The sequence below is a fragment of the Siniperca chuatsi genome, linkage group LG18, assembly GCF_020085105.1.
Source record: "Siniperca chuatsi isolate FFG_IHB_CAS linkage group LG18, ASM2008510v1, whole genome shotgun sequence".
NCBI classification, from domain to species: domain Eukaryota; kingdom Metazoa; phylum Chordata; class Actinopteri; order Centrarchiformes; family Sinipercidae; genus Siniperca; species Siniperca chuatsi.
Genome location: NC_058059.1, coordinates 23,563,681 through 23,635,769, shown reverse-complemented (window position 1 = coordinate 23,635,769; position 72,089 = coordinate 23,563,681). Strand labels below are relative to the sequence as shown.

The 72,089-nt window shown below is 39.8% G+C and overlaps 1 protein-coding gene and 1 long non-coding RNA gene across 6 annotated transcripts in view; both read left to right on the top strand.

The window, feature by feature from the left end:
* LOC122865207 (WD repeat-containing protein 7) overlaps nt 1-14,069 on the top strand; it is a 174,773-nt gene extending 160,704 nt beyond the window's left edge. For all 3 annotated transcript variants that reach the window (XM_044173313.1, XM_044173312.1, XM_044173314.1), the window contains 2 exons: nt 1,596-1,700; nt 10,310-14,069. In XM_044173313.1, coding sequence (XP_044029248.1) covers nt 1,596-1,700; nt 10,310-10,513 — 309 coding nt within the window. In that variant the 3' untranslated portion in view covers nt 10,514-14,069. The remainder of the gene's footprint in view (nt 1-1,595; nt 1,701-10,309) is intronic.
* Nucleotides 14,070-37,374: 23,305 nt separating this feature from the next.
* On the top strand, nt 37,375-67,456 carry LOC122865206. 3 transcript variants are annotated; one of them, XR_006375417.1, is made up of 5 exons: nt 37,375-37,546; nt 59,140-59,201; nt 59,336-59,410; nt 59,834-59,997; nt 65,183-67,456. It is a non-coding gene; the product is annotated as an uncharacterized LOC122865206 (long non-coding RNA). The 3 variants fall into 3 exon arrangements; XR_006375415.1 differs by lacking the exon at nt 65,183-67,456 and having other exon boundaries at nt 59,834-60,051; XR_006375416.1 differs by lacking the exons at nt 59,140-59,201; nt 65,183-67,456 and having other exon boundaries at nt 59,834-60,051.
* The last annotated feature ends 4,633 nt before the right edge of the window (nt 67,457-72,089 follow it).

Here is a 72,089-nt window from a genome sequence, read left to right as displayed (position 1 = left end):
CAGTCTGTTTTTCATCTGTGAAAAGGTTCTATAAAAACTTGATAACACTGCTTTACACTTCATGGGGTGCCTGTGCAGAGCCCAAAGGGTACTAAAGGAAAGGACAGTACCCACCCCAGCCACAGCCTGTTCACCCTGCTGCCATCTGGAAAGAGATACAGAAGTATCCGCTGTTGTACCACCAGACTACAGAGCAGCTTCTTCCCTCAGGCTGAGAGACTAAATTCATCCTCAGCACCTGATGTAAAATAGTTTTAATTTCGTTGACTTATTATTTATTCACTGATATTTTTTTTATTTGAGTAGTATAAAGGGAACTACAAAACAAAATCTCATTATACAACCCTGTGTTGTAAAATGATCAATAAGTCTATCTTGTATAAACTGAATTGTGGTACAATTTTGGGCCATAAAGAGCAGCACACACATTCACGTAAACGCACTTTTTATTGCATAGTGCCTGTCAATAACAAACCACAAACACCAAAGGAAGGCATGAAACCCCAAAATGTTATAACATTCGGATGCATTTTCCAGACAGGAATATTAGGGAAACCGGAGTAAATCAGTTTGCATTCAGCAAAATGAATAAAGCAGGAAGAGTTCAGGTTGCTTATCACCGTTTAACAGAACTTACTCAGCATTGAGATCCATCGATGTCCAGACAAACTAATATATATAGCATATTCATAACACACCCTTGTCAGGATCGACACACCGCCATGGTGTTATTGGTTGTTACCACCAGTTTACTGCAGTGAAACTAAAGGCCATGTAGTTTTACATCAGGGCGTGATGAGAGTCATGTCCTCAGTGTGATTTTTGGATGTGACACGTAGCCAGAGTGGGGTAAGCTACAGAGTTGAAACAAAAGACACAAACCTGTGAGTTGTGTACCTCAACATGCACTGTAGTGTATTTTCCATCAGGCCTTTCAGTTAATTCATGAGTCGTTTGCATTGTGGAAAAGACCTCAACCATTATGATCTCCTGTTTCCATTAATATCTCTTACTTTATCACTCACAGCAACACCATCCTCCCACACACACTTACACACACACACAGCTCAGCACCACTTTATGAACTGAACACAGTGTAGCAGAACTAATGACATTTTCATGAGGCAGAATAGAGATCGGTTTTATCTAAAATCATCTGTTTTCACATCTATTTTCATACAAAGCACTTTATAAGCTGCAATTACATAATTAATATACATGTATATGTTTATTACTAGATGTAGCAGTAGTACTGTACCATAGTAGTACATTGGGTGAAGTGTATAGTGACTTAAAGTTATTGCTGTTGTATTCATATTTGGTTATTTCCCTTCTTTCTTTTTCCAGGGACTGTTTCTGTGGTAGAAAGTATTTCCAATGAAATCTGTTTTTATTTATTAATTTTCCTGTTAATTTACTTCTGTTGATTCACATGTTTACCACACATTACCCAGTGAGCTCCCAGTATTTTTAGTTTTTTTCTTATTTGGGAGTTTTTTCTTCACTGTATCCAAAACCTGATTTTTATTACAGACACACAGTAATAAAAATCTCTCTCTCTCTCTCTCTCTCTCTCTCTCTCTCTCTCTCTCTAGAACATCCACGGTCATAAGGGTCCGATCACAGCAGTATCATTTGCCCCTGATGGTCGTTACCTGGCAACGTACTCCAACGCTGATAGCCACATCTCCTTCTGGCAGGTAAATGACACACACACACACACTACATCTGTTTCTCACACTCTCTAAAGTCTTAGAGAGCTTGAAAGATTTAGTTTAAAGGCCTTAGAAAGTTTTAAATCCATTTTTACACATGTTGATGCTTTCCTCTGGCTTTTTATATTTAATTTCATTTTTTATTCACTGTTTTGTTTATCTTATGCTTTACATACAAAAACTGAATAAATAAATTGCAAATAAAAGTTCCAGTGCACAAAATAAATGAAAGCGGCAATGATCGGGGTCCAAGCAGATTGCGAGCATTTTGATGCTTGTTTCTTATTTAACTGACAAAAAGTAAAACTGATTTTCTTTAAAATAATTCATTGTGGTCATCACTATATGCTGGTGCTCTGTTGAGGTATATAGATCTTTTTGAGAGAGTGTGAGGTGGTAACCAGTGTTAGAAAATAATCTTTTTGCGTGCCCTCTCTGTGATTTGGATTGTTGAGTCATCATTCAGAAGATGGAGAATAGGTTCACACCGGTCAGTGAAGAGAAAGTGTACACTTCAGGGCAATTCCACAGAGTGTGCATGAAGGGCCCCATGCTGGCAAAATGTACAATACGGATAGGGTTTTAGACTGATCAAGTGTCTTTTCCATGGGGTCATATAAGTCTTGTGACATATTTTCAGGTGAATAAATTGGTTCTTTGAGGACTCTGCAATGTTGTTCCATACTGTATCCCAGTCTACCACTCTTCCCATGTGTGTCATGTCTTTCTCCCACTCTTTCTTGCCGGAAATAGAAACCGTTGGGTGTGATATAAGACACAGGTTTGATTGCATAGATGTAAGATACAGTTCTTCTAGGTGCACTCACTAGGTGTTTGGAAATATTGTAACGCATGACGAGGCCTTGAAAACTAAGTAAAGAGTTATCTCCATTTAAATCTTGTAGGACTCGTATGCCGTTTTGAGCCCATGTGTCCTGAATAAAAGGTTCCACGTCAGTAGATTAAGGTTCCGCCAAATAGAGAGGTTTTGTGCCATTTCTCTTTGAGTCCCAGAAACCGTTCAGCTGTTTTAAAGGTTTATAACATATATGCTATTATAGGTCCATAACGCAAAATACATTTCTTGTGTGTAATACCAGAAAACAAAAGGTCTTGCAATCTTATTGGTGGTATCCATTCCTTTTCTACATCTTTCCATGGTGTACATGCTCCAGGATTCATCCAGTAGCTAAGACAACACAATATGAACGACCAGTGATACATTTTAAAGTTGGGGCAAGCCCAGCTGGTCAAATGGTCCTTGCATCAAATGGTCTACACTGCAGCTTTATCCAGCTGCAGTGTAGCGGGAACTTTAAAGTTATTTTCCGTCGTGTGTGTGGTTGTGTTCAAGTCAAATTAGAGGTCTCTTTAAGATAACGGTGCCAAGTTAAAAAGGAGTTAGTTAGCATGCAAAGATTGTCTGTGTGGAGCATAACATAACTAACATCAACTTATCATGTGGCTACCAAATTAACCTAACAGATAAACATATCACAACAACAAAACCTCAGAAACAGCATTAGTACATGTACATCATTAACTAAAAGTCCTGTGCTTAGCCACGTACATTGTTACACTATGCTATGCCCAGTTGTTACATTACCATCCGTCGGGAGGGAAAGAGAGGTGGCTTTAGTGCTGCTGTTGTAGACGAACCAAGCTGGGAAGAATTGTGGTTCCGCTGTGGAAGCATCTGTTACTGTGTCATGTCCGCTTGTAGATGTCGGAGGAAGCCGGTTGCTCTGTCTGTGGTTGTCCTTACAGAGTTAATGTTCTCAGCGTTAACTTGCTTCGTGCTCCTGTTAGCGTGTATAGTTAGCTGGCAGGCTTTGTGTGTGGCAGACGTTGGCGCTAAACTTCGGTTTTGTTGTGTGTTTCTGCTCCGAGCAGACTACACCGCGAAGCCAGGAGGAGAGGGTTGAGGTGGGTCTCTGCTGGTGAGCAGACACTGAGAGGGAGACAGCCATGGCTGTCCGCCACAGTGATTCCAGGAGAAAGAGAGAACAAAGCGTCGCTGACCTTTTTATTGACCTAGTGACATCCGGGTCACAGGTCAGACTGGCCAATGCTGTGTTCAGTGGCTCTCAGGATTGTGGGACAAAAGAGAATGCAGTTAACAATCAACCAAATTAAGGAATTCATCTGTGGAGTCCCAACACATATATCTTTAGATCGACATTGATCAACAAAATTGGTCTATAGCTGAAGCATTCTAATGGTTCTTTACCTGGCTTTGGTATCACTGTAATAAGGGCTGTATTCAGGTCTCTATGGAAGTGACCTTTTTCAATAGTTCAATGTAGACAGCCATATTCGGCCCAGAATGTCCCAGAGCACTAGATACAGTTCAGCTGGTAGGCCATCAATACCTGGAGAATGGCCTTTATTGGTATATTTCAGAGCCAGGAGTTGTTGTTTCAAAGAAAATGGTGCGTCTAGTCTCTTTGAATCATCTGATGACAGTGGGAAGGTCTTGAAGACCAGTGAAGAAATTATCATGTTGTGCCTGAGACAGTTGCATTTCAGAGGAGTAAAGTTTAGCAAAAAAACCCACCTTGCTCTCCTGATGTTTAAGAAAGGGAGCAAAGAGGCAACTTTGCTCCCTTCTGAGTAGTATTTGTGTTTGGTTATATGCATTAAATTTTCAACCCTATATTTCAGCAAATTGTTCAGTTCTGCTTGTTTGCCCTTCAATTTATGTACCTTCTCTCTATTATAGTCACACTTCAAGTCTTACTCTAATAAGCTGCACTCTGGACCTTTTAAGTTGCAAGGCGAACCAAATGGCATTGTTAACGTCAAAATCCCTTAATGGAAGCCCATACCAGCATTGGGTCAGATACATTTTCTCTATTGAAACCAATAAATTCAGTCAGTTTCAGCTCCAACTGAGCAATGTATTTTTGGTTTTGAAAGAGTGTGGTATTAAACTTCCATCTGGATGGTTTACCTTTGATGGATTCAAAATTGAAAGTGGCCAAAATTGGATTATGATTTGATAGATGCCGCAGCAAGAAATCTATAGATTCTGCAGCTTGATATAATTGAGCAGAAGATGGAATATAATCTATTCTGGAAGACATTTTATAATGGGGGGAAAGTATGCATAGTACCTAGCTGTTGGGTTCTGCAGTCGCCATATATCTACTAGGTTCAAATCTTTAAAGAGGTGACATAATGATTTGAAAGAGGCTGTTTGAGTGGTGGACACTGAGGTATTTGTCCTGTCTAAGATACTATCAAAAAAGGTATTAATATCTGCACCAATAACAAGAAGGTAATCACTCAGAAACAGGTCTTTGGTGATCCGTGGGAAGAAAGTTGGCTCATAAAAAGTGGTTGTGTAATATTAATTTTGCGTTTCATCAAAATGACCATGTCCTTAGTACATGAGCCATCTCCTAAAGCAGTCACTAGCTTGTAAATTCTGTTCTGTAATCTGACAATACCTACTGGTCGAAGAGGTGTCTCCTGTAATAGTGCTATATATACATGTTTCCTGCGTAAAAAATCTAGAATCTTTGTACGTTTCAATGTACCCTTAGCACAGACAAAGGATTAAACGTACATGGAACATAAAAAAAGTAAGGGTAAAGTTGTCAGGAGTGCAAAGGTGTGAGTGTATAAAAAACAACCTTGTTAAAAGTTGTTTACCTTTAAATGTTAGTGCCCTTTGACACACAATCTGGAGCATAACACTTAACCGTAATCCCAAGTGGTTGATATTCAAACCCATATTGTAGCCTTCATACACAGGATTGAGGCTGCGTTTAACAGATAGATACTAATAACATGAGAAGAAATATAAAGTTGCATTAGCTGGAGTTCAGTATACTGGCTAGTCCAAAAACACAACAAACCCCATATTATGGCCTTCATACACAGGACTGAGGCTGTATTTAACAACATGAATAGTAATAACGTCCAAAGAAAAACAAAACTTCACTAGCTGAAGCTCAGTAAACTGGCAAGTCTCTGAAAACACAACAAACCCATATTATAGCCTTAATACACAGGATTGAGGCTGCATTTAATGGCATGGGTAATTGTAAAATCAAAAGGAAACCAAAACTGACATTCATTTCAAAACATTCTCTATTAGCTGAGGCTCAGTAGACTAGAAGCCTGAGAAATAGAGTCCCGTTTAAGCAAGAGTTGGCCAACTATATCATATCAACATGTCAGTTGCAAGGTTTAAAAAAGAGGAAAAAAAGGTGCTCAGGACATTGATTTCATTTCAGGCCCCTTACCTGTGAGGAATGTGTAAAACTGGATGACCATCTGCTGATTATCAAGCAGAGAGAAACTAGCTAGCTACCTGCTAGCCAGCGATTGTGAGAAGAGCTGTCTCAAAACTCCATATAAAATGTGCTTGTAAAATGCAGAGAAGCCTTGGCTTTCACGGCAGGAGCTGTAGTCGCACCATCTGAACCAGGTTCCGAGAAGACTAACTCATCTTCTTTCCAAAAAAGACAGAAAATCTTCTTGGGCTCAAATTGAAGCTTATAAACTTTGGAAGTTTTCTATATACAAATGAGGCAGTTATATTCACCATAAATTGCTGGAAAATAATTTTTTATGAGAACCTGTCAATTTTCGTCTTTTGTGGGATATTGTGGGTGATATTTTAAAATAGAATGGCAGCAATCCCCAGAATCTTATTTTGCTACTTTCCCCTTTGTTTCAGGATACTCCTTGTCAAATTTCATACTTGAATGACTATGTATGCAATTGTAGTACCTTAATATTTGCATTTACATCGTTTCCCCAGAAACATGTCCCAAAAAAGGGGTTTTGGGCCCCCTGAGGCCAAACGGCCCTTAGTTAGGGGTGCTCATTATCAACTTGTGATGGCCCAAGGTAAAGGCTTATAGGAAATAATAGTGAAAAAAAGGTAGCAGAAAGCATCCTGATGGCTGGACCTGGCTCCCGGCCTAATTCCTTTGTAGGCACTCCTTTGTTGAGTTGTCCCGGAGCTGTAGTCAGCGTAGAACAGCAGGTGCCATCTGGCAGGGATGGCTTTGCCTTTCCCACACCTTGAAGTATGGCTTGGCGATTGGGGCACTGCAGTAGTCGTAATATCATCAGGCGTGACCTGGTTGTGTTGTTAGAGTAGATTCAGTGTGCTCGATCAATCTGCAGAGGCAGTGGTTAGTGTCTTTCTTGGCCTGCAGTGCTTCTACTTTAGAGGTTAGATTTTCCATGTTTTTGGCATGTGCGCTTATGATGCATCGATGCAGCGTTCAGAGAGGGTATTTTATTTAAACTTAAGGCGCTTACAACAGTCAAAATGTTGGTGATAAAATTCAGAATAAAATCACACATTATTCTGCTGGTTTCAGGTGTATTGTCTACTATTTTGGTGCCGTTTGATCCAACACTGAGCAAAAGAGAAAATGTTGTGCATAACATAGAAATTACAGCAAGATACTGAATATCACTGTGGACTCCCCATTTGAATGATCTGAACACCATTTGAAACACTTGATATCTACCATCTAGAGAAGGTATGTGTCAATTTTGGTAGCATCTGAATAGTGCTAGACTTCTGAATTGACCATAGGTTGCAGTGAGGCAAACTTTTGTCACACATCAGTGAATGTGCTGTAAAAATTTCTGCCCTCTAGGACATGTGAGTGATTTATTTATTTATTTTTAGTTTGGAATGTGAAATGTCTAGACATTTGTTGTAATAAGCCTTGCCCACTTAAATCAATCATTACCAATTTTTTCTGCATCAACTGAGTAATGACCCTTAATCCTACAAACCGAATCTTGTACAAATCCATGCAGCCGATTATGAGATAAAAACTTCTCGCATTTATGGTGCCCCCTAGTGGCACAATATCCCAGGACTGCTCAGCAAAGGTCCGGCCTAGCATCCGGACACGTGCACCAAGTTTGGTTACAATAGCTTAAGCCAATTTTGATATATGAGTGTTTATGTAAAATTGAACTTAAAGACGCAGGTCTCAAAATGTATAATTTTGAAACGGATTAATGCATCAAAATTTCCTTGATAACTATAGATCAGCAAAGTCTGTAGATGATCCTGCCAAAGTTTCGGGATGATTGGTTTCTGATGAGCTGTTGAAAAGAGGATTTTGAGAAAGTTGCGAAAAAGTTGCAAAATTTGACATTTTTAGAGCAGTAAGCCATTGGAGCAAAGATGCAGATGAATTGAGAGATTAAAGTGATGAAAGAATTTTGACTCTTAAGCCAAGCCGTTTTTTTGAGATAATTGTGAAAATGTAAATGTTATTGTTACAGCGCCACCTTGAGGTCAATGAGTGTAATTTTATGTGCCTTAGTAGTGGGTGGAATTTGCAACCCACCTGCCAATTTTGATCACTTTTGGTCCTAGGGGTTTTTCTGCACTTTTAGCGGAGAACAATAAGAAAGAAGAATAATGAGAACAAAAACAATAGGGCTCCAGCAGCAGCTTTGCTGCTTGGCCCCCTTCTAACATTTAAATAAACAATAATACAAAGTCAGGTGACCAATCACACAGGTAAATGATAAACACATACACACAGACAGACACACACTTCTTATCTTCTTCCCAGAACTGTTATTTTGAATGAAAGGTCTTTACGACCTCTCACACGACTGTCTGCAGACACACACACACACACACACACTAATGGCATTACTGTAAGCATAAACCGCTGCTAGCGTGCCGACAAGACGGCTGCTGTGGTAATGAGCTGGCAGACGCTCTGTCGGTGTGTGTGAGGGAGGGGCAGTGTCATCTCTGGAAACGATAGAATTTCTACTTGTTGTGTTTTTCTTACACACACACACACACACACACAGACACACACTCTCTCTCTTTCAGTCTCGCTGTTTGCAATTTCAGGCTCTGCCTTCCTGAAAGGACGGAGCAACAGAAGCCTCACGGGTTAAACTCAATGTTTCCTCAGAGGGTTTGTCAATTCCATCACTAACAGGAACTGGTGATAAGGGTCTTCTTATCAAATGTTAAATAACTTATTTTTCACTACAAGTATTAACAGTATAGTTTGTATAGAATGTATGTTAGGTACTAAGAATAGGGAAGATGAAGTAGATAAAAACTGCGCAGGAAAGTTTCAGCTCTGATTCCTCCAATCTGTCTATTATTTGTTATTGGTGCCAAAGAATACAAAAAATAAATCTAAATAAACAAAAAGAGCAGATGAGAATACTATTGGATCAGTATGAAATTAATATTAAAGTATTAGTATTAAGTCCCCCCTCCACACAAAAATGTGTTTTGCTTATTGTTACTTCACTTGGATGTTAGAGCATAACTGTGCAGAATGAAGTATGTGCAGAGTTATTTTTTACATTTATGTGCTGAAGGGGGAAAGTTTCTCTGTGCTCACTTTAAAGACAAAATACAAGCAGGATTTTGTGAATATGTGTGGACTTTTCATTGAAGTTGGAGACATCTTCTGTCCAGCACATAAACTTCTGAAATTAAGAAAATGGGCATATTTATAGATACTGGATTTTTCAATGAGGGAGAAGGAGTAGAAGACATATTTTCCAAGGTAATTGAACTTTTTTGTGGACAAGCCATATCAGACACAAAACCTCGAGATTAGTTAAAAATCCAGGAGCCACCTTAAGGCCCTTACTATTTCAGTTATATTTATCAATTAATCAAATTACCACAAACTATCACACAGTGAACCCAGAGCGTTTGGGGCCTTGTGGTGCTTTGTCCAGTTGGTAATCCATCCTTGGCATACACGGATATGTCTGGAAGTGTGCAGATGGTGCACACGTGAGGCTGCACATGGCAGGTGACAAAATATACATCACACAGATCATTGCGGCTAAGTATGAATTGGCTTCTTCATCTTCTTACTATGAGCAATGGGATCTATGAACACACTCATCTGCAACAGTTAGAACCATATTATAGAGTTGTAAAGTGGGGGAGGTTGCTGGTTTCACAAGTATGTTTCCCCACACTAAATTTCCATTTCCAAATTTTCTTTTGATGATCTCCACAATGTTCTTCAACATAGACACACAGGAGTGTCCTGGATAATCTAACCATACTACAGGTTTATGATATGACCAGATCATTTTGAATTATTTCAACTTTATTTCAGAGAAATTATTTTTTTGTATGGTGGATAGCTCTAAATACTATGATACCCATGAGCCTCAGCTGCCTTTGCTATAGAGAAGAAACCAGTCAGAGTTATGAATCACAACTATAGCAAATTATGAACAGTTATTAACAAAACCTGTCACCATAGTTACTGAATTCATCCAAAACTGATCCAGAATCTGAAAGTGAGCTGATTTAAACTGCTAAATGTTTGATCAGATTTCCAGGTGTAATCGCGATAGTATTATCAATTTTGATATTAGATTTTTTTAAACCGATTTATATTTGGTTGAAGTTTGTCCAGTGTGAGAATTTGCTGCTTTTTGTAAACATAACTTCTGGTAACTGTTGATGGACCCTGTCAATATTTTTGACTTTTTACAGGTTAAATGATAAACTGATTAACCAGAAGAAGTGTTGATTGACTGATGGATAATGTATATAAGTGTTATCCGCAGCTTCATGTGTTTCTTGTCCTCCTCAGATGAATACCAGTCTGCTGGGCAGCATTGGGATGTTGAACTCAGCCCCTCAGCTCCGCTGCATTAAGACCTACCAGGTACCTCCGGTGCAGCCAGTGTCCCCAGGCTCCCAGAATCACCTGAAGCTCGCCCGCCTCATCTGGACCTCCAACCGCAACGTCATCCTTATGGCTCACGACGGCAAGGAGCACCGCTTTATGGTCTAAACCAGATCTGTATCTCCAGCTGAGCCCCTGTTGTTGTATCTGACAGATCTGATTAGTTTTAGTTTCAAATATGTACCTTTAGCTAGAGTCCAACAGTTGATAGTCTAAAAATAAGCGAAGCTTACAGTAAAGGTGGTTTTCACTGAGATTCATTCAAACATTTGTCTTAAGAAAATAATTTTCACGTGAAAAATCTGAAGGTATCGAACTGCAGCTTGGCCAGAAAAGTAAAAACCCAGCTCAGGTCCAGGTTTGGATGGGATGAATTTTTTGTTTTATCTCCCACAGTGATCATTGTGAGTAAACTAATTCTGTAATATATTTTAAAGCTGTGATAAAAGGCTTGTTTACATTATGATTTGCATTGATGCATTTTTTAGTTGTTAACACTTTCTTGGCATTCCTATTTATTTGTTGTTTTTGCCGGATGTCTCCTCTGTCACTATCTTGCTGCAGCCATTTTGGGTACCAACTGTTGCTGTTTATTTAAAGTCAGCCTTTGACTCACTGCCTTTTGGCTTCCCACCTAGTTTTTAGTTTATTTTGGTACTAAATAACAGCATCTTATTTTTAAATGTTTGCAATTTATTGCAGGTATTTGTGGATTCACTTTGCAGAAACACATATTGGAACATGGATTTAACACAAGTACTCAAAATGAATCAGTCTTACCCCTTTTTTCCCATTTTCTGCTTCAGTTTTCATTGCTGGAATTAATTATTTCTAGTAGACTGGTCTCTGTAAATAAAATTATAAAGAGTACAGTCTAAACCTGCTCTATATAAAAAGTGCAATGAGATAACTTCTGTTATGAATTGGCGCTATATAAATAAAATAAATAAATGTAAAATGTTTCAAAGAAATTCTCCACTGCCCTCTTAAAGGCTTTGGTACTCTCTGACCTCTGTTAAACAAGTACACACTTCACATTTCAAACTGCATAGGTGTGTTTGCGTGTGTGTGAGTACTTTGGTGTTTGCTTTTACTTTGTGACACCTTGGAAGCTTTTCCATCGTCTCTGAGCTTCACGCAGAAATTTGTGTGTATGTGTTTACACCCAAGTGTATTTTCACAAACCCACATTCTCACTTAAGACTGCTCATCCTAAAAGGACAATCACAGTAAATCTTTAGACACTGGAGGTGCAGTATTACTCACTGCAGATATTTAAAAAATAACAAAAACTAAAGCAAATAATTATTTTGGTCACATTTTAAGGGGATAACAGCAACACTGTATGGTTCAACAAAAGGGTACAGGTCCTAACTCAGTTTAGTTTCTATGGCCCATTAGTACCTGGTACTATTTGGTAAGGGGCAAAACATATTTTGATAATTATCCATCCAACTTGGGGATTGTGTGTTTGCAAATTATGACGCTTTATATTTCTCTGATAGATGTGAAGACTTCTCTTTGTCTTGCAGCTTTTCTCTTTCATTCATCCTACGCCCATCTGAGTTTTGGGAGGGTATCTCTTGATATAAATGTGTACATATACAGTATATATATATCATCAGAACTGCTGCGTAATGTAGTCTGTTAATCTTGTACAGTGAGCTTCGATCCTGTTTGATGTATTTTTTGTGGCTAATGTGACTGTCTGCCTGGTACTGACTAGTTCTTAAAATGAGGGAATTTCCTGTTTAAGATGATTTAAAACTTTATATTTTGACATTTTTAAAACATCAGCCACTTGGATAATGAGAAGTGACTTTTTGCATTTTCTTTTAGTTTTAACAAAGATCAACTGGCCCATCTTATTTATGATTAGCTAAAAGGGCCAAAAAATGGAAAAGTCTAACATTTAACATGAAGAAATAGAAAAGCAGGACAAAATTTACATCTGTAGGTGTTTGATTGAGATCTTTATTGTCCTTTTTATTGAGAGAAACAATAGGTTATTAATGGAACACATTTACAGTTTAATATTTGTTGTTTTTATTTTCTTGCAGCGTAAAAGAAGACTGCATCTGTTCTCTTAAATGCTGCTAACATTCCTTATTAATAACAGCGGGTACAACAAGGCATGAAGTAGCTAGATAGCCTGGAAGTAACCATACCCATTGCTTCTAATAAGGAATGCTAACAGCTTTAACAGCATAATCTGTTTAAAGAGCAATTTAACAGCAGCTGTTTTTGTTCCAGTGATTTATCTTCTCACCTTGCTTAAGTGATATAGAAGTGTACTCCAGGGTGTGTCAGTACACCATGACATCACTGTTAGGTTTAGTTACAGGTGCAACAAAACACAATTTTGACCACATAATTTAACTCTTTATGGTTGGCAACACGATTTTGCACATTATACCTTAACTGTTGGTCAGGACCTTCTTGCTTTAAAATGTTGTCAGTATTTTAGTGCTCAGTTTAGTGCTCAGAGAAATATATATATATATATATATAATGATATTTATAGAGTGACAGTTTTCTGTCAGTTTAGATGTTTTTACTTTGATTTTTGTGACTCTTGGAAGTGGCTCACATATGTTGGAAGAATTTGACGCACGTGAATTTTACAAAACACTTTACTAGCTTTAATTTTATATTTTCCACTGCTACTTTCCTTTCCTCCGTCCTCTTCTATGTCCTCCTCTCCTTCCTCCATCTCTTGTCAGTTTTATTAGTGCTGTCAGAAAGCTTCTAACACTGTTACACACCTGTAAACCCGAGCGTGTCAAAGCTTTTTACAAGTTCTCCCTCTCTTCAAAAAAAATATCCAGCAACTCGTCAAGTCCATCAAGTCCAGACAGCTTTGAGATCTTAATCTTTCGTTTTCTCCACCACTCTAAGCAGTTTGAGAAAATATGTTTTTGGCAGCCTCTCGGGGGAGGAAAGGTGAGAAAAATAAAGAAGGCAGAGAGGAAGAGCTGAAGAGTAAGTAACAAGTGAGGAAGATCAGGTCATCCACCCAGAAAAAAATGGTTCTTTGGTGAAGGTAATGAACTGAAATGTCTCAAAGAACCATATGGTTTTTCTTCAAATACAGCGATATGGAAAAAATATGTGGTGCAGTTACTGATACATTTGTTAAATTGATCTTTGCAGCACTGTAAAGATTATTTTTGAAAAAGTGACGCTGTTCTGTGAATCTTGAATATAAAAATGATAAATACGAATACATTTTTAGGTCCCTTTGTTTCTCCAGTTTTCTTTTTCTCAATATTCCTCCCCGTTTCCTGTGAAATTGAACATGTAAAACAGCTTCTTCAGTCTGTCTCTGACTGAATATATCTGATACATATCTGATTGTGTTTTAAAAAGAAAAGTGTTTAGTTAGTTTTCAAAAGCAAACATTAATTTCTGAATTTCACACTAAATTGAATCAGCAATTTTTCTTATTAATTTTGTTAATTTGATTAGGTTTTGTTTATACAGCAAACTCAGCCTAAATATTTAAGAGTGTGTGTGATGTAGTGCATGTATATAAGCTTCCCTTGATGTAACACAGAGCAGGCTGAATCTACTGTGCATCATATATATAACGTGTTGTGTTAAAATGTGTTGTTGTTGACTTTGTGTCCAATAAAGATGAAAGTGAGACGGCGGGTGTCAAATATCTGTGCTCCTGTTTTATTCTCCATATTAATTTCTTTAAACTTAAGCTTCCTCCCTGATGACATTTGTTTAGACTGAAATGTTGTATTAAGTAAATAAACCAGCAGTAAGAGAGACAGTTTTTAGGAGTTTTTCACTTAAGTTGTGCTGCCCTCCAATGCACCTGTCACACATTCTGCAAGGATATCTTCAGTTATTTGATGACACTTTTCTTTAAAAAAACATTTCAGTCCTGGGGCGTCCTCACTGCCTAGTGATTAAGATGTATACGTTTTCTATATATAATATAAAACACATAAATGTTATGTCCCCTCAAAAAAATCTGTCCTGGTTGTTATGGTGACACCTGTGTTTTAAAGTAAGATCAGATAACCTTAGCTGAACAGTGGCCACAAGTGGCAATTATGAGATAATGCTAAATGCTAAAACATGGTGTACCAGTAGTACAAGTGGAGAAGAGTCATGTTAGAAGACAGACTCAGTAGTGTCAATTACACAGTAATATCTATGTAAAGTTTGCTAACATAAGCCACCTGAATTGTCGGCAGTCATTTTGGATAATGTAGGTGCCAAGCATTTGCAAGGAAGAAGAATGTGTGGATCTCTGGTTCTGCTGCACCAATTTTGATCCTTTTTTTAAACTGTCCACCGTGAGACTGGCAATGTTATTGGAGTGCAACACTAAATCTGTGGAGTACTCGTTTAATACTGGTCACAGAGATCTGTTGGAAATCACATGCGTTACAACCACTGGTGGCAGCATACACACCTTCAGCAGCAACTCTGTCAGAAATACAAGAGCTATTTATGTATCTGTTTACAACGCAACCAAACAAACTGTTGGCTGAGGGGATTGATTGTTGTTTTAATAGACCTTTTTCACAGCAGACATTTTTGACATGTAGAATAACCACAGGTGTAATTGATAACATTAATAAAGACTGTGATCCATTTCGCTTCCATTTTCAGGCCCTGTCATTGTGCATGCTGGCTCACTGACATAGCTGACTGATACACTTAAATATAACAGAGCCATTGTTTATGTTATTAGTAACACGTGTGCTTTTCCTGCTATGATGAGTCAAACTGTCTGCTAGGAAAAAGGCACATTAAGAAGAAAGTCAATAATTTCCTTCAAGCTGTGCGCAACCATGATCTGATCTCATGCTATGCACATGACATAATAGTAGGTGTACTTTACCTTGATGAGGAGTTGGAGGTGTGCAGTCTGTCACCTGTCTTCATCTAACAGTTGTTTCTTCTACCATCCGTGCAAAATAAATTAAAAATGACCAAAAAAATGCCACAAATTACTGTTGTCTTGTTTTGTAGATGTTTTTAGTGATCAATGGCGGTCAGGGCTAACCTCAATGACAAGTCATTGCATTTCCTGTGGCTTTTTAAGGATAAAAGCTTGGATCCAGTGCAGGAATGGCAGACTCTGCCACCAACAATGAAAACTACTAAATAGAAAGGTAATTACAAAATGTAAATACATTGAATGGCTACTGTTGAAAAAATGGCCACCATAAATAATATCAAAAATGAGGTTTGAAATGATGAAAATCTTAAAAATTTAAACTAAAAAGTGTGAATAATTCAAACATAATATTCACTTTCTTTAAACATCTTCACCTAAAATTCAATTATAGAATTCTGTACCTCACCTCTCTGTGTTTCTGTCTGACTAATTAAATGCTGGGTTTACACACACACACACACACACTCTTTTTCTCTCTTAACTAACATCATCATGAGTTCAGATCAGAACAGTTTTAACGAGTCTGATCACAGAGAAGCCGATCAATCTCTTCCTTTAATCTCAGATCTCTAACGTTTTGACAGTTTCTGTTTCCATCTGATATTTGATCTGATGTTTTCATCTCATTCATTCTAAAAACATAAAAGATCAGTTCTGTTCATAATTTAAAGGTGAATAATGATTAAAGTTGTAATTCTACATGTAAAGTTAACTGTGTTCAATGATTCACTTTTAATTTTAGTATAAAAAAATGACGAGTGAAGCAGTAAAAGCACAGCAATTGGTATATGGACTGTACTTGTTTAGCACCTTTCTAGTCTTCCGACCACTGAAAGTGCTTCACACTACCTATCACATACATTCACCCCATTCATGCACTGATGGCAGGTGCCAACTGCTCATCAGAAGCACAAAAAGAACCTTTTTTTCTCTCTCTCACACACCAAAGGTACAACCCTCTGGAACAATTTGGGGTTCAGTATCTTGCCCAAGGACACGTGGGCTGGGGGAAGCCGGGATCAAACCGGCAACCTTCCAATTAGTGGACAACCCACTCTACCACTAAGCCACAGCTGAGATAAAAGAAGCAAGCTTGTGACCAGAAGGTCTTTCGTTCAATCCCCGGACCGGGGATAAATCTGGCTGGGGAAAGTGAAAAAACAGCATGTGAAGGTGCTCAGTGGCCAGCAGACTGTGGTTGTACTGGGCAGCTTCCAGGTGTGAATGTGTGTAACTATATGAATGTGATCAGAGTGTTCCTGCAAAAGAGAGGCTTCCTCTGAAACTTGCCTGAATAAATGAAGGTTAATAAAAAAAAGAAAGATTTTCTTCCAGATTGTTTCCTGTGTTTCCTGTCCTGTCTTCTTACATTCACGGGATCTCTTATCCTCCCTCTGTCTTTAATCAGTCTTCAGTTTGAACACCATTAGGTATTGATGGTATTGATCAGGAGTTTTTTTCGTCTTCTCTCCTCGCCTCCAACTTCACATTCCTTCACACAGAAACAGGAAACAACCTGCAGACCTTTGAAAAGTTTGAAAACTAATTTCAGGAAGAATTTCTGCATTCACTTTTGATGCCTTCAGACAAAACATGAGCAATCATGCACACAGTGTGCGCGCCATGTCCCCCTCACTTTTCAAAATATTTTTTTTGTCCCCCTCACTTTTATTGTGCAGGTCAACTGTCCTATAATATCTCTGATCATTGTCCTTGTACTGTCCACCGACTGTAGTCCAGATGAGAGAAAAGGGGAGTTGATAAAATGTTAATAGAGTGGAGTTGATAAAATGTTAATAAACCGCTGGTTTATTAAGACAAAGCATGTGAACAGATCCAACATTGAGCAAGTCTTCTTACATGACTGTGAACTAGACTGAACTGGAGAATGTTCATTGGTGCTATCTAACAATAAATCTAAGTGGATGAACATATCACAGGTTTACTCTAATTACTCAAACCACATTAGACACAGGAAAGAGTTATTTGTTTTTTTTAGCAGTCCATAGGTTTTTCTGCATTTGGGTTTGGTCTGCAGTTGTGGCCTGAATGTTTTGTGTATAGTACCTGTTCTTAGTGGGCGTTGGCCGGAGAGAGGATGTGTGTTGGGATTGCCTGGCGTTTGGCTCTGGTGTTTGAGGTGTGGGGGGAATACTGTCCATTGTGGAGGGGTTGGTGTTCTAGGAGTCAAGGTCCTCTGCGTAGAGTTGTGGTGGTGGCATCTCTGCAACAGGAAGGATGTGGCGACAATTCCTCCTGTATGTCTTCCTGTTGGACTGGATAATGTAGGAGCGTGGCTCCTTGCTCACCTCTTTCACAGTCCCAAGTTGGTCATATCCTTTGGGGGTCTGCATTCGGACCAGTTGTCCTTCCAATGGTTGTAGTGGACGACTCAACATGTTGTGGTGGTGCTTTAGAGTGAGCCGTTTGTTGAGGAGTTGGGCGTTGATTTGCTGGGTGTTCTTTGGGGCTGGCTCTAATAGTTTGGTGCCCACAGGAATGGCAGCGTGAGTCTTTTGTGACATCAGACATTCAGCGGGGGAGCCTAATGTTGGATCACGGGGAATGTTTCTGAGGTTCAGGAGATTGAGGAAGATGTTGGTTCCATCTCTGTGAGACTTCTCCTTCAGCTGTTGACACTACGGACTGCTCTTTCTGCAAGCCCGTTGACTGAGGGAACTCAGGGCTGCTGGTGACATGAATGAAAGTCCCATTGTTTGGCAGAATTGTTGAAACGCTAACTAGTGTATTGTCTAGCATTGTCAGAGAAGAGGGTGTGTGGTGTGCCATGGACTGAGAAGTGTCTCTTAAATTTAGTTCTCACAGCTGATGTCATGTCTCAGAGAAGGTCGATAGCTATGTGCTTGGTCGCTTTAGCACCTGGGTTGCCTTTGTGCACAAAGGAACATAGCACAAAATTCTGGACCCTGTACATAGGCATTCTCTATGGGTCCCTCCACACATCCACGGCTATTCATTCTAGTATCTTTGTGGGCCCTCCTCACATGAGGGCCCTGTATACTTAGTCCCCTTCCCCCCCCAGTCTGACGCCCCTGACTCTCTGCACAGAGACTAGGGGATGACTGTTTTGTGGCCTTTCATGACAATCCCATCCTCCACTGTCAGTTCGTCTCTGTAAGGAAAGAAGAGATGAACAGTAGGTTGGAGCTGGACGACACCATTACCAGACGACACAATTACACCATTATGACAGCTAGTAGCTCCTTCTCTATTTGGGCATATTGTATTTCTGTGTCCATGAGGGTATGCGACGCAAACGCTACTGGTCTGCTGTCTTGCATGCATGCAGCAAGTCCATAACATGATGCGTCACAGGCAAGCATGACTGGCCTCTTGACATCGTAGAATGACAATACTGGTGGGCTGGACAGACATAACTTGAGACAGTCGAGTGCCTCCTGATGCTGCTCCATGCAGTCTCCTTGTGGGTCACTTTTCTAACCATGCCAAGGAAATGCTGTATTGAGGGGATGTCAGTGGGGACCAGCATCAGTGATTGCTGCAGTTTTAGATGGGTCTGCTTTTAGGACTTTGCTTGTGAAGATGTGGCCTACATACAGGTCCAAGCTAAATTTGCATTTAACTGGTTTTAACTTGAGATTGACTTCTCTTGCTTGTTCGAGCACTCTCTTCAAGTTGGCATTGTGCTCAGCTACTCCATGGCCTCCGATGATGATGTCATCAATGATGACTGAACATGGATAACCCAAGTTTAATGCCAAAAGGCATCCGTGAAAACCTTTAGCGACCAAATGGAGTACTGAATGTCGTCAACATTGAGGATTTCCTGTCGAGACGTATCTGCCAGAAAGAGTTTTTCGCATCCAGGACAGAATACACTGTTACTCCACCATAAGAAAGATACTGGGCAAAAAAACAGCCCCAGACCATCGCACTGCCACCACCATATTTTACTGGTGGTATGATGTTCTTTTTCTGAAATGCTGTGTTACTTTTACGCCAGATGTAATGGAACATACACCTTCCAAAACTTTTGTCTCTGAGTATTTTCCTAAAAGTCTTGGGGATCATCAAGATGTTTTCTGGCAAAAATGAGACGAGCCTTAATGTTCTTTTTGCTCAGCAGTGGTTTTCATCTTGGAACTCTGCCATGCAGGCCATTTTTGCCCAGTCTCTTTCTTATGGTGGAGTCATGAACACTGACCTTAACTGAGGCAAGTGAGGCCTGCAGTTCTTTGGATGTTGTTGTGGGGTCTCAGAATGGCTGAAGAAGAACAAAATGAAGACTTTGGAGTGGCCTAGTCAAAGTCCTGACCTGAATCCTATTGAGATGCTGTGGCATGACCTTAAAAAGGCAGTTCATGCTCGAAAACCCTCCAATGTGGCTGAATTACAACAATTCTGCAAAGATGAGTGGTCCAAGATTCCTCCACAGCGCTGTAAAAGACTCATTGCAAGTTATCGCAAACACTTGATTGCAGTTGTTGCTGCTAAGGGTGGCCCAACCAGTTATTAGGTTTAGGGGGCAATCACTATTTCACACAGGGCCATGTAGATTTTGTTTTCCCTTAATAATAACAACCTTCATTTAAAAACTGCATTTTGTGTTTACTTGTGTTATCTTTGACTAATATTTAAATTTGTTTGATGATCTGAAACATTTAAGTGTGACAAACATGCAAAAAAAATAAGAAATCAGGAAGGGGGCAAACACTTTTTCACACAACTGTATATGTACAGTATCAGTAAGTATAGTAGCAAGCTGTTTCCCCATTTCCAGCCTTTGTACTAAGCTAACCACCTGTTGGCTGTAGCTGTATTATTCATACAGATATGAGAGTACTGTCAATCTTCTCATGTAACTCAGCATGAAAGCAAATAAGTTTATTTCACAAAATGTTTAACTATTCCTTTAATAGGGAGAATTTTAAAAAGTAACAGAATTGGGTTTAGAGTTAAGGTTAGGTTTAGGGGCTAGCTAATGGATTATGTCAGTGAAGATCCTCATAAGAAACAGAAATGAACAAAGCTTGGAGCAAAAGTGCTCAAACTTTTTTCTTTTTTGCTGTTCTCAATAATTTTTCAAATAAAACAAATCTTTGTGCCGCAAATTGAGTGTTTATTTGACAATATAATGTAATAATTATTCATTATTTTAGAGTTTAATAAATGCCCCTAAAAATCAGTTCAGTTCAGTTGCTCCCATTGGGCAATCCCCCCTGTTAAAAATTAAGAAATTTCGTACTCCTAGTATTGCTTTAGCTCATACAATATTTGTATATTTCTTCATTTATTTACTCTGAATCTTCTTCTATTGTATTGTATTTGCCCGTTACTAGGCAACAAGGGTCGCTGTCCACTTATTTCTGTTGGTTTTTTTTTCATTTATTAGTTTTTTTGTCCATATATATACCTCCTTGAGGGGTTATCGTAGAATAAAGAAAAGTCGAAAAAGCAGCAGGAAGTTCAGTCTCTTTGGTCTCAGATTTTCTTATTGATCAACTGAGCGAGGCAGCCAACCAAATTCTCTCTCTTGCTGTCTTTATACCCTTTACTACTCCCTCTTCTCTTCCATTCTCTCTCTCTTTCCTCCCTCTTATTATCCCCTCTCTTTTTGTCTCACCATATATTCATCTTGGAAATCAGTTTCTCCTGAACCTGTTCACTTCAATTCAACTCAATTTTATTTATGTAGTGCCAATTCATAACAGAAGCTATCTCATTGCACTTTTCCTATAGAGCAGGTCTTGACCATACTCTTTATAATATTATTTACTTCACTTCTCGTTTAGTCAAACAAGGATTGAAGTGACTTTTCCCAGCAGAGGTGTTTCTCTTAAACAGTAGTGAACTCATTTTGGAATCAAACTGCTGTTGTTCTGGATGTGAAACTTTTGTTGAGATCAGAACGTCATGTTGTTCCAGTTTATGTATTTATCTATTATTGATGTTCCCAAAAGTTCCTGCGTTTCAGCTGCAAGTGTTTTTTTTCTCAAGATAAAAAGATTATCAAAAGATCTGCGGTTGTTTAGAATCGATATGATCACACAGCAGGATGGGAGATAGTTTCAGGGGAAAAACAGAAAAATATTTCATCCGGAAATGTTTTGGAAGGACCAAACAGTTTGATATGACCCAGATACAGCTACAGTACTGTTTAAAAAGTTTGTTTTTAAAGTAAACCTTTAAAATAATGGACCATCACCCTGGTTTTACATGTTTGAGCAAAGCAGGGACTGTTTTCAAATCAAGCATTGTTTCAGAGCCTCTAACGAAAAATTACCATATTTTTGTAAAACTATTATGAAAGTCAATTTAAGTTGAATTATAACAAATATTCTGCTACACATATGTAATTAATTTTGTTTAGGTATTTTAAAGGTTTCACTTGGTTTATTTTTCTGAACAGCAACTTTTTTAACATAAGAAACATAAGGCACCCACCTTATTAACTATTAAGTAGCGTTGATGGTGGGGTTGAGTTTCTGCACATTGACTAATCTTTCCCATAGTGGACATGTGTACTCAGTCACTGAGTAGCAGAGGGCCAGGTCAGTGGATCGAAAGGTTTGTAGGTTGGCGCCCCAGCTGGTGCCAGTGAGTTTGGAGGCAATGTTGTTCCTTGCACAAATTTTGGCTTTTGTCTTCTCAAAATGTGTTTTGAATGAGAGACAACCTTCTAGAGTGACGCATAAGTAAGTCGGGTGTTCACAGTGTTCCAGGTTTGTTTCAGACCATGTTACTAACAACTTACAAGTGGCTTCCAGGTTCCATACCTGGGTTTTTGATATGTTCGCACGGAGGTGATTGTCTACGTAGTATGGTGTTAGCTCGTTCAGAGCATTGGAGAGTCTTTCCTCGACAGCAGTTCCCCGCTTCTTGGTTGGTTGTTGGAGTAGATAGAGTTAAATAGGGTTGGACACTACCCCGTGGTAGGCCATTCTTGAGCATTCGTCATCTGCTCCTCTTATCTCCCAGCTCAACATAGAACAGTCGGTTCTCTGGCATACTTTCGATGAGTTCTGTCAGTCAGGTATCCTTTGTTATCTCCTGGGTCTTGTGGAGGAGGCGTCGATGCTTGATGGTGTCATAGGCAGCGGAGAGATCAACAAACACCACTCTGATTACCATCCTTTTCTCAAAATGTGTTGGGTCTTTTGACATTTGTGTAGTAGGTAATAGTGTTGGTAGAATCGGTTGGAATCCAGGGCTGCGAACATGGGCGCTTCTATCTTGACCCCCTGTTAGATGATACATTATGGATTTCAGAGAGTGTGCAGCATATAAGAGGCTTGAGCAGATTCTTCTTGCCTTTTCTTTAATTAAATTAACAGCAGTGGCCCACTTAAACACATAGATGTTTTGGGTTTTCCCTTCCAAAATGTTCAATTGTTTAAGTGAATGTTTTTATAAATGTAATAAAAAAGAAAAGTGCAAAAAGAAGATCTGTGCAACTCCTAAAGATTGTGTATACTACTCATTGCAAAAGCAAATACATTTGGAAAGAAACATAATGCCACATGGATTACATTTTTTTTAACATTATAACGACGAAGAAAGTTTTTGTATAGCGTATGCAAAGTTGCAGTAGGCAAAGTTGGCGGCGGTGGTTAAATATTGAAAAAGGACGTGTTTGCTTTTTCAATGTTTCACCACAACCACCATCTCTAATAAAATAACTACTTCATACCTACTCAACCAAAAAAAACACTGATGAATGACTTGGAAAATGATCAGCAGTTTGTAGTAATTGGAAAAAACAAAAAACACTGGTATAGTCCTTTAATCTCACTTCTCTACTCTTACTCAATTGTCATTCCTCAAGTTAGTGTTTTGAATTCAGATTTTAGATGAAAACTTCTCACTGCAGTCTACTTGCAGATCTTTATCTGTACAAACAGTTTTAAGTACTCCACTTATCCACCCGCATCTTTTCTCTGAGCCTCCTGACAGCATCAACACCAGAGCCTTCAACATGCTAAATTCCCTTTAATCCTGAGAAAGTATCTGCTAAAGTCGATGTTAAGTGCTGAGTGAAAAGGAGATCAAAAACAGGACAATATGTGTGTTTAGCTCTGACAAGCTTGGAGTTTGTTGTTAAAGTTAGTGAGGATGGAGAAAGAGAGCAGAGAGAGAAACAGGAGGGAATTTGGGAGTTTTTTGGGGGGGGTGTAGGTTTCGATTAGTTAAGAGCAGAGAGGCTGTGATTCTGCTCGGCTGGAGAGAGAAAGTATCGACGTGGAGTCAGAGAACCTCGGCTTCCCCTAGCTTCCCTACCCTTCAGTCCCTCAGGTAGACATTAAAACCCAGCCGAGCAATGGAGGGATGGAAGGATGGAGAGAAGGAGGGATAGAAACCCCTGAGAGCCTAGCCGGAGCTTTGATTCACACGGATTTCTCACATCAACCACAGAAGTCTGGGGCCTGCAGCTCGAGGAGCCGTCTTTAAAACTACAACGCTGTCAAAAATTAATCGCTGCCACTTTACTTTTCAATTATCAATTCAGTGTCGAGCCATGCTGCAGTTTAGAGTGGGCTAAAGGTTACTAACGGCTGTTAAGACGCAGGGATTTCTAGGATTGGAGAAGGAATGATGTGTGTTTAGTGTTTTAACAAGGTGAGGAGATCAGAGATAAGATCATCTGAGTACACTTAAAGAAGTAATGAGAATTGTCCACGTTTTAATGTTTGACTTAGATTTGTTGACTGAAACCTGGTTTTAATTACAGAGGTCGGAGCAGAGCTTCTCAAACTGGAAAGTGTGGATTAAAGAGTGTCTGTCCGCTCTGACATATTGTAAGCTGCAATTGTTAGCATGTCCAGCTAACTAGCTTACTACCAACAGTATACCAAGCGTTTCTTCCAAGGCCAAGAAGCACATAATTAGCTAATCACATTAGTTTGCGGGGTTACAGGTTGCGTTTAAAAAAAAGCCCTGTTCATGACCAGCACATCCACTGTGTATTATTGTGTTGTCCCACTGTTTGGAAGCTGTTCTTGGATGCTATCAGAGTTTAGCCTAACGTCAGCCGTGCTCTTTATTGGACTTGGGGAAGTTTACATTCCAGCGACTCTGCACAATGTTACCTCAGATAGCTCAATGCTTGCCAAACACATTGGATACTCCTCATCATGAAAGCCTTTTGTCTTTTAACGTTAAAAGTAAAAACATGCCATCCCCCTTGTTAGCAAAATGACCAAAATCCATCCCCCTTGTTAACCTGCTCAAAAGATGTTTTGTGCTTTGTCTCGTAGTGGCGCTTCACATTGCCACTTTTAATAATCGCCACGGTCTCAGAACATATGAGACATACTGGTTTTGAATCACCTGTGGGAAGAATGAACATGTAAGAGTCTGTCCGCTCCCATTGGGCCATCCACCCTTTTAAAAATTAACAAATCGTCCTACCGGCTATAAGGACATGTTTAAGTGTTTATTAATTTACAGTATTTGTCAGCAGTTATAACTTCTCCATATTTTATATTATCACAACTGTATTTTACTATGTTATTATTCATCGTCTGTTTATACAGCAGCATGCACTTATAAGCGTTCACAGGAGGAGTTATAGTTATTAACAAATACATTAATAAACAGTTATATCTGCTTACAACTACATTAAAGTGTGTTATAAACCATTAAATGTTGATATACTGCTTATGGGACTTAAAGTAAAGTGTTGCCAATAAAATAATTATAGATTTTGCAGAATCAAAAGACCTAAACAAATCAGTAGTATTCTGGTCCTTTACAGTACATAAGTAAAAGTAGCAATACACCAATGTGAAATACTCAATTACAAGTAAAAGATCCTGTACATTGTATGTAAAATCTGAATGTATAAAGTAACTAGTGACTATAGTTGTAGCTGTATTAATTCATCTATAATCATCACTATCAGTAAATTATTGTGATGTTCTCTTAAGCAACATCTCTCTGTACCTCATCACTTTTTGCAGTGTTCTGGCCCCGTACAGTGATGAACTCCTCTCTTCTCTTGATCAAAGGTACAAGAGCCTCAAAGAACAAACTTTCTAATGTTACATATTGATCAAAAATTACTTATGCGGCAAATTTAGGTCGCGTTCCTTCACTCTGCATCTCTTAATTCCTTTCATCAGTCGATGTGAAGGCTTTCCTCCATCGAGCGCAACTCAAACCTGACGAGGAGTGAAAGCAGTTTTTATCTTCCGGACAACTGTGGAATGACCTTGTTATTTATTATAAAGAAATCAAAGAAAAGTTCATCTACTTGACTTTCTTCACTCATGTTCAGGAGCAAAATAAGCTGAGAAGTTCCCCCCATTAGTTTTCTCATGTGCAAATGTTTCACTTCTTACAGCTGCAGCATCACTGCACCATCAGCAAGAGTAACTGTCAGAGGAAAACAAGTTAAAGGGCGTTCTGTTAGCCAAAAATCTATTAATACCCCTTAATATATTATAATACATTAATGCTTTAATTAACCCCAAATTTGGGATGAACCCCTGAATTTGCACCTTGACTGAAAAGTACTTTTATAGAACAAATTAAGAGGTACCTGTAATATTATTTTGTAGATTTTAAGCGTTTTATACCCTTTAACCCCCCTCCAAAAAAGTTATGCTCAAAACCTTAAATACATTACAGTCCAGTCATTATTCAATGATTTGTCTCAACTTTACTTATAAATGGGTAAATTAAAGAGAATGTCATACATCCCTTAAATTCTACTTAAAATGATCCCTCAGTGGATAATTTTCTCTTTCATAAATAATTAGCTGTCATTATTTATTATTAACCCGTGTCTGATTTTTTCTGCTGTTTCTCTGAACTTCTCTGAACTGACTGCAGGTTACTGGGGGGAAGAATGAGACTGTCATTTTCTGGGCTGAGAGCCACCTGTTGACCTACAGCTGATACTGACCACAGTCTTTAATGTGAGAACAAATAGGCTAATAGAATGAGTGAGCAGCTCGAAAGAGTCAGGACTGTCAGGAAACACAACTGTCATCCTGGTGGCCTAGGGCTTTAAAGCTCTGACCATGTAATCACAACATCCCCTGCAAAGTTTCAAAACAATAGTCTCTCCACTATTGCTATCTAGCAAAGGCATAAAATGCCCTAAAAATGATAGTCTTTTTTTATAACTTATAACAAATATTACTTTAAAAGATCTGTGACAACGTTTATCTGAAATTCATAAACCTGCATACGTATCCATATGTGTAAGCTCATCTGCCTCGGAGTCAAACACACATATACACATTGCTGTCTACCATCCGACCTCCACACATGTCCTCTGTCCCTCTGGGGTTGTGACCTCTGACCCCTGCTCTACTCATCACAATGTCACAACATCCATCTGTGTGTGTCTGTGTGAGAGAGAGGAGGGAGGGAAAGAGGAGGTCCTGGAAACAACCCATCTGTCCCTTTTAGGACACACAAATGTTTGTATTTCTATCCTTGTGAGGACCCTCATTGACACAACAGGACTTTATATGAATTCATAACTAATAATTATGGTGTTCATTAAGAACTATTTTCTTATAATAATAAGGTCATATGAGATAGTATTTGAGCTAAGAAACTTAAATCATCTCTGATAGGAAAACTCATTATTATACAATAAGAAAACATATAATTGTAGTGATTTTCATAGAAATTAATTAAAACTCTTGGTAGCATAGAAGGGAGGACATTAATCTAAAATGATGGAAGATTTCAGCAATAATGTAAAGTTTACAGGTTTTATATTTAATGCACATGAAAAAAAAACTGGTATAGTCGTTTAATCTTAATTCTACATTGTCCTTCAGGGGCTTTTTTCACATCTGTGTTTGGAATTCAGATTGAAACTGCAGTCTACTTGCAGATCTTTATCCCTACAAACGGTTTTAAGAAGTCCACTTATCCACCCGCATCTTTTCTCTAAGCCTCCTGAGAGCAGCAGCACATTTCAACATCAGAGGCTTCAACCTGCTAAGTTCCCTTTAATCCTGAGAAAGTATCTGCGCATACTTAAACGTGGGACAAAGTACACAGTGTCGACGTTTAAAAAAAAAAGACGAGGGGAAGTCGATGTTAAGTGCAGAGTGAAAAGAAGATCAAAAACAGGACAATATGTCTGTTTAGCTCTGACAGGCTTGGAGGTTGTTTTTAAAGTTAATGAGGATGGAGAAAGAGAGCAGAGAGAGAAAGAGGAGTGAGTTTGGGGGGGTTAGGTTTCGATTAGTTAAGAGCAGAGAAGCTGTGATCCTGCTCAGCTCTGGAGCGGACTTGTACTTCTAAAATATACACAACCAACAGTATGGTGGTTTAAAGAGCAGATGAGCTGATAAACTATCCATTCAGATCAGAGGTTTAATCCCAAAACCAACAGATATCCAGTGCCAACTAGTGTAGATGCACCCTGGGCAAGATCTGCCCCAAACCATATTCAGCAACGCAAATTTATAATACTGTCCTCTAAACAGGAAAGTCAGGAAAGATGGTCTGTTGATGTTTGGTACAAACCTAAATTATGAACTCATTGTCTCACTACAGTGTAGAGCCTTATGTGATGTAGGGCTGCAAGATTAACCAAATTAAGATGATAATTCAGGCCTCTGTGCAATCTGTAGCATCAAAACAAATGCACTTTTTATAATTATACTTTTACTGTTTTTTAAATGAATTTTCTTTCTTCTTCTGACTTGTTTTTTGTGTTTTTTCCTCTTGTGCCTTTAAAAAAAATCTAATTTCTGCAGCTGCATTTGTAACATCACTTTTGCAAACTGCTATGAGTAAATAAAAAGAAAGAAATAAGTAAAAACTGCATACTGAATAGATGCTCCCAAAAAGACGATTTATTAAGTACAATTATGACGTTTTGATATTACTTCTTCATAAACCAACGGATTAATGCTTTCCTAGACAATGCTCCTCAATGCCTTTCCGCAACTTTTGTTCATGCTGTGTCACCTGCTCTAATTTTGCTCTAATGTTACACTAACATTAAGTGTTGAGCAGCAGTCAAGACAGAAATGTGAAAAGTGCATCATTTTGAGGCCACTGCAGAGTTTTAAGGTGGAAAATAATTTGCATAACAACAGATCAAACATTGTGAAACCAGTCTCCCTTCACAACTGGACTCGGCTTCAGTGTTTTGGGGCACATGTTACATCTGGCTAAAGGTAAGTTGTGATTTATCGTAACATTAAAAAAATGTGTCCCTAAAAATCGTGGGAAAAAATCATCATCTCAATGTGGGAAAAATCGTGATTCTCATTTTGACAAGAATCGTGCTATGAACCTGAATTTAAGTCAAAGATCTCTATGTGCTACGTTCAGGTACTAGAGCATGACCAATATGGAATTTTGCATATGGCTGTTACATTTCCTGACATCAACTGTATTTTCCTTGTATGAAGCAAGTTCTTGAGAGCTGTTTCTTCTATCTCATTTTACACTGCTTGCCACTGTAGTGACAGTGCACTCTGTTGAATAAACGTTGTAGTGACACCAATATATTACACACACACACACATATATATATATAACACAAGCAATACTTACTTGATATGAACACATCGCTGAATAAATAATAAGTGAATGAATGACTATTTGGCACCAGATGATGCAGTGAATGATTATTTTGGCTAATGGCCTTAACTAGTGTAAACACAGGAGACCACTATGTGGACAAACTTTAATAGTTACCAGTGAAATTAACTAGGCACCGTTCAGCAACTGAGTTGTTGGATATCTGCATTTTTCCAACATGTTTGCGCCTTCCGTTCCTCTGTGGTAGTGCCTGTTTCCATCCATTACCGATCTACTACTGATGTTATGTGATTATTAGGAGTTGGTTAATCGAGATAAGCAGTAGGTGGCGCCAATGCACCAATTGGGTGCCATTAAACCATTGCAGAAGAAGAGGGTGCAACAAGATGACGTAATTAAAAGAGCGCCAGTTGAATCTCAAACCCAGAGAAAGAGCCTGCTCAGCAGCAAACAGCAGACAGAAACAGTTAGCAATTAGCTGGTGAACACAGTGGAGTGTATAGCAGCTAAAGAGACAGATATTTTGCTCAAGAGTTGGTAGAGACCAAAAACAGAGCTTAAAGAGAGTGACTAGTAGACTTACAGTCATCAGGTGGACACAAACACGACTCCAAATGAATGATAATGTTGCTCCGTAACTGCTTGATGTGTAAATAAGCAATTGTGTTCACAGCTTGTTTTCTGCTGCCCCCAAGTTGCCAAATTTTTTTTTGTTATTGCAGGTTTAAATAATCTCAGAGTGGACTAAAAATACAACTGTAATACAGAAATTGGTAAGTAACTTACTGTATATTGGAAGGATCCAAGGACAGCTTATTTTGACTGCTCCGCACAACCTGGCAGAATTTGATACAAATCCCCAATGTATATACTGTAATACAAGTCGAATATCAACCATGGCGAAAACTACATCCAACAGAGAGGGTGATATTTTTAAACGTGTAAGAAGCTTGCAAAAGCAGAAAAACAACGAGCTGACAACCGAGAATGAGGAGCAAACTAACATGGACAGAATAGACGAACGTCTTTGTAGGATGGCCGGCTCTGTTGGAGCTTTAGAAAATAACATGAATGAAGTGAAGCAAGACTTTGCGTCCATTGCCACACGGATGGAGGAGGCAGAGAACCATAACATGTCAATAGAAGACAATTTGGAGAACACCATGGCAGACCTGACTAAAGCCTCAAAACGGATTGCATACCTGGGATCCAAAGCTGAAGATTTGGAAAATCGTAGCCAGAAGAATAATCTGCGGATGTTCGGGCTCAGAGAGGGTGAACCAACAGCAATATGTGCAAGACATGCAGTCACGCTGGCTAGACACGATAAATCCTTCACATTGGAAAGGGTTCACCACACGTTGGGCCCGTCAAAGACTGACCAAGACAGGGTGGTTCCCATACACTTTTTTCCAAGTACAGGAATTTGTTTTCCACTGCTCCAAAATGCGTGAAATCAAACACAACGGAGGGAACTCTTCGTCCAGAATTTCTCTACTGAAACAGAGGACTTAAGCATAATCCATGTAAGATAAGAGTACTTCATAACGGCAAGATTCACCTCTTCTCGTCACCAGAAGATGCAGAAAAGTTCCACCATGGACTTTAAAGCATGGGTTTGTTTACATACAGAGAGAATCAGCTGGTGTGCACTTCGATGGGGTATTACCGTACATAGTATAGAAGAAGCCGAGAAGAGTTTTGTGTTCATTGTTATTTGTTTTGGGCCTACTATTCAGAAACTAGATACCAATTGATTGTATAACTTCGCATTTATGGACAAAGTGCCTGAAAGGAAACTACATTTTGATTTAATCCTTTTATTTCCAAAATTCAACTCCAAATCATCAAGAGGAACTTGAGAAGTATGATATTACCATATACATTTTTTCTGGTATAAGGAGCCCAGAAAAGTTTTGTGTTTTTTTATTATTTGCCTAGAAATGTTTTGTGTGTTTTGTTATCAGTTTTGGACCAACAATTCAGCAATTTAATAACTTTTCATTATTGGAATATGTATGAAAGGGAATTAAGTTTTACTTTAGTTCTTTTAATTCCAGAACTTTCCTCCACTCCTCACGAGGAACTATATAGTATTCTATAAATGTACTACCATTTTATTTATTAATTATTTTTTTGCACTCTCTATTTAGCATGGTAACTGTCTGCAGGGTTTGTGGACATCATTGATGGATGGTCTTTTCAGACAGTAAGCGACACTGCAGGATCTCACTGCGCTCCTCATGTGAATAGACAGGCAAGACAACGGCTCATTGAGTAAACGCCAGGTGCTCTATGCGTGGTAACCATGGAAATGGCTTCTGTGCATTACTGTATCCCTGCCAGTACAACTGTATTTACTTTGATGCCAACCACAGATTGTTATTGTTGATAGCTTAAGTAAGCTAAATTAGCATATTTGTAACTTTATAGCCTAGCTTAAGTTAAAACTATACGTAACATCACCTGATACATCCAGTCTTGCGCTGATGCTCTTCCAAGCAAAAGCTCTCCTGTTTAACTGTCCTGATAACTGTTCAGAAAACAGTTATATATTTCAGGAAACTCACAAACGGCAGTCTCTCATCCATTGATTCGCACTGCATGACTGTGCGTGTTGCATAGAAAAAAGTTCAAGACAATTCAACTCTTGTAGCGGGCGGACATGTGCGTCACAGTTTTGCGGGATTGTGCCCACTTGTCGCTCCGCCTGTCGCTTCGCTGTCACATTGCCTGGGCCTCCCTACCTGCCCACTCGCCTCTCATTGAAAATGAATTACTCCCCAACTGCTCCCCAACTATGTGGATCACCATTAAGTCAGGTGTTACAGTTCTTGTAAGGAGATGGAGTGGGTGGGGTGGGGGGTAGTCAGATTCATGTGGGTGCTCCAGATCTGGTTGGATACTGCAATCAACTCTCTGGCACCTCAAAAGACAACATGGGTAGACACAGTTACTGACAAAGCACACACACAAGTAGACTAAGCTGGGGGCCTCACACACCCAAATACTACTCATTTAACCTTACCTTCCTCAGGAACCTCGCCCTACCTGTCGCTACCTGTCTTCACCGCCGGCAGCCCTGATTGGCATGCAAACGGCACCCGCCACAAGCAACGACTGCTCTGCTAGGCTTGGCCGTCCACACCAAGCACCGCTCCCCAGAACAGCTTACCAACCTCAACTCTCCCCCTTTCAACACTTCGTAGTCCGTCCCTCCAGTCCTCATCTGGTACAGGTGCAGCCACTTATTCCAATCAGTGACCGCAACAGCTCCTCTCCCTGACCACACTTACAGTACCTAGCCAAGTCTAGCATTAATGTTACATTAACATTAATATTGCCCGTATGATAAGTTTAACATTAATATTGCATAATGTTAGCTAACTAATGAGGTGGACCTTTATTTTCTAACCTCACACAGATACCATTTGTTCAAAAGTATTATCACCCTAAATTCTAACACTTCTCTATTATAAGACAGTGTAGTACCTCATTCGTCCAGGAGTGTTCTATCGTAGAAAAGGTTTCAGTCGTAGTCATCTGGACACTGTTTTCAGAATCAAGACGTTTCGGCTCCCTTCCGGAAGTCATTCTCAATTGTGAAAAAATGGACCGGGAACTCAGAAATTTAAGCTACTCTGTGTTACATAAGCCCTGCCCTCAGGAAGGAGTCTACCTGAGTATCTGTTGATTACTCTAGCTAGTTTCACCTCAAACTGACCTAATTGTTTCCATGATGGCCCAGTAAAAAAGAAAAGAAAAAAAAGAAAACCCCTCTTTGAACAGAAATGGTGGTCTGAGATTCAATCTGCCCAAAGTTTACCACAGTGTATTAGCACCTTGGTCACGCCAATCATATGCTAATCAGGTACTTAACAGTGATGAGGGAGGTGTAGCCAGAATACAATAGGCCTGATTACTGGGCCATCATGGAAACAATTAGGTCAGTTTCAGGTGACTTGGTCAGACCACGACCTGGTTCACCTCAAACCCTGCTATGTGCCTCTGATTAAAAGGCAGCCTGCGACCATGAGGACAGTGAGGAGATGGTCCGAGGAGGCCTATGAGACACTGCAGGAATGTTTTGAGATGACAAACTGGGATGCACTCTGTGAACCTCATGGAGAGAACATTGATGGGCTTACTGAGTGCATCACTGGCTATATTAACTTCTGTGTGGACTGCAATGTCCCAACTAAGATGGTCCATTATTATCCAAATAACAAACTGTGGGTAACAAAGGACATCAAAGACATCCTGAATGCCAAGATGAGGGCCTTTACTGATGGTAATAGGGAGGAGGTGAGGGCAATCCAGGCTGACCTGAAGGTGAAGATCAGGGAGGCCAAGGAGAAGTACAGGAGAAAGCTGGAGTGGAAACTCCAGCAGAACAACATGAGAGAGGTCTGGAGCGGCATGAAGAGCATCACTGGCTTCAGACTGACTGGCAGCAGAGGAGTTGAAGGCAGCTTGGACAGGGCCAATGAACTTAATCTGTTCTTTAACAGATTCAACACACTGGCTCCTGCTCATCCCCCCTCTAACTCAGCTGCTGTCGGCCATCAGACTCCTCTGAGACCACTGCTCCCCCCTCCTCCATCTTCCTGGGAGAGTCCTACTCCCCCCTCAACTGGCTCTCAGGCTATGGGCCCTCTCATGACTGATGACTCCCCCCCTCCCCCGCCTGTAACTTCTGCTGTGTGCCTGACTACTGACCAGGTGAGAGGACAGCTGATGAAACTCCACTCAAACAAGGCTGCAGGCCCCGATGGCGTTTGCCCCGGGGTGCTAAAAACCTGTGCCCCCCAGCTATGTGGAGTCCTCCAACATGTCTTCAACCTGAGCCTGAGTCTTCAAAGGGTCCCTATTCTGTGGAAGACATCTTGCCTAGTTCCTGTGCCGAAGACGCCGCGTCCCAGTGGCTCCAAGGACTACAGACCGGTGGCACTGACCTCCCACATAATGAAGACCCTGGAGAGACTGGTGCTGGAACAGCTGCGGCCTATGGTCAGACCCCTCCTGGACCCCCTTCAGTTTGCCTACGAGCCCCAGCTGGGAGTTGAGGACGCCATCATCTTCCTGCTGAACCGCATCTACACCCACCTGGACAAGCCAGCAAGCATGGTGAAGATCATGTTTTTTGACTTCTCCAGTGCTTTCAACACCATCTGGCCAGTCCTGCTGGGTGAGAAGCAGGCAGCAATGCAGGTGGATGCCTCCTTCGTGTCCTGGATTGTTGACTACCTGACTGGCAGACCACAGCATGTGCATCTGCAGCACTGTGTGTCGGACAGCGTGGTCAGCAACACTGGGGCCCCTCAGGGGGCTGTCTTCTCTCCCTTCCTCTTCACCATCTACACCACAGACTTCAGCTACCACACAGAGTCCTGCCACCTTCAGAAGTTTTCTGATGACTCTGCTGTGGTGGGATGTATCAGCAGTGGTGATGAGACTGAGTACAGGGCTGCGGTGGGTAACTTTTTCTAATGGTGTGAGCAGAACCATCTGCAGCTCAATGCAACAAAGTCTAAGAAGCTGGTTGTAGACCTACGAAGGGCCAAGGCACCAGTTACCCCGGTTCCCATCCAGGGGGTCATTGTGGACATTGTTGAGGACTACAAGTACCTTGGACTACATATGGACAATAAACTGGACTGGGCTCAGCACTCAAGCTGTTTACAGGAAGGGCCAGAGCCGCCTCTATTTCCTGAGGAGGCTGAGGTCCTTCAACATTTGCCAGACAATGCTGAGGATGTTTTGAGTCTGTGGTGGCCAGTGTTATCCTGTATGCTGTTGCATGCTGGGGCAGCAGGTTGAGGGTAGCGGACGCTAACAGGCTCAACAAACTGATCCGTTAGGCCAGTGACATTGTGGGGTGGAGCTGGACTCTCTGTTGGTGGTGTCACACACCTGCACTTCACTCCACTATAAAACCACATCCAACACCTCAGTCAGTGTCCGGTCTCGTTCGGAAAAACGACAGATCACAGTATCCAGCCAAAACGACGTTACGAACTCTTACCTCGCCTCATCAAAACACCTTCTTGGTTCCTGAGCTCCCGATCCCGGTTCCGTGTATCTCCAGTCTTTCGTGGGTGTTTCCACAGCCCCAGATCTCCAGTCTCCCGTGTGTTTGTCTACCGCCCCAGATCTCCAGTTCGGCTAGCCAAAGGACGGTATCCATACCATTTTCTCTTTGCCAGTTTATATCATGTACAATAAAAACCTCCTGTCTCATCCTGGTATCTCCGGCCTGCTCTGTCCGTAACAATGACGTGCTGGTCAAACAAAGGAGTACCTTCCGCGAAAGACTCATCCCCCAAAAAGCACCACAGAGTGCCACATGAAGTCATTCCTGCCTGTGGCCATCAAACTCTTTAACTCCTCCCTCTATGTGTTAGTTTATATGACCCTAAGTCATCAAACTGGACATTGGACCATTAACATCACTGCAATACTTGAAATAATTGTGCAATACTCTCTGTTTAATACTGCTGTGCAATATACTCTTTTCAGTTTAAAATTCTCTATTTATTGATATTTATTCATACTTCTATTACTGCTGTGCAATATCCTCCGTCTCATTATAATCTTAATAAGTTACACTTAACTTGACAGTTCATTCACTATTACTTTATACCTTACTATTATCATCAACCGGTAAACCCACTTTGTACTTCACACTTATTTTAATTTTATACTTATACCCACTTGGTACTTAATTTATCTGACCTGTATTATAGTGTATTATATTTTTTGCTTAGTACTTCTATTCCTGTGTGCACTGACGTGATAGTGAGCTGCTGTAACAAAAGACTTTCCCCTCGGGGATCAATAAAGTATTTCTGATTCTGATCCTGAGAGCGCTCGTCATTCAGACCAATCAGTCTGATGTGTAGTGACACTAAAATACTCTGTAAAGCTTTGGCAAGAAGATTGTTTCCACAACTTCCAGATCTTATACATAACGATCAGAATGGTTTTGTGCAAAATCGTTAGGTTTCCATAATATCAGAAGAGTTCTCAATAGTTGAAATAGCTTGAAAAAACTGGTGCTAAAGATACAGCAATATTGTTGTTGGATGCCCAACAGACATTTGACAGAATAGAATGGCACTACCTTTTTAAACTATTATCACGATTTGGAGAAAGATTTCTTAAATGGATTATCTCTCTAGTTCTTTATACAAACTCAATGGCAGGGGTTTTAACCAACAATGAAGTTTCAAAGCCATTCAACTTACAGCGTTCTACCCGCCAGGGTTGTCCTCTATCACCAATACTATTCACTTTAGCTATAGAACCTTTGGCCACGGCTGTCAGAGCGCATACTGGTCTCTCGGGCATCCAACTAGGTGAAGAACATAGGATATCTCTATATGCTGATGATGTGGTCCTTTTTATGACTATTATTAAAGACACTATTCCAAACCTAATCAAACTAATCAAACAATTCGGAGAGTTGTCTGGCTACAAAATGAATTACTCCAAATCATTGCTATTATTTCTAAATAAAGATGGTCGTCTGACACCTGCCATAAAGACATAATTTACAAATGCAAAAAATGGTTTTACTTACCTTGGGGTCAAAATTACACCTGAAATCAAAACAATCATACTCTGAAACTATGACTCACTAATGGACAGGGTAACGGAGACAGTGCCAAACCGTTTGACAGTAATGCCAATATCAATGATTAATCGCATAAAATTAATTAAAATGGATATACTGCCAAACTTCCGATACCTTTATTAGTCACTCCCTCACTCACTTTCCAAGTCTTTTTTTTAATATAAAATCAATAGCATTTTCTCCAAATTAATTTGGAACAATAAAAAAGCTAGGCTGTGATTAATTCTTTACTTTCACTCTGCTTGCGTAAGCATTGAGCAAACAACCACATCAGGCCTCCCCCTCAAGCTCTATCTATATTCAGGAGATTTAAAAACTATGAGAAAAAAAGACAAAGAACCCTTTAAAAAACCCATTAACATCTGGTACTGTGTACACCAACATATTGGAGACACCCCGCTTTATCTCCCCCATATGGGGCAACGATAGTTTTAAGCCAGGAAGCGCTGATGGAGGTTTCAAGCTTTGGGCAACCAAAGGTGTGCAGAATGTAGAAAACCTGTACATAGATGGCATACTACTTACCTTTGAACTAATATACAAAAATATGATGTACCAAAAAACTTGACTTGACTTTTTCAATTATCTACAATTGAAGCATTTCATATTATCAAAATATAAAGAGTTAATTTCTGAACTACCCATGACCAATCTTGAAAACCTAACAATTACATATCTAGCTAGAAGGGGTCTAGTATACTTTTTGTCAATGTGTCTAGTTCATTTCCTGTTTTATTTTGAAATACTCTCCTTCCCTTGTGTCTGGTAGTTTTGCTTCCTGTCGTTGATTGCTTCGATTGTTTTCACCTGTGTCAATTAGTTTCACCTGTGTCTTGCTGTCTCCCCTCACTGAGTGTATTTAAGTCTGTGTCCTTCCCTTGTTCAGTGTCAGATTGTTGTTGCTTCATACCATGTGTCCTGCGTTTGTTCCCCCCCAGTGCTGCGTGTTATCCTGTATTTTTCCTGTGCCTCTGTGTGGATTTACCTTTGTTGGGCTCCTGTTATTTTTTGTGTTGGTCTTTTTTGGATTACTTACCTGGACTTCTCAGCCGCTCTAAGTTGTGTTGCCATTTAAGTAAGTACTAAACTCAACTTTTGTTTCTTCAACCGGCCTGCCTAGAGTCCTGCATTTGGGTCCTCTTGTGAACTGAATGCGACACTTATTCTATAGATATTCAAGAAGATATACACAAAGCAGATGGGAAATGGCATGCTTAAAGGCACAACAAAATACAGTCAATACAAGAATGACATTTTTGCAATTAAAATGGTTAATGCGAACTATCGAAATATCACTCCGGTAAAATTTAATAAAATTTTCACTGACATTTCAGATATTTATTGTAAATGTTTTGAGGAAAAGGGAAGATTATTCCACTGTGTTTGGGAATGCTCAAAGGTACAGTCATTTTGGAAATTATTTAAAATATCATTTTGATTTATTTTTGTATGTGTGTAAAAGTCTTAACAATATTGATTAAAAAAAAAAAAGTATGATATGTCATTCTTTTGGAGAGAGGCTGTCTTGCTAGAAGGCTTTAAATTGTGTCATCGTTTTTCCATTAATATTTTTGCATTGTTCAAATCACATTTTGTTAAAACTAAATAGAGGTAAAAGAATTAAGAAATGCAGCTTTTACTTTGTTTTTCCCCTTTGCTGGAGACAATTTTCCAAGGTCAGTTGTGTTCATTCACGGTTTACCCTCTTCTACAGTACAAGTTGACAAGCTAGCAAGGCTACTGAAAAGTAGCCTAATTACGCCTTCGGTTGACTATGCTGGTCACGTGACCCTCACCTTGCTAATTGTAGCAGTCTGTCAAGAGTCTCCTTTCATTTCTGATCGATGGATGATAAGGGGAGAAAAAAAATTAGTAACAGATTTTATATGTAGAGCTTGGGATAAAAGACAAAGATCTTTGTTTGTAATGTTATATAAGAAGTTCTGTTCTTGTCTGACAAATGTTTCACCACTGCAACAGCATTTTGGTGTTTCAGTCCAGTTTCATGCTTGGTTTAAAAGAGATTAACACGTTCTTGTATTTGTCTTGAACAAGCGTCGGCACAATTCTGCTCTTAACCGCTGTATTTTGTACACCAGAGGGCATAATGTTTGATGAACTGCTTGATGATAAATATATTATTTCTCTGTGTGTAGATAAATGATTCCTTAACAACATGTGAGTTGTTGTGAACCCATTCTGGACACGGATGAGCTCAGTGAGGACATTGCTGGATTGTTTATGAGCAGCTGATGGGAGATGAATTGGTTTTGTGGCGTAGCATCCGCTCTGTCAGAGCTTCTGCTCATAATCATGCCTCAGATGATTGACAGCTGGCTGTCTTTAGCCTGTGATCCATATATGGGAATATAAATGGGGGAAACCTTGTAACTCCAGTTTACAGCTGTTGGTAAGTCTTGTTTCAGTTTGTATTCATAAGGGTCAGGATGTGTGTAGGCTTTCAAGGTTTTTATGGCTGATCCAACCCTGCAATGACCAGTTTCCAGATAATGAAATGCAGGGTCTTTCAGTATCGGTAATGGTCATGTTGTTTAATTTCATGCCAAAAGAAAAATCTAACAAAGTACAAAAAATCTGATACCCATAAACTGTTCAGAAAACTCTGCATGTTAGTATTTCAAAGACTCTGATGTTGTGTTCTTTGCTGTAGAGCACTGCAGTGCTGACCTCCGCTGTCAGACAATCACAACCAGAAGACATTCAATGTGGACATTGTGAAAAGGATGATCTGAATTTGGTTGTTCCTAGTTTTAAAAACATTGTTGTTCAGCACCTGACTCTCAAATCTCAGATGTTGAAGTCTCCTTGAATACATTCAAAATGATCTCTGCAACTCTGATGATTGGGAACTTAAATATTAAAGTGAAACTAGGTTTTAACTGGTATTAGAAGGAAAAAAAGGCATTGTTGAAAACAATGACACTCCGCTGCCTGCAATCATTTTAAAGTGTTGGCAAGTTGATTTGAAAAGGGGGAAAAAAAAAATAATTATTGGCTGGTTGGAAAGAAGGAAATCAATCTGAAAACTGATTAATGACTTGGGAAATGTTCAGAAGGAATGTAAAATTAAACTAGAAAGTGGATTTGTAGTTGAAGCTATAATACTACAGATTTCAGTCCTGCTTAATTTGGCGCACCTGTGGTTACTGGTGGTAAAAGCAGGTGAGATTTTATAGGTAGGTTTCTCATTTACAAACAAGCCTTTTTCCAAGCAGACATTAACAATGGCTCAGTTCTATTCAAGTGGTCCAGTAAGCCATGACAGGGTGACACTGAACCATCATGAACAATACCAGTACCCTGAAACAGACGCAGCTCAATGGAATTCACCTAACATTCAATTTATTATTTACACATGTGCTTTTCATACTGTCATGTCAAAATGTCTTCTGTCTGGCCTATCAAGGATCCATGTGCAGCAGGGGGGTAAAAAAAAAACATTACCACACAAAAATTGTCATGATAAAATATGTATGTATGGAAATAAAGCAACTTGCTGGAAACAAGTAAAATTCATATATTTTTATTTTATTTTATCCCTTGTCCCTGGATAAACAGTTTAAATCCTGGACTGGAAGGGTCGACCCTGTCTCCTAGAAATTAAGTTTATATAATACTAATTTGTTTTGCCAAATATGTTTGGAGGGAAATGCAATTGTTGCCTGGATTTTCCAGTTTCCTCATTATGTTGATAAACATAATTCAGGTGGTATTACATTTCTCAGTATACAAACAGTATACATATATGTATACATATATTAGTGGTCCCATAGTTTACTGCATAGAAAAATGTAATTTAGTTGCATGGGAACCCAAATAACAAACCGTGGGTAACAAAAGACATCAAGGACATTCTAAATGCCAAGAGGAGGGCCTTTACTGATGGTAATAGGGAGGAGGTGAGGGCAATCCAGGCCGACCTGAAGGTGAAAATCAGGGAGGCCAAAGAGAAGTACAGGAGGAAGCTGGAGCGGAAACTCCAGCAGAACAATATGAGGGAGGTCTGGAGCGGCATGAAGACCATCACTGGCTTCAGACCGACTGGCAGCAGAGGAGTTGAAGGCAGCTTGGACAGGGCCAACGAACTGAATCTGTTCTTTAACAGATTCGACACACCGGCTCCTGCTCATCCCCCCTCTAACTCAGCTGCTGTCGGCCCTCAATCTCCTCTGAGTACTCTGCTCCCCCCTCCCCATCAGGCTAACGGCCCTCTCCAGACCGACGACTCCCCCCCTCCTCCACCTGTAACTTCTGCTGTGTGCCTGACTGCTGACCAGGTGAGAGGACAGCTGATGAGGCTCCACTCGAACAAGGCTGCAGGCCCCGATGGCGTTAGCCCCGGGGTGCTAAAAGCCTGTGCCCCCCAGCTTTGTGGAGTCCTTCAACACGTCTTCAACCTGAACCTGAGTCTTCAAAGGGTCCCCATTCTGTGGAAGACATCTTGCCTCGTTCCTGTGCCGAAGACGCCACGTCCCAGTGGCTCCAAGGACTACAGACCGGTGGCACTGACCTCCCACATAATGAAGACCCTGGAGAGACTAGTGCTGGAACAGCTGCGGCCCATCGTCAGACCCCTCCTGGACCCCCTTCAGTTTGCCTACCAGCCCCGGCTGGGAGTTGTGGACGCCATCATCTACCTGCTTAACCGCATCCACACCCACCTGGACAGGCCGGCAAGCACGGGAGGATCATGTTTTTGACTTCTCCAGTGCTTTCAACACCATCCGGCCTGCCCTGCTGGGAGAGAAGCTGGCAGCGATGCAGGTGGACGCCCCCCTTGTGTCCTGGATTGTGGACTACCTGACTGGCAGACCACAGCACGTGCGGCTGCAGCACTGTGTGTCAGACAGCGTGGTCAGCAACACTGGGGCCCCTCATGGGACTGTCCTCTCTCCCTTCCTCTTCACCATCTACACCACGGACTTCAGCCACCACACAGAGTCCTGCCACCTTCAGAAGTTTTCTGATGACTCTGCTGTGGTGGGATGTATCAGCGGTGGTGATGAGACGGAGTACAGGGCTGTGGTGGGTAACTTTGTTTCATGGTGCGAGCAGAACCATCTGCAGCTCAATGCGACAAAGTCAAAGGAGCTGATTGTGGATCTACGGAGGGCCAAGGCACCAGTAACCCCGGTTTCCATCCAGGGGGTCAGTGTGGACATTGTGGAGGACTACAAGTACCTGGGAGTATACTTAGATAACAAACTGGACTGGACCGAGAACACTCAGGCTGTTTACAGGAAGGGCCAGAGCCGCCTCTATTTCCTGAGGAGGCTGAGGTCCTTCAACATCTGCCGGACAATGCTGAAGATGTTCTATGAGTCTGGTGGCCAGTGCTATCCTGTATGCTGTTGCATGCTGGGGCAGCAGGTTAAAGGTAGCGGACGCAAACAGACTGAACAAACTGATCCGTAAGGCCAGTAACATTGTGGGGGTGGAGCTGGACTCTCTGGCGGTGGTGTCAGAGAGGAGGATGCTGGCCAAACTACATGCCATCTTGGACAGTGTCTCCCACCCACTCCATGACGTGCTGGTCAAACAAAGGAGCACCTTCAGCGGAAGACTCATTCCCCCAAAAAGCGCCACAGGAAGTCATTCCTGCCTGTGGCCATCAAACTATTTAACTCCTCCCTCTAAGGATTAGTCTGTTTGACCCTAGGTCACTAAACTGGTCATTGAGCATTACATCTCCGCCATAATTAATAATAATTGTGCAATATTCTGTTTACTCCTCAAGTGCAATATTAGTTTTCCCTTGTTAGTTTTTCTTATTTATTGTTACGGATATACCTCAATTACTCTCGACAGTACATGCACCTCCGATTTTACTATTATTTATTACATAATTAGTGACACAGTATTTATACTGTACTTCACCATCTACCAGTAAACCCACTTGGTACTCGACACTTAGTTTATCTTATACTTATACCAACATGTTACTTAATTTATTTCTGACCTGTTTATAGTGTATAATATCGTTTTCTCCTGTGTGCACTGACGTAAAGGCGAGCTACTGTAACAAAGAGTTTCCCTACGGGGATCAATAAAGTATTTCTGATTCTGAAAATAGAACTGTCTGAAACATTACACATAGTAAGTATAAAATCAATTTATTTATTTTTGTTTAAAGTCTTATTTGACATGTTTCTTAAATTATATGCTTGCCTTAAATATGCAGGATGAAATGTTAAGCTGACTAAAAAACAATTACTTTGGTAAAAAAAAAAAAGGGTTATGCTCCCAAGTGTACACTGGCAGTGTCTCCATTTTTCCTGTTACTACCAAATTACAAACCCCTTTCTAGAAAACTTCAAATTCCTTTTCTACGATATTATTGAAAAAGGGAAATAATAAAGCCTTACAAAAAACACTATATAGAGGCAGTTACAAAATGCAAATTAATTGAATGGTTATTGCTGAAAAAAATGGCGACCTTTGTTGCATCTCTCTCATCCTTGTTTCTTTCTACTGGCACTGTAGAAAAATTATTTTAAAATAGGGTTTTATATAATTGCAAATCTTAAGGATTTGGGGGGAAGGAAAGCGTTATATTCACTCTGCTAAATGGCAAATGTCAATTGTGATGTCACCACATCTGAAACACACTCAAATCAGTCTGTAATATCCCCCTCAGAGTGAGAGCAAGTAACAAACAAAACAAACAACAAAAAATACCAAATAACGAACCCCTGTCTGCAGCAGACACACCGTGGAGAAGCGAGGTTGTCACTTGACGGCAGTAAATCGCCTCCAGACCAGATTCCTTAGGTCTATTACAGCCGGAAGCCAAGCAGGATGTGACTGGCAGCATCATCGACTGGTTAAGGCTGAAGATTGGTTCGAACAGACGAATCGATACTGAGACAGATAGAGAGACTTTTATTGTTTGTTGTTGGAGAGTTCCAAACTATGTTAAGAAATGTAACCTACATGTACTGACAATGAAGAACAGCCTTTCAGCTCCTTTTCCCAAAATTGTGGTGAATTTCCAAAAATGGCAACCTCAAAGTGAGGGTTTCTTGTAACTTAAACTGAATGCTGATTTAGATGCCAGTGTGTAACATTTAGGAGGAGCTATTGGCAGAAATGGAATATATTTATAAGTATGTTTTCATTAGTGTATATGTAGTTGAGTTAGCTACCGTGGGTCCCTTGGCAGGATATGTACACCGCAACACAGCATCATGTAACGACTATTATTTTTCTGATCTCACAAGTTGCATAAAGTTAACTGAGCACCACGTCTCTGGTTTGCCTGGCTAATGACGCTGCTCAAGTAGATCCTTCTGCACAATATGCATGCCAGCACAAAGTTCATCAGCCTCTCTGGCTGTCCGTGGAAATCTGTGTGCGTCAGCCCTCAGGTCCAGCACACTACTGCATATAAATTGGAGAGCATAATTAGTCAACAAGACACAGCTGTGACTATCATCTCTCCCTGACGCTGCTCACCTGAGCCAATACCCCACCTCTCCCTCTGCAGCTGACAGCTAACCATGCCCACCTCCAGAGTATAATCACCTGAAAATAAGAATCGTGTTTTCATTACCTTAGAATAAGCCTTTTTTTTTTTATTATTTTTTTTTTTAAACATGGTAACAGGTCCCCTTCCACGGAGGTTGCCATGTTGCACCGCCATGTTTCTACAGTAGCCCAGAATGGACAAACCAAACACTGGCTCTAGATAGGGCTGTTCGCTTTTTCTGCGCGTTTCGTGGCCACTGTATTTTCTTCTACACGCTTGAAAGGGGAGGGTGAGGCGAGTGGTATTCAAATGGTTGCAAACTGCAATTTCACCACTAGATGCCACTAAATCCTGCACACTTGACCTTTTTAAACCATCTAAAATGCATAGGTGTATCAAAAACTTGCAATGAATGTATATCTCAGTTTGAATAGTTTGGCAACACATATGTCACATTTAGAACAAAAGAAATAAAACATAAGCAAATTATGAAACACATTCACAAATTTGACAAAACATGCAGAATGAAATGCACTTAACACAAAAAAATCAAAAAACAAAAGACTACCAAATAAAGAAACACTGCAAGTCACACAGATAAACAAGAAAAGTTTGAGGGGAAAAACTAAAAACTAATGAACATGCTAGAAATATGTGAAAGGCTAACACTAAGTGTGTTCAGTTTGGAATCATGCAGTCAGAATGTTAACACTAAAATAAAAAATTTTAGCAAATTTTCCAACATCATTCATGATTGGTCAACATGTTAATTAGTTTTTAGTGTCATATTTGCTTCCCTCAGTGGTCGATTACACAAGTTACACTGCACTTGATGTTTTAACTGCCATTTCATTGGAACTTCAATGTCTGTTGAATTGACCCCCAACCCTGAATCAGAGGCAATAATGGGTGTGGTAATTGGAGGGGGGTTGGGGTTGGTTCAGCAAGTTCTCCAACCCATACCATATGCTGCATTCCAGACAACTCAGTAAATTTGAAGGATAAACATATACAGTATATGTTTTTCTACTTAAATATCCTGACATGACTGCCTGCCTTCACCTCAATTAAAAGTTTAGAGGAGCTGCTCAACTTTAAATATTCCAAAACCAACTAAAAAAAATAGGCTCCATGGGGGAAAAAAAGGCTACATCCTGAGGCAGATTTAGGCTGAATTTACACTGATTTTTACTCCTGGCGAATTTTATCCTGCAAATCTAATGTTGTTTTGTTGAGACAGAATCTCTGGGATCTATTTTGATATTGGCCAGGGTGCACTGAGGTTATTTACGCCAACATGATGGAACAAAATGTGATTGTTCGGGTTCAATTTTATAGTGGTGTTCCCAGAAATATTATTCCAATTTATTTGTAAATCTTTACCAGGATCATGTCTATGTTGCAATATGAAGATTAAAGAGGCAACTATTTCATTCCCAGATTGTGAGCAATTATTTTTTTTACTAAGTAAAACAGTCAATTCTAACTGAATTAAACTACTTTCAGGGAAAAAAACAACATGCAAAAAACCAGAACATATTTAAATAAATTTTATTTAAGGCACTACGGTGGTATTTAACTGCAGATGGTTATTTTATGGATCATTGTAATGACAAATAAAATCACGCACTATTACGCACGTAAAACATGGTGTGACCATAGGATCTTTAACATTTCCACATAAGTAAATTCAACTAAAGAGTTACCATCTGCTCTTGGCAGTATATTTGTGCTGCTGTATTAATATTTGAAACTCTGCACATAACCGACAACAATATGTTTTCTCTGAGGAAAACCCTCTACAGGATGAGGAGAGCCCTGTGTTTACGCAGGATGAAAGAAGTGAATGTGATTGGCCATGATTGTCACACATTATCATACATTATAAATGGGTATTCTTTCTGATCCCTCCCCTTGCCCAAGTGCACTACAGGTGCGCCAAGGGAGCCTGGCCACGAAATGACCAAAAGTGCGTTTGGCACGCTCCAGAAGCACTGGGCAGGGCACATTTGACTCCCTTTGTGATTTCTGATTTTTCTCAAAGGAGAACACATGACAAGTGATTTACAGAGCAAAAAACAAACAAACAAACAAACAAAAAATACAACAACTACAAGAGCAGGTCAACATTCAAAAGATTTACAGGATCTTATTTTGGTGATTTTTGTCTGTTCCTGTTGGTTTGGAGTCCAGAGAGCATCACACCAAAGTAATGTCTAATCGTCCATTCTTCTACAGGAACACGTACAAGAACCGTATGTTAGATTATAGTTAAAGCAAAGTGTGCAGCTCTGCAAGCTCTGGTGGACATTTACAAGTCAGTTGTAATGATGGTTTTTCTAAATTGGGTTAAAAAGGACCTTTTTCAAAGCAGTCTAATGTCTGCTGTTGATGTGTTCACAGTATACTTATTTTTTTAATTTACATCTTGAAGAGCTGTTATAGTTTTTGGAAGAAGTAAAAATGATATTTGATGATGCCCTGAATCTTTGCTGAAAGAAACAGTTTGAGTACATTATTCCATCTTTAGTCTAAATGTGTCTGCAGAGAAGCTGCTGAGTGAAACTGAAAACAGTGAACTGAATACAGAACAAATAAGAGCATGAGTATGAAAAATGAGCCAGGATTATTTGATACTCTATAGCAGTAAGAAAATGGGATAGAGTTAAATCCTGAAAAGCCAATCACACTATTTACAGTGTGACAGGTTCTCCCGCACAACACTGAAATGACTACTGATAGTTGTGATGATTATTTGTTCATTTAAGACCTTTTACTTACTTCATTTGATACATTTCATTTTCTTAAAACTGGACAATTAAAGTCTATGTTTGTCCGCCATTGTACAAAGAATGTTTTTGTAGTTTTCTTTGAGCAGTTTCGTAGCAAAGAGCTCAAAGGACACAAATCCAGATGAAACAGAGGAGTGCGTGTGTACGACCTTGACACTGACAGAGCTTTAGCCTTAGGCCTGTCCTTTAGCTGGGGGGAACACAAACACACACACACACACTCTCACATAAAACCACATTAACACATGCACACTACATACATGTAGCACACACTGATGGAGACGCACAGATGACACACACATGCATATACAGTGACACAGATTAAAGTATGCTCAGATATAGTTGTGCGTACACACACACACACACACACACACACACACAGAGTTTTAGTTCTTAGTGTAGCCAGCAGGACTGTGGCTCATTAATATTGCATTGATTGGACAAGAGGAGCAGTGGACTGGAAGAACTCTGTGTGTGTGTGTGTGTGTGTGTCGGGTTACAGGAGAGAGGAGGAGGCGCGTGAGGCAGACAGATGGAGGTTTGGAACGAGGACTGACAAAATGGTCTCTGTATTACCTAAAATGTGTCATAAATACATTTCATACAGTTAAGTATGTAACTGATCTCATTTATATTTGACCACAATCTTACATTAGAAGACCTTAAATCTGACACACACTACAGGGTCTCTGCAGGTTTTAGTAAGTTAGATTTAAGACTTTTAAAGACTTTTTAATGCCACTCAGTATGAAATTCAAGGCCAATTTCCAGTAACAAAATGGCAAAAAGCACCAAAACACCAATTCAGTCCAAATATGTTTAATGAAACGTAAAGGAGTGACTGGAATGAGTGAGGCACATTTAAATAACAATCATCAAAATACTCTTATTCTAAATAGTTGCTGTCCTGACTGTAATGTTTGTTTGCATGTCAAATATTCACAGCAACATTCAACAAACTAGTAATCATTTCTGTATACTTAACGTATGGTCTCTCCCATTCTCTACTTTCTTTCACACTTAATGTAATCTGATTTCTGTGGCTTTTTTCTCCATAACTGTCTCAACTTGTTTAAATTCACACTAGATCAGTGTGTGTTTGATTTTGTGATCAGCTGTGCCATCAAGGTGCCAGCCTTTCCTTCAGCTTCTTCAGTAAGCTGGCCAGTAGAAGGATGCCGATCAGCTTACTGAAGAAGCTGAAAGAAGTAGAAGTACTCAGATCTTTTACTTGAGTAAAAGTACAGGCATCAAAATATACTTAAATTATCAAAAGTAAAAGTACTCATTATGCAGAATGGCCCATTTCAGAATAATATACAGTATATTATAATATTGGATTATAATCATTGATGCAATAATATTTGCATCACTTTAATGTTGCAGTGGGTAAAGGTGGAGCTAATTTAACTACTTTATATACTGCTGGGTAGCCTGTGAATTGTCCCCTGGGGATTACTAAAGTCTTATCTTAACCTATAATAATACATCATAGTTTATTTGTTGATTAGATTTTGTATGATTTATCTGAATCTGAAAAATAACTAGTAACTAAAGTTATCAGATAAATGTAGTGGAGTAACAAGTACAATATTTCCCTCTGAATTGTAGTGGAGCTGAAGTATAAAGTTGCAAAATGGAAATACTCAAGTAACATACAAGTACCTCAAAATTGTACTGAAGTACAGTACTTGAGTAAATGTACTTGTTACTTTCAACCACTGCTGTTTGGGACTATCTCATCCACTGCATGGAGACAGTCCAGGATGCTTCCCACAGAAAAGCTTAGGGAGGCGGCTGTGTGTTGCTCTTTATTGGAGATGAGGAAGTTAACCAGACGTGCATTTTCCAATCAATCAGTTAGTCTTCATCCTTGAAGTCTTTTCAGTTGTAAAACTGAAAAATACAGTTTGAAGCAACTTCAGATAAAGCATAAATCTCACCTTTTTTGTTGCTCACTGGCTCCTCTGTTTGATATGCGATCAAGAAAGGACTGAAGGTCCTAGTGATAGCCATTCAGAAGTATATCATTGCCAGGATGAGAGGGTCTTTCTTAAGGAGACGCCGCTCCTGGATTTGGTAGCTTCTTTGTCCTGATCGCATCTATGTACGTGGTCACTGATGGGCAAACCTCTACAGCTCTCTCCACTACAGATTGTTCGAGCCACTGGTGGCCACAGAATGGAAGTAGAAATGTTGTGGATTTGGTCAGAGCAGTGAAGTCCTCCCTCCTTGCCAGCACATTATGCATGGCCCTCAAAACCTTCTGAGGCAGCAGATCCACGAACTTCCAGTTGACATTGGGTCCATCCTTTCAAAGTGACACCAGCTTTTGCAAGTCAAGCTGCTCCATAAATTCCTGAGGATGAAATGACAAGGATTTAGGAAGTGTATACAGGGATAGGTAATATGGTTGAAACCTGTATCAAGATAATGATAGAAATGTTTTATCTATCTATCTATCTATCTATCTATCTATCTATCTATCTATCTATCTATCTATCTATCTATCTATCTATCTATCTATCTATCTATCTATCTATCTATCTATCTATCTATCTATCTATCTATCTATCTATCTATCTATCTATCTATCTATCTATCTATCTATCTATCTATCTATCTATCTATCTATCTATCTATCTATCTATCTATCTATCTATCTATCTATCTATCTATCTATCTATCTATCTATCTATCTATCTATCTATCTATCTATCTATCTATCTATCTATCTATCTATCTATCTATCTATCTATCTATCTATCTATCTATCTATCTATCTATCTATCTATCTATCTATCTATCTATCTATCTATCTATCTATCTATCTATCTATCTATCTATCTATCTATCTATCTATCTATCTATCTATCTATCTATCTATCTATCTATCTATCTATCTATCTATCTATCTATCTATCTATCTATCTATCTATCTATCTATCTATCTATCTATCTATCTATCTATCTATCTATCTATCTATCTATCTATCTATCTATCTATCTATCTATCTATCTATCTATCTATCTATCTATCTATCTATCTATCTATCTATCTATCTATCTATCTATCTATCTATCTATCTATCTATCTATCTATCTATCTATCTATCTATCTATCTATCTATCTCAAATTGATGCACATAACTGCATGGTAATGTTACGCATGATGTCAAAACACAATTAGCTATTTACTTAATGAATGTTGCAATAAACCCTGAGCTGTCCCATGCCTCATGAACTGTGCCCACATGTATCTGGTCTGGACATGATCTTTTTTTTTTCTCAATAGCTGACATGCAGGTCCAGTTGCTTGGTTTTGGTCATTTCGTTGAGAGTTTCGTCAAACATAAAAACAAAGGTATCCTTATTGACATACGCAAAAAGGAGTTTGGTGATATAAGGGGATAATCAACATCTGCCAATTTTAGGACGTTTGTCTTTACCACACGCAAAGGTGTTAGTGATTTCAGTGCATAGACATTAACTCTGCTTTCGGTGTAGCAGTGGAGCCCAATGTTGTTTGGAGGTCTGAAGTTGTGGTTGTTGCTGCTGTTTCTGGTGATAGGCCTAATTGTCACAATACTCCAAATCAACAAACACAGTCTAGTCTAAGATTGTCTGCAGAACAATTAGATTTGAGTTTTGCCTCACAGCCGCCTGCCTCTGAACACCAATAATAAACTAATTTAATAAAAAAACTGAAACAAACAATGAACAGAATTAAAACAAATTTACAGCATCATTTAATTTCTTAGCCAAATTAGGAAATGAAAATAAACTAACATAGATGAAACCCCACCCCAAATTTAACAATTGATTTCTGCCAAACTGGCCATGTATTATGTATCTGTTAACTGCATATCTGCCACTTTATCTTCTCTTTTTTTCTTTTTTTACTTATATTTTACTTATCTTTTTTTAAACCTTTTTAGCTAAATTGATCAAAGTTTACTTTCTTAAACTTACTTCCACACAGTATCATCAAAGCTTTGACTGCTGACTGTACATTAAGCTGCATTTTCATGCCAACCCTATAGCTAGACTAGAATATTGATATTCAAGGTTAATTTATTTATCATTATACAACACGGGGGCTGTACAACAAAATGCAAGCTACAGCCCCTTTATGCTACACAGGAAAAAAATCCCAAAACAACAACAAAACTATTTATGGTGGATTGCAGAGGATGAATTGAAGAGTCTCTCAGCCTGAGGAAAGAAGCTGCTCTGTAGTCTGGTGATATGGCAGCAGATACGTCTTATTGCTCGCCAGATGGCAGCAGGGTGAACAGGCTGGGGTGGGTATTGTCTTTTAGTATCCTTTGGGCACCTCACCTCACCGGTATCACTGATGCTTGATAGATGGGTACCAATGATGTTCTGGGTGATTTTAATCACCCACTGCAGGGCCCTCCTCTCCTGGGCTATGCACATCCCATGCCAATTTGTAATGTTTCCGGTCAAGATGCTTTCTATTGCTCCTCCGTAAAATTTAACAAGAACTTGGACGGGAATTTTGCCTTCTTAAATTTCCTTAAGAAATACCATAATTTCTGACCTTTCTGTGTGTGATGTCCATGACATGTTCTCTGTGATGCTGATTCCCAGGAACTTAAAACTGTTTACCTGCTCCTCCTCAGCTCCACTGATGTAGATAGGGGTGTGTCTTTTTTTTTTTCTTCTTTTTTTCTAAAATCAACGATCAGCTCCTTGGTTTAATTGTCGTTGAGCAGTAGGTTGTTCTCTGTGCACCACTCTGCATGATTGTTGATTTCTTCCCAATATGAATACTCATTGTTGTTTGTGATCTGGCTGATGATGGTAGTGTCATCCACAAACTTCACAACAGAGTTCTCTCCATTTCAGGGATTGCAGCCATGGGTGAATATTTCAATGTATGTTGAAAAGTGACTTTTTTTTTTTTTCATGTCCAATGAGAACATTTTTTTAAATTCTCACTCTCTCCAATATAAGGAAAGATTGTGCTTTCACTTAATAAAAATCAATGTTAATTGCAGGTTTTCGAGGGGAAGCAAACTCTGGACAAGGGAAGAAATGGAGGGATTGAAAATAAAGGAGATGGAGGAAGGAAAGAAGGGATAGGTGAAGGAGGAGAGGATGGAGGGAGGAAGGAAGAGGAGGACATGAAAGGGAGACTGAGGTAGGGAAGGTGGGTTGAAGAAAGGAAGGGATGGAGGAAGGAGAGGAAAATTAAGCAAAGTAAGGTGAGATGAAGGGAGGACACGAGGCCTGGAGGAAGTAAAAGAGAAACATGTATTCAAAGAGAGGGAGAATTTAAAAAAAAAATAGAGGAAGGAAAGGAAATGTAACAAAAGGAAAAGAAGAATGGTGGAAGGAGATGAGAAATGAAAGCCAGAAGGGAGAAATGAAGGAAGGAGGGAGGATGATGAAGGAAGTGAAGCTGTGAGAAAGGAAGGAGGACAGGAATGATGGAGGATAGAAAGGAGAGATGAGGAAGGCAATAGGAGGCTGATGAATGAAGGATAGATGGAGGTGGAAAGTAAGGATGGATGAAGGAGAAGAGGAAGGAGGAAAGAAGAAATGGAGGAAATGAAAGAAAGATAGAGGTGAAAAAGGCAGGCGTAAAGAAAGAAGTGATGGAGGGATAAAGGGGACGACAGGAAGGAAGGAAGGAAAGGATGTATGAAGAACGAGAGAGGCTGGAAGGAAGAATGAAATGAGGGACAGAGCAAAGAAAGGAGGTGGACTGAGGGATGAAGGAGGGAAGGGAGGTGTGAAGACAATTAAAACAGTCAACGGGCACTTTGGATTCCCCCGACTGCATTGCATTACGTCACACAAACGCGCACACACACCCACACAGTTTACAGGCAAAGTGAGACAGACAGGCCAGACACGAAGCTCTTTGGTTGCCGCGGGAAACACTTCCTTGTTTGCCCTAACGCCCTCACTTCCTGTCCACTGAGACGTTTAGAGAGCTGTGTGTGTGTGTGTGTGTGTGTAGTTTTTATGTTGCATGGCTAATTTTGACAGCATGGGAATGAGAGAGTAAGTAATGGTCCCGACAGACTGTGTGTGTTTGTCCAGAGAGTTCCATCCATTAGCGATAATGGGGAAACAGAGCTGCTATTAGCTGTTAATGGACAAACACAACCACACTGCAGTCTCTCTCTCTCTCTCTCTCTCTCTCTCTCTCACACTCACACTTCCACAGTTGCTTCCCCAGTAAAGTGAGAGCTCATTCAAGTCAGTAGAAAATCTGTTTTAGCAAGATGTGTGTTCCATCTTCATGTTCTACTTATTGAAGTTTTGACCCACTAGAACCACTGAGCCTAAGGATGGCAGTCTAAACCAGTGGTTCTCACCCTTTATTGGGAACTGGACACTCAAGGGCCCCCACTGTAGAAAAAACTATTGGTTTCCCAAGTTGCGCATTTGTGACTCCACCTATAAATGAAAATGTACCTGTTACAAAGCCACATACAGAATCAGAAATACTTTATTGATCCTCGAGGGGAAACTCTTTTGCTACACTTTCACTTCAAACAGTGACTGGCCAGGTGTGCGGAGGTGAGAAAGTAGGGTTTGAACTTCTTTCTCAAGCCCTCTTTTTTTCATTCATTGCATATCTACCTCAGGCATTGGATAATAAACTGGATGACCTCTGTGCCCGCATTAGTTTCCAATGGGATATCAGGAACTGTAATGTCCTTTGCTTCACCAAAACTTGGCTAAATCGTGGAATTCTGGACAGCGCCATTCAGCCAGGTGAATCTTTTTCTGTATAATGATCTGACAGAACAGAGGGCTCTGGCAAGAAAAAAGGAGAAGGCATGTGCTTTATGGTCAATAAGAATTGGTGTGACAGTGGGAAAATTAAAACGCTATCCTGTTCTTGCTCAACTGAAGTTTTTGTCAATCAAATGCAGACCGCAGTTTCTATTAAGGGAATTTACATCAGCCATTATCACAGCGGTCTACATCCCACCACAGACCAGTACAGAGGCTGCCCTGTCGGATCTTCGCAAAGACTTGAACTGCTCACAGACCAGTAATCCTGATGGTGTGCTCATTGTTGCTGGAGACTTCAATCAGGCTAACCTTAAGAAGGTTAAGCCTGACTTCCATCAACATATTGACTGCGCAACAAAGGGAATAAACACACTACTAAACGACAGCTACAGAGCTGAATCGCTACCTGCATTTTTCGGGAAGAGCGACCATGCGGCCGTCTTGCTGAGGTCAAAGTATGTAAACAAACTACGAGCTTATTTTTTTTTAAATTGCTGGTTTGTATATTGTCAAATATTTGATCAATTTATACTTGGATGCTTTAGCAAAATTGCTTTTCAAAACTTTCATGCCAATAAAGCCTTTGAATTTAACTGAAATAAATATTGATCTGTGCAATCACAAACTGTAAACAGTATATGAGAGTGACGCAACAGTTTGTAGAGTTACCCTCTTACACTGACCAAACATGCTAGAATAATAACTTCTCCTTGTCCAAAACAGTTCATCAATGTTTCTACTGGCTGGCGGTGCACATCTGCTTTGTCAATGTTGAACAAAGGTGAACTCTAACCTTTGAGTTCACCAGAGCCAGCTGGAGAAAGCACCAAAACAGGAACGCATGCTTTGATTTGTCCGTCGTGCAGACTCCAATAGTGAATGGGAGACTGAGTGAGTATTTGTAGGACACTTAGAGAGAAAAGATTACTTTTTCTTGCAAACTTTGCTCATTGATAAGATATTTTTAGGGGGGTTCTCGCTTGAGACAAAATTATTTCTTATAGTATGAGGGGAAAGAGAGATGTAATTCATTAACAGGCATATTTGAAGCCCAAAAATACAACAAATTCTGGCTGCTGAGGTACAGGCTGCTTGAAGATGTGCTGCGTGTAAAACACTTCCACTGTGGATTTGGGCTACATCCACACTACTTTTGCTACATTTACACCCTGTGTCCACACTACTTTTGTGTGAGAACTATGGGGTTGCGTTTTAGTCTGGATGGGCAAAAACGGAGGCTTCTGATTTTGGAAACCATGGCGCATCGTGAATGATGTGGGTGAAGAACTAGTGCCTGGTGGGACAATTTTATTAATGAAGTTGTGGTTTCTGGGGAATGGCGAGAAAACGTTTGATTGTCCAGATGTGGAAGGAGCAACAACAAAAACTAGCGTGTGTGGATGCTATTACCTGAATGACGAGACTCCAGAAAACCGATAACGTTATTGCTTTTGTATTATACCATGGACAATCATGTCAAGTTGTTTCAGTCATCATCTGACAAGTCTGTAAGACCATCTTCTTGGGGGTGAGGGTGAGGGTGATGGGGGTTGGCGGGGGGTTGAGGGTGAGGGTGATGAGGGTGAGAGAGAGAGGGGTGAGGGTGAGAGAGAGAGGGATGGGGGTGAGGGTGAGGGTGAAGGTGAGAGAGAGAGAGAGAGGGATGGGGGTGGGGGTGAGGGTGAGGGTGAGAGAGAGAGAGAGAGGGGTGAGGGTGAGGGAGGGGAGAGAGAGAGAGAGAGAGAGAGAGCAAATACCACCTAGAATTTTTAAAATAGTAGAAATGTAATTGTAGTGATAACACAAGTAAACACAAAATCCCCCTAAACCTAATAATCTTTAGAAGGCCGTTCATGCTTGAAAACCCTCCAATGTGGCTGAATTACAACAATTCTGCAAAGATAAGTGGGTAAAAGACTCATTGCAAGTTATCGCAAACGCTTGATTGCAGGTGTTGCTGCTAAGGGTGGCCCAACCAGTTATTAGGTTTAGGGGGCAATCACTTTTTCACACAGGGCCATGTAGGTTTGGATTTTGTTTTCCCTTAATAATAACAACCTTCATTTAAAAACTGCATTTTGTGTTTACTTGTGTTATCTCTGACTAATATTTAAATTTGTTTGATCTGAAACATTTAAGTGTGACAAACATGCAAAAAAATAAGAAATCAGGAAGGGGGCAAACACTTTTTCACACCACTGTAATTGGGTATCATCCGTATAACAATGAAAGTTTATGGAGTGTTTCCTAATAATATATCCTAGAGGAAGCATATATAAGGTGAATAGAATTGGTCCAAGCACAGAACCTTGTGGAACTCCGTGACTAACTTTGGCGTGCACGGAGGACTCACCGTTAACATGTACAAACTGAGATTGATCTGATAGATAGGATTTAAACCAGCTTAGTGCAGCTCTTTTAATGCAAATTACATGTTCCAGTCTCTGTAATAGGATGTGATGATCAATGGTGTCGAACGCAGCACTAAGAGCTAACAAGACAAGTACAGAGACAAGTTTATTGTCCATTGAATGTACAAGGTTGTGACTACAAGTACTGTTTAATGCATGTTGTTGTCTATAATGGAGTCGTTTTGATGCATCAATGTTTAAACGTTTGCTAGTAGTTTAGCTTAGCCTGCTGTTAGTTTTTGCACGTTATTTAGCATCAGCCTTCTGCTGTAAAACAAATACAATTCAAATGTAGTTTAAAGAATAGCCCAACTAAAAGAGTACATGTGTAATGCTATGTAGGCTATAAGCATCATTGGCTAATGTGAACTCAGAGTATGTGTTGTGATATTGAGTATTTGAGTTTGTACATTGACGGAATGGATGTTATATAGTCTATATTCAGAAAGACACAAAAATACTTTGGAAATACAATGATGGAAAAGAGACAAACAAAATGCTATTTACAATGATTTAATAAAAACAGCATTATCCAGGAGGATTTTGTGTAGAGCAGTCACGTTTCCCTGCCTTATTTTCTTTTTTGTCCTGTTCCTGTTTACACCGGCACACGCATGCCCAGTATACATGAATGGTCATGTGATTTTGGAGGAAACATAATTGTTGTCTGGATTATGTTCACTGGCAACATTAAAAATTTTTTTTAAAGTCCAGGAAGTGTTAAGTTTTTGTCCTGCACTGAAGTCGTAGCGACGAGGTCGGGGTGAATGGTTGGATATCGTGCCCTGAGTCACACATCATACATAAACACTTTAAGTTTCTCTGCTTGACTGTGCTCTATCTACTGTATTCTATCTGCACATTTAGTCGAATTGTGTGCTGTTGTAGGCTGTTCTTGTGGTGTTAGTAGACTTTAATCTGATTGCAGGCTGTTCTTGTGGTGTCAGTTGACTACAATCCACTTAGTCTCCTGCTCCGGCTTTTTCTGTTTTAAGTAAATTGTGCTGTGTAAGGTAACTATCAGTTAATCTATTCTTATATTCTTGGCATATACATTATATTCTGTTTTGGTCTAGGGTTTGTGCAAACTAGGATTAACTGCACCTAGGGTTGTGGTGAATACAATTGAAACCAGTGTAGGGTTAAAAGACTTTATTCTAACAGTTTAGAAATCACACCTCTTCCCTGATCTGTTTGTTTGTTGAGCTGTCAGTGGAAACGAGTTTCTATTGCCAGGCCATCACCACTACGGTAATTGTATTGCTTAAAAACAGGAGTCGTGGTTAGCACTTCTGTAGCCATTTGAGAAATCAGCACGTGTTTTAAAAAGTCACTGCTTGTTTGAAAAGGCAGCTTCAATGTCAGCCTCATCATATGAAGACTTAGGTATACAAGGACAAAGTAGTCTTTCGCAGGAGCCCTTCGTGGGAGGACAAGTGAGAAGACAGGTTAACATTGTCATCTATTTACCGGCTTTTTCCTTATCCTTTTCCTTATCTGATATGCGTATACTTTCCATTCCTGTACACCACTCTTCTTGTAGAAGAAACCAGTGCAGAAACCATAGAACCATAAAAGCATTAATCATACATTAGTTTCAATGAGTAGATACAGTGTTCTAAGAAAACAAATGCAATACACTTTCAGTGTACCTTTTACATATTTTTCTCTCTTTCTCTCTTCCTCCCCATATGTCCCTTTTTCTTCCTTAACTCCATGCATTTTCTCCCCCCTTCTCATCCTCCCCCTCAATCCTTCCATCATCCCCCCCACTGCCTGTATTCTCATCTCTCCTTCACTGTCTTCCCTTTTACCTCTTCTGCTCATCCCTCCTCTTCCCCCATTTTGTCCCCCATTTTCTTCTATTCTCCTCCTCTTTCTTTCCCTTTTCCATCTCTTCTTCTACCTCTTTTTTTCTTTTTGCTGCTTTCTGCTCCCACCTCCTTTCCTTCTGTTGTCTCCTGCTTTTTCTTTCTCTCTTCCTTGACATTTTTCCTCTCTTTCTTGCCTCACCCCTCTATCCCTGCTATTTCTTCACTCTCCCTCACAATTTTATCCTCTTTACTCATTCCCCCTCCCCATTCTTCAGTCCCTTCTTCTCCTTTCCTCCTCCTCCCTCCCCTCTTTCTTCTATCTCCTCCAGCTTTTTCATTTAGTCTTCTTCCTATACATCTTCTCTCTCCCTCACTCACTCCCCTTTACATCTTTCTTTTATTTCTTCATCCTTTTCATCTCTATTACCCCCTTTCACCTCTTTCCTCCTCCTCCTACCCTCTCTTACTTCTCTGTTCTCTCCTCTTTTTCACCAGTTTCCTCCCTCCTCCTCATCCCTTACCCTCCTCCTCTCCTACTTCTTCTCCTTGCTCCCCCTCCCCCCTCCCTCTCTCCTATTAAGGTCAGGATGGTGCTAAGTGTCTATCAGTGCTGATGAGGCTCAGGAGACTCCTTTGTTCTCAATGAGGGTGAAAATTTGAAACAGCCACAAGAGTGAATAGTATACCCCTTCCCCTCCTCACCCCCAGCCTCCATCGCCTCATCCCGTCATCCAATCAATTGCTCCTTCTTCCTAACAACTCTATTGATCAGATGCACTAACAACATCTTTCATTTATTAATTATGAGAGAAAGTCTTCCTGGGATTTCTCTCTCTCAGTTTGCTCTCCTGACCTCCCCCTCTCCCCTCCTCCTACTCCTTGCTCCCTCCACCCCTCCATTTTAGAGCCCTGATATCTCTAATTTTCAAGTCATGGAGGTTTGTTTTATATTTTAGGAAACAATGAATTTTGTGAATGCTATACATGTGAACGACGGGGCACTGGTGCTTTCAAATCCCATGATTTGTCAAATCCTATGTCGCAGTGACAGTTTTACTGTCAACTCAAATTTGTCAAATATGAAATTTGTTATGTGTGAATGTGAAATTTCCTGTTCTGCCTATCTGCTCTTTTCCTCTTGTTTCTTTTTTCTCATTTCTTTCTTTTTCCCTTCCAAACCTGGAATTACGTTTTTATGCTACTAAATTGCAACAGCAAATATGTAATGTTACCCAGATCACGTTTTTTATCAACATAATGAGGAAATGTTAACGTATCTGGCAATAAATGTATATTTACTGGTATTTATTAGGTTCATATTTGGGTGTGTAAACTCCCCTCTACCCACTTCCCACTTGTTGTTACCCTCTCTGAACTAATAGTCGGTGTGAGAGCCCCCGTCAAATTATTTTGCCTGAACACCCTGGGAGGAGAACAGGCAGAGGTAAGTTTGTGCATGACTCAGACAGATATCAATTTACAATTACAATTAGCTTAGCATGAGTCTTACATTATACTCGTCAATTAACAAATATTTTGATAGTCATAAATCAATGCACAGTATTTGCTCGTTCACAGGTGAGCGACGAGGTGGAACAGCCCAGCGCCCCTGCTGTGAAACACCAGACTCAAGCGAACTGCAATACACATTCAGTGAGTACATTGGTTCAAATACCACATGTGTTTATTTACCCGTGTACTAATATGCACATATGTGCATAAATTATCCATGTTCGTTAAGTAATACTATTTATTAACTATTACTCTTAACTAGAGATCTGGTAACGGTGACCTGTTGTTACACCAATACAGCTTTAATGAGTGATTAGGGTTAGATATATGATTTCACTTTAGTTCATGGTACAGTTCTGTTGTAATGTATTGCATATTAGCCTCTAAGAAAGTCTAATAAGATCTAATAGTGGGAAATGAAGATGCAATGTTCTATCAGCTTCCATAATGTTACTGGGGTTAGATAGTGACACGGTATTAAATGGTCTCATGTCTTAACTGGTATGGGAATAGAGCGTCCGTCAAGGAACCATTACTATATATTACTGCCTACAAACTCCATAGGACTCTGGAGAACATCCAGGATACGAGGGATGTGTGAAGTAGCGACCAGATGTGACCCAATGTGGTTTGACCAAGCGGAAACCTCTAGGGCTGAAAAATGAAGCCAACCCGGAAGTGCCAAAAACTGAGGTTCAACGAATGGCAACTTGAGCCTGGCTCCAAAAGTGAGTCAATCCCCACAGACCCATGTTAAAATGCCCAACTTTACAGCAGAAATAAACATGTTTACAGCCTGGTACAGAAAATGGTTTTGGTCGCTATAGTTAATAGAATTTTTTTTAAATAGTAGAATGACAGCTATAGGAAAAATAATGTCAGCATCAGTAACAGAGCCAATAACAACAACTGTAGTAGCAGTTGTTGAGCAGGAACACAGGGGCAGCAGGTGGCCCACAACCACAGATCCAGTCTCTGCAGCTCCGGAGGCAGAAATACCTGCTGAAAGCGACAGAAGGAGAGAGGAGAGAAACGAGAAAGCACAAAACTACGGGAGAGAGAAGATGTTGAGTTAGTAACATGCAGTAATGGGATAAAAATGCGTACAGATGGAGAGGGGAGAGAAGCTTGATAACTGAAGGCTCTGGCTCCCGTTCTACTTTTGGAAACTCTAGGAACCACAAGTAACCCTGAATCCTGGGAGCGCAGTGTTCTAGTCAGGTAATAAGGTATTATGAAATCTTTAAGATACAATGGTGCCTGACCATTAAGAGCTTTGTAGGTGAGGAGAAGGATTTTAAATTCTATTCTGGATTTTACAGGGAGCCAGTGCAGAGAAGCTAATATTGGAGAAATATGATCTCTTTTCCTAGTTTTTGTCAGTACAAGTGCCACAGCATTCTGGATCAACTGGAGAGTCTTAAGGGACTTATTCGGGCAGCCGGATAATAAGGAATTGCAGTAGTCCAGCCTAGAAGTAACAAATGCATGCACTCATTTTTCGGCATCATTTTGAGACAGGATGTCTCTAGTACAGCTTTAGATGACAGAGATCTGATGTTTAAGAGTCCACATTTAATTCTCCTATTTTGTTGTGGTATTTCATTGTTTTTGTTTAGGTTTTTATTTATAACTCCTCTTCTGTTAACTTTAGATTTTATTAATTTAAGTGGTCGGGGGGCAGACACCGTCACTAAGGAGTTTTGGGTGGGTAACTGCTCTGGAAGCGCAGAGAAGCGTGTAAGACTACAACTCTGCCTCCTGGTCTGAACTCTGAGTTGTCATGGTTTAGGTCCACTAATAAACTAGGCCAGATTTCTGGATATGAGAGCTGCTCCATCCAAAGTGGGATGAATGCCGTCTCTCCTAATCAGACCAGATCTTCCCCAAAAAGTCTGCCAATTATCTACAAAGCCCACATCGTTTGCTGGACACCACCTCGACAGCCAGTGTAGGAATGAAGACATGCGGCTAAACATGTCATCACTGCAATTCATGTACTACGATTATAGCAAAAGGGGAAGTCATCTTGCCATTGTGTGCATCCATGTGCATTGGTAACTCAGGCAACTGCCCAGGTTGAGAAGGGCAGAGTGCCCCCTACACGATGGATACATTAATCACAGGTACGCAGGAGTAGCACAGGCCGGCATCTTGTAACAAATATAAAGTGCCTTTCTTTCTCAACAGTAATATCTTGCAAAAGCGCTAAAACACTCGCAACTAAAGTTATGTGAAAATCTAAATTCAGGTTTGATTAGCTTCAAATTGTTTGTTAGACATGTATTAAGAACATTAGGAACATTAAGATAATTCACGGTAACACTGGTCAAATTTCTGCAAGTTTTGACAAAATCTAGAGTTGCAAATTATCATTACAATTATTTAAAAAACCTTGAGTCATTTTAAATCTTGTGTAGTATAATCTCAATAACAGATAAATCATTATTTCAAGTTTTGTTGTATAGTTTTAGGTTAACATACCTCAAGAGTAAGCTGGGACGAAGACTGGGTACCAACCGTTGACTGCCAACCGCATACCACAGGGTTTTAGCCGGATAGCAACGCAGAGTAGCATATAGCCTAGCTTCTTAGCATGGCTTGGTAATTTCAAGCTAGGTAGGTGTGTTTCAGCAACCAGGCACCTCAGCACCACCCATGCTCCACCTCTGCCCATTTTTGGTTACCCGGGAATTGGGCCGAGTGACGTATTACCAAGATGGCAACAGCTGGCACCGCCCACTTTGAGCTTCAAAACGGCTCTCAGAAACCTATGGGTGACGTCACAGACACTACGTCCATGTTTTATACAGTCTATGGGTTTGACTTTAGATTACCTTACAATTTTCTTCTAATGAGCAACAAATGACCCTGTAAGAAAGTGAAACTGTGTTAAATAAAGGCCAAATAAATGTATTGTCCTCTGAGCTCTCACTGTTTTGTCTGACTATTATAAAGGCTATGTCCGATATAATATGGCATTCAATTTGTCTAATTACAGCCTGTATTGTCTAATTGTCTCCATCTGTGTGCATTTTTATCCCATTACTGCATGTTACTAACTTGACATCTTCTCTCTCCCGTAGTTTTGTGCTTTCTCGTTTCTCTCCTCTTTCTCTCACTTTCAGCAGGTATTACTACCTCCAGAGCTGCAGAGACTGGATCTGTGGTTGTAGGCCACCTGCTGCCCCCCTGTTCCTGCTCGACAACTGCTACTACAGTTGTTGTTATTGGCTCTGTTACTAATACTGACATTATTTTTCCTATAGCTGTCATTCCTATTATTACTAATTTATTAATATTAACACTACAATTACATTTCTACTATTTTAAAAATTATAGGTGGTATTTGCATTGTGCCTCCCTCTCCTTCTCCCCCACTCCCCCTCTGGACCTGCTCTATGGGAAAAGTGCAATGAGATAACTTCTGTTATGAATTGGCGCTATAAAAATAAATAAATAAATTGAACTAGCCAATCAGCCCGTTGCCCACTGACCATCCAATCAGAGGTAGTCAAACTGTCCAATTAGGGGGCAAAAGGTTCTAGCGCATTCTGGTTACTTCGTCCATCTGTAGTATGCTGGAGTCAACATGAAAGAGCCTGAGGGAGTTTGGTCTTCGTAGAATGGGAACAGCCAGTTTGTTCTCAAGTCTAAGTAGCAGTGAGTCTCTCCTAACTGTTCATGTTTTGAACGGTAGAAATAGAGGTTTGGTGTTTAAAAATTACAGTAAAAGTGGTTTCTAAGTCATACAGAATTAAATTTGAAATATTTGTGCAACATAGTTAAGCCCTTATTATTCGCTAGCTATGTTAGCCACAATGCTATCGCTAGCATAGCTGCTAACGCTAACTTTAGTCAAGTTGACTGACAAAAGAACCACTAGTTAACCAATCTTTGGCTAGCTTTAATCTTTATAGGCTACTGGATAGGTTGGAACTGACAGTCTGGCTAGTTTGTTGTTGAATGTGCATGTAGGTTAAGTTATAAACCAAAGGTTACACACACTAAACAAACTTTATCATAAACAATATTTATGAGCTTGAATTTAACCTTGATTTACACATTACCTTTGATCATATAATGCAGCAAATATTCAACAGTAATGATCAACTTGTGTAATGCAGACACTACAGTATAGATGCTGCATCTTTTAGGTATTCATATATTTATTTTATATTTATTTTTTGATATTTCCGGCTGCAACAGACGACCTGTTAGAGCAGAATGTTGCCATTTACTGCATTGTTTTGTTTTGTTTGTAGGCCTGCTAGTTTGAACCTATACAGTCTGTGGTTTGAACCCACTGTCAATTTACACACACACACACACACACACACACACACACACACACACACACACACACACACACACACATTGACAGATGACACTAATATTGGTTCCTCTCTTGGACAAAGAGAACATCAAGTAGAAATTTTGTAACTGAAATTGACAACAGACCACATAACTTCACTGTGGATAACAGTTTAGAAAAATGCCATTCACACATGATTTACACTAGGTGATGCTTTATTTTATGTACAGTGCTGTAAAGACTATTGCATATCCTCAAGTCCTAAGAGGCAATAAGATAAGATATTGAAGGGATACAATTTTGCCTTGTTGACACCAAAGTCTTATCACACAACTAAGTTTCTTAAGAAACGTCATTTATTTATTTAAGACATTTTAACTTCCTGGAAAATTCTGAATCTTGAATGAGACTTATAATATAATAAATAAGGAAATAAATTGTCCACCCTGAAAAGGACATGGGATTTAAATGAGCTGTAAGGTTGGTTGAACTGAACCAATGAACCTGAACTGAAAATCTCTCTCTCTCTCTCTCTCTCTCTCTCTCTCTCTCTCTCTCTCTCTCTCTCTCTCTCTCTCTCTCTCTCTCTCTCTCTCTCTCTCTCTCTCTCTCTCTCTCTCTCTCTCTCTCTCTCTCTCACCCTCCTCACCCTCTTTCCACTCCTCCCAACCTCCTCCTTCCTATCTCTAACTGCAAAACATCACTGTTGGTGACTGTAGCGACTCAGCATTAAGTTCACACACATGAATGAAATGTTAGGCTGAATTATCACAGTCTGCCATGAAGATACACGGTTAATAAAGTGGTAGTGAAACACTGAGACTTCTAAAACAGCAGTGTGTTTCACATAAATCTAGCAACAACTGGAAATGCAATATTAATAGGGGTATTTCGTGGTGACTATGATTTTACACCTTTTAATGCCATTTTAGCTTTGGGTAGAAGTTGCTTAATTGGATTTCTTATACTGAAACAACTGTCTAATGTTTGTTTCCATTTTGTCATATATATATATATATATATATATATATATATATATATATATATATATATATATATATATATATATATATATATATATATATATATATATATATATATATATATATATATATATATATATATATATATATATATATATATATATATATATATATATATATATATATAATATTCATCCTTTCTGGTGTACCTTAAACTTTTGTTTTACCTTAGCTATCTATAATATCCTCACAAGCTTGACAAAAATAAAATGAATAGTTTTGAAATATATAAACGTGAACTCTTTTCTGTGTTAATTTACCATTCCTAAGTGCTTTTGATTACTAAAAGCTTCTATCTTCTGATCCTGCTACGTTAACAGTAATGTTTTATCAGTATTTTGTTCAATATATTGGTTGTGTACAATAAAACATTTCATTTGTGGTTTTGGAACACAACAACAATGCCAAGGAAGGAGGTCAACATGATGCATCATGTGTACTACAGGTATTATACAAGAGAGGACTTCACATTGATGATCTTTAAGATTACAATAATTGTCAAGTTTTGAAAATGAAAAAAATCTTATTAATATAATTTATTTATCTTTTGCACAGAAATACATCTGCAGAAAAGTTGTTTCAGTGGAAAATGGCCACTAGATGGCCAAAAATACGATGCAAAGTAGAGAAGAAGAAAAAGTGGGCAAGCCATGAGCCAATCAAAGCAGTGGGCGTTCTTGTTCCACACGAGCCAATCAAAGCTATGGGCGTTCCCGTGCTCTACAGGAAGCCCCCTCTGTGGCTGCAATCAGACTCTACTGGCCTGAGGTTAACTCTTTTGGGATACAGGTGGATTAATTAGCACGGAACATGGCAGTAAAGTTTTACATTGTAATTAACTAGATATATCAAGGCAGCTGTGCATGCATCTACCTTTACTGATCATTGACCACTCCTTATGTTGGGCTCCTACTATTATGCTGTGTGATCTCTCCTTGTTGTCTCCTTCTGTAGATTTGAAGTCTGTGTAGCTATGGTTTTGACTGCCCTGTTGATGTTATCCATCCTGTCTTCCCCTTGTTGACCCTTCCTTGTTGTCTCCTCCTCTTTGCCTCCTCCTAGCTGAGGCCTTAGTTTATTTTTCTCCTCCTTGTTGTCTCTTCTGTGTTGTATCCTGCTTGTTGATGTCTTCTTGTTGTCCCTTCTTCGTTGCATCCTTTTTGTTATCTCCACTTTTTTGTCCCCTTGTTATCTACACCTGTTTGTTGCCCCGCTTGTTGACTCCACCTTGTTGCCTCCGTCTCCTTGTGGTCTACTCCTTGTTGCCTCCGTCTCCTTGTGGTCTACTCCTTGTTGACCCCTCATAGTTATCTCCATCTTGCTGTTCTCTACTTGCAGAGCTGTCCTTTGTCTCTTCCTTGTGTTGACCCCTCCTTGTTGTCTCCTTAATCTTGACCTCTTCTTGTTTCCTCAATGTTAACCTCTCTTTGTTGCCTCTTTCTCGTTGTCCCCTCCTTGTTTCCTCCACCTATTTGTCTCCCCTCCTTATTGGGCCCGCCTTTTTATCTCCTCCTTGTTGCTTCCTGCTTGTTGACCATTCTAGTTGTTTCCTTGTTACCTCCACCTTTGTCTCCTTAATCTTGACACCTCGTTTTTGTCTCCTTGTGTTGAACCCTCCTTGTTGTTTCCTCAATATCGATCCCTCCATGTTGCCTTCTCGTTGTCCCCTCCTTGTTGTCTCCTCAATGTTGATCCCTCTTTGTTGCCTCTTCCTTGTTGACCTCTCCTTGTTGTTGACCCCTCCATGTTGTCTCCTCCTTGTAGCCCTGTCCTCCTTGTTGTCTCCTTCTTGTTGTCTCCTCCTTGTTGTCCCCTCCATGTTGTGTTTCCAGACTGAGTTTTTATTGATTGGAGGAGTGAGCGCTGACAGACTGACAAATAGCCTTTTTATTAACGGGATGTCTGTGCCTGGTAGCCAGAGATCGCAGAGAAGAACAATTCAATTCAGTTCAATAGACTTTATGTCTCCCTGCAGGGCCATTTTCATTACAGGCATAAAAACACTGATTAAAGACAAAAAATAGATCACTCTCATGAACTCAGCCTGCACCACAGAGCAGTCTCTTCATGTGGTTTACCTGCCCACTCTCTGGCCTCATGTGTTCATATTGTTTATAGTCTGTTTATCTTACAGGATGATATGGATTTAAATTGACAGTCAGCAGTCTGATTTTTAGTATGAGAAGCCCATCAGCAGCTTGAAAGTGTTCAGTTTGATTGCTGGTAACATTATCTGTTTTTGAATTTGTTCAACATCTAAAATGGTAAGTGGCTAATAAGCTGTAGCTGAAGTCTTGTTAGGACAGCATTAGAAATGTGAATCAAATGTGCTTTATGACTGATTACATTACTTGTTGCTTTTTGAAATAGCTTCAAATGTACTGATCTGAGCATGTGTGTATGTGGTGGGTATGTGAGTGTGGGCCTGTATGGGCGTATATTATGTGTGCCAGGCTGTATGAATATTTGATGAAACCCACCAATAAAAAATTGTGCTTAATATTTCTTTGGTATTGATTTTACGTATTGGTAGTTCTGTTCTTATGATGACGATGCAATGGTTGTTGACTGATAAACTGGCTGACTTAATATATGATATACTCAGTATATTCATGTGTTTTGGGCACCCCTGTGGAAAAAAGAAATGTGATGCCTCTGAACACTGAGTTCTTTTAAGGATTCCTTGGTTTTCCACATGTGGCCTTGTACTTTGGTGTTATGGAGGGGAGAATTATTGGCTCAATGTGATTAATCAATTAATTATAGTGACTACATATACAGTAATTTATTCACTCAAGAAAGTGGATTTAATGTTAAGTTAGTCTTCAATAAAACAACTGTCCTCATTTATGTGTAAAGCTGTTTCCTTTGATACTAACACTTTTTTTTGTAGTTATGTGTATATGATTCTTTTAGCCTGAGTGACGAAGTATTGGGTGTTTCAGATAATTTTTCCTCCTTGAGGACACAAAGTTGTGCTCTCTCTCACGCTCTGGTGTCCCCTGTCTCACCCAGCTCTCAGGGGTGCTGTCACATGATTGGTCAGTGACATGACAACCAATTAAGGACTAATTAATCAAGCTCCAGTTGATAAGTAATATCCTGAGCCACTCGGGGTAATATCCTCAGCCACTCGGGGTGAAACTCTGTGTGTGTGTGTGTGTGTGTGTGTGTGTGTGTAGATGAGTTCAATTGAGGGGGAGAGTAAAAGTGAGAGTCAAAGTGAGAAAGAGAGAAATGGTTTGTTTCTATCCAATTTTTAAACCAAACAAGAACGTGAATCAGAATTTCCATCACTTTGTATGAAATGAATATTTTCAGGACAACGTGACAAAACAGCAGAATAAAATCAACACGATTAACTTAACTTTTTTTTTTAACTTAGATTAACTTTGTAGCTCTGGTCCATCATGACATTTCACTGCTAATGTGGCATTTAAATGAATTTGTCTTCTCAGTTCACACACACAGATGTTTTTCTTCTGTATTTTTGTTTTTTCTGGTGGAGGCTGTAAGATTAGCAAGCTCACCTACTCATTCAAGCACTAAACTAACAATCTTCAGACTGTAAACCAAAATCTCTCCATGTCGCTACATAAAGATGTTATACTTTTGAAAAATATCTAAATGTTTTATGTATTTAATATTTCTGTTCTTAGCAACTTAAAGTAACGATAAAGTAACGAATTCTGTGGCCACCAGTGTTGTGACCTATTTTCAATGGAAAGTAGCTAAAGCCTGCTCTAAAATTTACTAGAGTAGATGTCGATAGATTACGCCACACGCTAATTTGCATATCTGTGACATCACAACTATATGATAAAAAAATAAGTTGAGCAAAACTTAACTGACTCTAGCTAGCTTTATCATTAGCTATTCTTGTTCTATCTGCTATCATCTCATCAATATACATATAAATCTACCTCTTATTTCAAAATCTTTTTATGTAGGCTGTTGTAGTGACTGTGAAATTGAAGTGTCATGAATAGATCCAGACACTGGAATAAACTCAAAAGCAAAGCTTAAATAGTCAAGTTAAATGATTTAGAACAAAAACAAAAAGGAGAAGAAGTTCCTTGGAAAAACAATGGGGATCAGTGATTGGTTGTTAGGTACACACATTAACAACTCATTCATGTTTCTGTCTGGCTGCTGATTGGTCAACTGAACGCTGCTCCCATCCACTCACTGAATACTAGTCAGTTCAGACATGCCTGTTACCGTCAGTTGGAGAATCAATCGACCAATTGGGGCTTTGTAGGCGAGATTAAGAATTGAAACGTCATCTTCCTACATAGCCAGTTAGCTATCTTACAACATCCATGTGAAAAATGGCCAGAATCTCACGTCTACTATGATTCTGCTGTGTAGAATTGTATATTTTTACTACAAACCCTTGTAATAGATAGATGCAGTATAAATTTGTAAGTTTGTTTGCTGACTGTATACAGTACTGCTGCAGTACAAAAACATGGAGCAGTAATCTGACCTGCAGTGAAACTCTGTTGGCCCTCTAAAAATAAATGTGATCATGGGGGGGGGGACGACACCAAATGGAAGTATTGATGAGAGCAAAGGAAAGAGAAACACACACACAGAAGCAGAGTGTTAGGGCCGCTGGCTAGAGGCCACAGTAAACCTATTGATCCATTGTTGTTTTCAGCTCATCTCTACACGCGCCAACACACACACACACACACACACACACAAAGCGAGAGATGCTATTATTTTGGTTTCTTTTTGTTTTGTTTTCTGTTTTTCTCTCCATCCATGGCTCCATTTGAACCTTTCTAATATCTGATTTCAAATGGACTGAATACACTTTCGGACTTGTAAAACACACAAATAAAAAAACTCAAATGTGTGGCAAGCTGTTCAACTCTAAAACATATAATTCTACTTAATGTTCTCTGAGGTATTATGATAAAATATTGGATGAGGTGCCTGAACACCTGGGAATGCATTATAACTCTTACATGAAGTGTGTTTCTTAGTCAGTTTAAACCATTGTTGAGGTAGTGGAAGTTAGTTTGAAGCATCAGTACGGTTGCTATAGCTACCTGCAGTTCAATACACATTAAGCACTGGCTTAGAATGATGGTTAAAACCAAAATTCACCATTTTTGGACATACAGTGGTGTGAAAAAGTGTTTGCTCCCTTCCTGATTTCTTAATTTTTTGCATGTTTGTCACACTTAAATGTTTCAGATCATCAAACAAATTTAAATATTAGTCAAAGATAACGCAATTAAACACAAAATGCAGTTTTCAAATGAAGGTTGTTATTATTAAGGGAAAACAAAATCCAAACCTACATGGCCCTGTGTGCAAAAGTGATTGCCCCACCTGTTAAAACACAACTTAACTGTGGTTTATCACAACTGAGTTCAATTTCTCTAGCCACACCCAGGTCTGATTACTGCCACACCTGCTCTCAATCAAGAAATCACTTAAATAGGACCTGCCTGACAAAGTGAAGTAGACCAAAAGATCTTCAAAAACTAGACATCATGCCGCGATCCAAAGAAACAGGAACAATTGAGAAAGAAAGTAACTGAGATCAGTATCAGTCTGGAAAAGGTTATAAAGCCATTTCTAAAGCTTTGGGACTCCAGCAAACCACAATGAGAGCCATTATCCACCAATGGCAAAAACATGGAAGAGTGGTGAACCTTCCCAGGAGTGGCCGGCTGACCAAAATTACCCCAAGAGCGCAGCGACAACTCATCCAAGAGGTCACAAAAGACCCCACAACAACATCCAAAGAACTGCAGGCCTCACTTGCCTCAGTTAAGGTCAGTGTTCATGACTCCACCATAAGAAAGAGACTGGGCAAAAATGGTCTGCATGGCAGAGTTCCAAGACGAAAACCACTGCTGAGCAAAAAGAACATTAAGGCTCATCTCATTTTTGCCAGAAAACATCTTGATGATCCCCAAGACTTTTGGGAAAATACCCTGTGGACTGACTAGACAAAAGTTGAACTTTTTGGAAGGTGTATGTCCCATTACATCTGGCGTAAAAGTAACACAGCATTTCAGAAAACGAACATCATACCGACAGTAAAATATGGTGGTGATAGTGTAATGGTCTGGGGCTGTTTTGCTGCTTCAGGACCTGGAAGACTTGCTGTGATAAATGGAACCATAAATTCTGCTGTCTACAAAAACTCTCGAAGGAGAATGTCCGGTCATCTGTTCGTGACCTCAAGCTGAAGCGAACTTGGGTTCTGCCGCAGGACAATGATCCAAAACACACCAGCAAGTCCATCTCTGAATGGCTGAAGAAGAACAAAATGAAGACTTTGGAGTGGCCGAGTCAAAGTCCTGACCTGAATCCTATTGAGATGTTGTGGCATGACCTTAAAAAGGCAGTTCATGCTCGAAAACCCTCCAATGTGGCTGAATTACAACAATTCTGCAAAGATGAGTGGGCCAAAATTCCTCCACAGCGCTGTAAAAGACTCATTGCAAGTTATCGCAAACGCTTGATTGCAGTTGTTGCTGCTAAAGGTGGCCCAACCAGTTATTAGGTTTAGGGGGCAATCACTATTTCACACAGGGCCATGTAGGTTTGGATTTTGTTTTCCCTTAATAATAACAACCTTCATTTAAAAACTGCATTTTGTGTTTACTTGTGTTATCTCTGACTAATATTTAAATTTGTTTGATGATCTGAGACATTTAAGTGTGACAAACATGCAAAAAAATAAGAAATCAGGAAGGGGGCAAACACTTTTTCACACCACTGTATTTGTGCAAACAGCCTCTAAGCCTTGAGCCTCTGAGGGGGTGTTTCCTGACATCGGTTGAGTGACTTAGTCCACATAGCGTGGTAGTCAGAGTTAACTATCAATTGTTAGTGATTAGTCATCATTCAATTAAGTTAAATTTATATAGTGCCAATTCATAACAGAAGTTACCTCATTGCACTTTTCCTATAGAGCAAGTCTAGACCGTACTCTTTATAATATTATTTACAGAGACCCAGCAAATCCTACCACGAGCAAGCACTGGGCGACAGTGGCAAGGAAAAACTTCCTTTTAAGAGGCAGAAACCTCGAGCAGAACCAGACTCAATGGCTATTCGCCGCTGCCATGTTAGGTTTTGAGAGAGAGAGAGAGAGAGAGAGAGAGAGAGAGAGAGAGAGAGAGAGAGAGAGAGAGAGAGAGAGGAGGGTGGGGGAGGGGAGTGGGAAGCACAATGCATCTACAACAAAGAATTTTAAAATAGTAATAATGCAATGGTAGTGTTAATATTGATAAGTTAATAATAATAGGAATGACAGTCATAGGAATAATAATGACAATAATAGTAACAGAGCCAATAACAACAACTGTAGTAGCAGTTGTCGAGCAGGAACACAGGGGCAGCAGGAGGCCCACAACCACAGATCCAGTCTCTGCAGCTCTGGAGGTAGAAATACTTGCTGAAAGTGACAGAAGGAGAGAGGAGAGAAGCG